This window comes from Ranitomeya imitator, chromosome 7, assembly GCF_032444005.1.
Source record: "Ranitomeya imitator isolate aRanImi1 chromosome 7, aRanImi1.pri, whole genome shotgun sequence".
Classification (NCBI taxonomy): domain Eukaryota; kingdom Metazoa; phylum Chordata; class Amphibia; order Anura; family Dendrobatidae; genus Ranitomeya; species Ranitomeya imitator.
Window position 1 is genome coordinate 176517989 of NC_091288.1, and position 71755 is coordinate 176589743.

A 71755-nucleotide genomic window follows, 5' to 3' on the forward strand; every position below is an offset into this window, starting at 1 on the left:
TGGGGCTAAAGTTACAGTTAGGGTTTAGATTACATTTACGGTTGGGAATAGGGTTGGGATTAGGGTTAGGGGTGTGTCAGGGTTAGAGGTGTGGTTAGGGTTACTGTTGGGATTAGGGTTAGGGATGTGTTTGGATTAGGGTTTCAGTTATAATTGGGGGATTTCCACTGATTAGGCACATCAGGGGCTCTCCAAACGCGACATGGCGTCCGATCTCAATTCCAGCCAATTCTGCGTTGAAAAAGTAAAACAGTGCTTCTTCCCTTCCGAGCTCTCCCGTGTGCCCAAACAGGGGTTTACCCCAACATATGGGGTATCAGCGTACTCAGGACAAATAGGACAACAACTTTTGGGGTCCAATTTCTCCTGCTACCCTTGGGAAAATACAAAACTCGGGGCTAAAACATATTTTTTGTGGGAAAAAAATGATTTTTTATTTTCACGGCTCTGCGTTATAAACTGTAGTGAAACACTTGGGGGTTCAAAGTTCTCACAACACATCTAGATTAGTTCCCTGGGGGGTCTAGTTTCCAATATGGGGTCACTTGTGGGGGGTTTCTACTGTTTAGGTACATTAGGGGTTCTGCAAACGCAATGTGACGTCTGCAGACCATTCCATCTAAGTCTGCATTCCAAATGGCGCTCCTTCCCTTCCGAGCTCTGCCATGCGCTCAAACGTTGGTTTCCCCCAACATACGGGGTATCAGCGTACTCAGGACAAATTGGACAACAACTTTTGGGGTCGAATTTCTCCTCTTACCCTCGGGAAAATACAAAACTGGGGGCTAAAAAATAATTTTGGGGGGAAAGATTTTTTTTTTAATTTTCACGGCTCTGCGTTACAAACTGTAGTGAAACACTTGGGGGTTCAAAGCTATCACAACACATCTAGATGAGTTCCTTAGGGGGTCTAGTTTCCAAAATGGTGTCACTTGTGGGAGGTTTCTACTGTTTAGGTACATTAGGGGCTCTGCAAATGCAATGTGACACCTGCAGACCATTCCATCTAAGTCCTCATTCCAAATGGAGCTCCTTCCCTTCCGAGCCCTCCCATGCACCCAAACAGTGGTACCCCCCCACATATGGGGTATCAGCGCACTCAGGACAAATTGGACAACAAATTGTGGGGTCGAATTTCTCCTGTTACCCTCGGGAAAATACAAAACTGGGGGCTAAAAAATAATTTTTGTGGGAAAAACTTTTTGTTTTATTTTTACGGCTCTCCATTATAAACTTCTGTGAAGCCCTTGGTGGGTCAAAGCGCTCAGCACACATCTAGATAAGTTCCTAAGGGGGTCTACTTTCCAAAATGGTGTCACTGGTGGGGGGTTTCTACTGTTTAGGTACATTAGGGGCTCTGCAAACGCAATGTGACACCTGCAGACCATTCCATCTAAGTCTGCATTCAAATGGCACTCCTTCCCTTCTGAGCCCTCCCATGTGCCCAAACAGTGGTTCCCCCCACATATGGTGTATCATCGCACTCAGGACAAATTGGGCAACAAATTTTGGGGTCCAATTTCTCCTGTTACCCTCAGGAAAATACAAAACTGGGGGCTAAAAAAATAATTTTTGTGAAAAAATATGATTTTTTATTTTTACGGTTCTACATTATAAACTTCTGTGAAGCACTTGGTGGGTCAAAGTGCTCACCACACCTCTAGATAAGTTCCTTAGGGGGTCTACTTTCCAAAATGGTGTCACTTGTGGGGGGTTTCAATGTTTAGGCACATCAGTGGCTCTTCAAACGCAACATGACGTCCCATCTCAATTCCTGTCAATTTTGCATTGAAAAGTCAAACGGCGCTCCTTCCCTTCCGAGCTCTCCCATCCGCCCAAACAGTGGTTTACCCCCACATATGGGCTATCAGCGTACTCAGGACAAATTGTACAACAACTTTTGGGGTCCAATTTCTTCTCTTACCCTTGGGAAAATAAAAAATTGGGGGCGAAAAGATAATTTTTGTGAAAAAATATGATTTTTTATTTTTACGGTTCTACATTATAAACTTCTGTGAAGCACTTGTTGGGTCAAAGTGCTCACCACACCTCTAGATAAGTTCCTTAGGGGGTCTACTTTCCAAAATGGTGTCACTTGTGGGGGGTTTCAATGTTTAGCCACATCAGGGGCTCTCCAAACGAAACATGGCGTCCCATCTCAATTCCAGTCAATTTTGCATTGAAAAGTCAAATGGCACTCCTTCGCTTCCGAGCTCTGCCATGCGCCCAAACAGTGGTTTACCCCCACATGTGGGGTATTGGCATACTCAGGACAAATTGTACAACAATGTTTGGGGTCCATTTTCTCCTGTTACCCTTGGTAAAATAAAACAAATTGGAGCTGAATTAAATTTTTTGTGAAAAAAAGTTAAATGTTAATTTTTATTTAAACATTCAAAAAATTCCTGTGAAGCACCAGAAGGGTTAATAAACTTCTTGAATATGGTTTTGAGCACCTTGAGGGGTGTAGTTTTTAGAATGGTGTCACACTTGGGTATTTTCTATCATATAGACCCCTCAAAATGACTTCAAATGAGATGTGGTCCCTAAAATAAAATGGTGTTGTAGAAATGAGAAATTGCTGGTCAACTTTTAACCCTTATAACTCCCTAACAAAACAAAATTTTGGTTCCAAAATTGTGCTGATGTAAAGTAGACATGTGGGAAATGTTACTTATTAAGTATTTTGTGTGACATATCTCTGTGATTTAATTGCATAAAAATTCAAAGTTGGAAAATTGCGAAATTTTCATAATTTTCGCCAAATTTCCGTTTTTTTCACAAAAAAACGCAGGTACTATCAAATAATTTTTACCATTGTCATGAAGTACAATATGTCACGAGAAAACAAAGTCAGAATCACCAGGATCCATTGAAGCGTTCCAGAGTTATAACCTCATAAAGGGACAGTGGTCAGAATTGTAAAAATTGGCCCGGTCATTAACGTGCAAACCACCCTTGGGGGTAAAGGGGTTAAGTCCCCCTTGTTCACATCTGGCAGCTGTCAATTTGCCTCCAACACTTTTCCTTTCACTTTTCCCCATTATGTAGATAGGGGAAAAATAGTTTGGTGAATTGGAAAGCGCGGAGTTAAAATTTCACCTCACAACATAGCCTATGACGCTCTCAGGGTCCAGACGTGTGACTGTGCAAAATTTTGTGGCTGTAGCTGCGACGCCTCCAACACTTTTCATTTCACTTTTTCCCCATTATGTAGATAGGGGCAAAATTGTTTGGTGAATTGGAAAGCGCGGGGTTAAAATTTCACCTCACAACGTAGCCTATGACGCTCTCGGGGTCCAGACGTGTGACTGTGCAAAATTTTGTGGCTGTAGCTGCGACGGTGCAGATGCCAATCCCGGACATACACACATACACACACACATTCAGCTTTATATAGTAGATATGTGTGTGTGTCTCACTAATATATATATATTTAGACAGTATATATGTTTTTATTATTTTTTTGAGCACATGGATCCCTTGTATATCCGTATGTCCTTTTTGCAAGCCTGCGAGAAAATCTCGCAGTACGGATGCCATACGGATTACATACGGAGGATGCCATGCGCAAAATACGCTGACACACCCTGCCTACGGAGGAGATACGGACCACTATTTTGGGGACTTTTCAGCGTATTACGGCCGTAAAATACGGACCGTATTGTCTTATGCCGAGTGTGACGCCGGCCTAAGACGCTGCGTTTTGCTCAGTGAAACCACACAGCATCTAAAACCCATAATGGGAACTTGGCCTAAGGCCACGTTCACACGTTGAGTATTTGGTCAGTTTTTTACATCAGTATTTGTAAGCCAAAACCAGAAGTGGAACAATCAGGAAAAGTATAATAGAAACACGTCAGGAAAAAAGACTGCTGGAGTGTCAAATACGTTGTGTGCTCACAACCTTAGGGCTACTTCACACATCCTGATATTTCCATGCTGGAAAAATCAGTACTGGTGCTATCCGTGTGTGTCATCCGTGTGACAGGCACTGGAATAGAATGCAGAATAGAAATGACAGATGTTTAGGTGTTAGATGTGCAAAGATATAGATATCCATGAGATATATAATACAGTTAGGGCCAGAAATATTTGGACAGTGACACAATTTTCGCGAGTTGGGCTCTGCATGCCACCACATTGGATTTGAAATGAAACCTCTACAACAGAATTCAAGTGCAGATTGTAACGTTTAATTTGAAGGGTTGAACAAAAATATCTGATAGAAAATGTAGGAATTGTACACATTTCTTTACAAACACTCCACATTTTAGGAGGTCAAAAGTAATTGGACAAATAAACATAACCCAAACAAAATATTTTTATTTTCAATATTTTGTTGCAAATCCTTTGGAGGCAATCACTGCCTTAAGTCTGGAACCCATGGACATCACCAAACGCTGGGTTTCCTCCTTCTTAATGCTTTGCCAGGCCTTTACAGCCGCAGCCTTCAGGTCTTGCTTGTTTGTGGGTCTTTCCGTCTTAAGTCTGGCTTTGAGCAAGTGAAATGCATGCTCAATTGGGTTTAGATCTGGAGATTGACTTGGCCATTGCAGAATGTTCCACTTTTTGGCACTCATGAACTCCTGGGTAGCTTTGGCTGTATGCTTGGGGTCATTGTCCATCTGTACTATGAAGCGCCGTCCAATCAACTTTGCAGCATTTGGCTGAATCTGGGCTGAAAGTATATCCCGGTACACTTCAGAATTCATCCGGCTACTCTTGTCTGCTCTTATGTCATCAATAAACACAAGTGACCCAGTGCCATTGAAAGCCATGCATGCCCATGCCATCACGTTGCCTCCACCATGTTTTACAGAGGATGTGGTGTGCCTTGGATCATGTGCCGTTCCCTTTCCTCTCCAAACTTTTTTCTTCCCATCATTCTGGTACAGGTTGATCTTTGTCTCATCTGTCCATAGAATACTTTTCCAGAACTGAGCTGGCTTCCTGAGGTGTTTTTCTGCAAATTTAACTCTGGCCTGTCTATTTTTGGTATTGATGAATGGTTTGCATCTAGATGTGAACCCTTTGTATTTACTGTCATGGAGACTTCTCTTTACTGTTGACTTAGAGACAGATACACCTACTTCACTGAGAGTGTTCTGGACTTCAGTTGATGTTGTGAACGGGTTCTTCTTCACCAAATTAAGTATGCGGCGATCATCCACCACTGTTGTCATCCGTGGACGCCCAGGCCTTTTTGAGTTCCCAAGCTCACCAGTCAATTCCTTTTTTCTCAGAATGTACCCAACTGTTGATTTTGCTACTCCAAGCATGTCTGCTATCTCTCTGATGGATTTTTTCTTTTTTTTCAGCCTCAGGATGTTCTGCTTCACCTCAATTGAGAGTTCCTTTGACCGCATGTTGTCTGCTCACAGCAACAGCTTCCAAATGCAAAACCACACACCTGGAATCCACCCCTGACCTTTTAACTACTTCATTGATTACAGGTTAACGAGGGAGATGCCTTCAGAGTTAATTGCAGCCCTTAGAGTCCATTGTCCAATTACTTTTGGTCCCTTGAAAAAGAGGACGCTATGCATTACAGAGCTATGATTCCTAAACCCTTTCTCCGATTTGGATGTGGAAACTATCATATTGCAGCTGGGAGTGTGCACTTTCAGCCCATATTATATATATAATTGTATTTCTGAACATGTTTTTGTAAACAGCTAAAATAACAAAACTTGTGTCACTGTCCAAATATTTCTGGCCCTAACTGTAAATGCTGTATATGTGTACTTTACTGTACTTGTATTAAAGGGACTCTGTCACCTGAATTTGGCGGGACTGGTTTTGGGTCATATGGGCGGAGGTTTTGGGTGTTTGATTCACCCTTTCCTTACCCGCTGACTGCATGCTGGCTGCAATATTGGATTGAAGTTCATTCTCTGTCCTCCATAGTACACGCCTGCGCAAAGCAATCTTGCCTTGTGCAGGCGTGTACTATGGAGGACAGAGAATGACCTTCAATCCAATATTGCAGCCAGCATGCAGCCAGCAGGTAAGGAAAGGGTGAATCAAACACCCGAAAACTCCGCCCATATGACCCAAAACCAGTCCCGCCAAATTCAGATGACAGGTTCCCTTTAATCTAAAAAATAAATGAAAAACATGCCATGGGGTCCCCCAAGCTAAAGCAGAGAGCTGCGGGCATGGATATTGGGCCCTTCCCAGCCTAAAAATACAAGCCTGCAGCCGCCCCAGAATTGGTGCATCATGTTTGCACTTCTCTTCCCGATTGGCCTGCATCATAGACACTTCCCAGCATGTTTGACCCTTGTATACTCTAAAAGAACCCATAGCCTTTCAGAGAGTGTGTGCCCTCTTGATTGTCTGACAGTAACATATTTTGGGGACTCATCACCCTGTGTGTTTGATGAGTGGTGATAGCGTATTAATTAATCAGGGTGTGCTGAATCTGTGACTCAATAGCCTAAGGCCAGTCTAACACATCCAGATTTTTCCGGTACGTGAAGAAACGGTCCCAGAGCTATCTGTGTCCGTGTGTCAGGGTGTGCACATAGGCCATCCGTGTGCTGTCTGTGTTTCTCGTCCGTGTGCTGTCCGTGTTTTGAAACAATTTGTTTCAATTTTAATCCTATGTTTTTAAAAAAGCACACGGACATCACACGGACGGCATCCATGTGCGGTACGTGTTTACACGCACCCATTGACTTGTATGGGTCCGTGTGATCCATGCGCTCCCACAAACACTGACATGTCTCCGTGTTTTGCACACGGACACACGGTCCGTGAAAACACGCTGACATGTACAGAGACACATTCATATTAATGTGTCTACGTGTGTCAGTGTCTCAGGTACGTGAGGAAACTGTCACCACACGTACCGGAGCCACTGACGTGTGAAACCGACCTAAAACAGAGGTTGAGAGTTGGATTGAGTGAGAGGAGATAAATTAACCCTTGCAGGCGCGTTTTTTCTGATAGATACCTCTCCATTACTAACCCCAGGGGTTGATGCCAGCTGAGATATTTGACAAATCACAGCTGTCATCAATCCCAACTACCACTACTCCAATTGCCACCGCACCAGGGCAATCGGGAATTCGGGTGAAGTGTCAGAATTGGCATATCTAATATGATACGCCAATTCTGTGGTCTGGTATTTTTAGGCTGGGGAGGGCCCAATAACCAGGGTTCTTCCCAGCCTGATAATATAAGCCCACAGCTGTCTGCTTTACCTTGGCTGGTTGTGAAAAGTAGATGGGACCTCATGTGTTTTATTTCATTTATGTATTATCTAAATGCATGTACAGTAAAGTACACACGGCACTAATTATATCTCGGATTTCTTTCTATCTCTGCACATCTAACACCTAAACATGTCTGTTCTGCATTCTATTCTGTACGTGTCACACCGATATCACACGTTATGTCATCCGTGTGCGGTACGTATTGATGACCGTTCTGCTGTAAAAACGGACATGTCCACATGTGGGTCACAGGGTTCTGTGTGAATACACGGACATGTGCGCAGCCCCATAGAGTATAATGAGTGCCACCACACGTACTGGGTGTGTTCACACTGAGCTTCTTTGCCCAGTTTTTGAGGCAGAAACTTTCCAATGAAAACTCTGGATTATTGGGGAGTTTATGTTCCAAAAATGTACGTTTTTGAGGAAGATTTGAGTTTCCTTTCAGTTAACACTCCAAAAACAAAAAAAAACCTCAATGTGAACATACTCTGAGGGGAGGAAAAAACGCTCCAACTAAAATGACCAGCAAAGTACATTTTACATTGAAATAAATGGGAAAAGAAATGGAGGCATTTTCCTGAGAATTTCGCAGCTGTTCACCTCCTTCCACAGTGCACCCAGCCCAGCCTTCCTCTGTGAGCCACTGACACGCAGGTCACACTGAAAACTACATTTCCCGTCATGCCCTTGCGCCTGCGTGTCCAAAAGCACTCCGCAGGTAGGTGGTGTTCCGCTTCCATGGGCGCTAGGCATTGTGGGATTCGTAGTTCGTGAGCGGTATGTAGGCGATAGAGCTAGGCAGCAGCCTGAACTACAGCGGTGGCGCCTACTGCGTCGCGTTCCGTGCGCCGGCTTACGTCAGTGACGTCGCGGCAACACACGAGGAGCCGTTGAGTGAGTGCTGAGTCGGGTTCTCGCCGCCACCAGCGGGTTCAGCCGGGTCTCCCCCTGCCTCATAGCCGCCGCCTGTGCACCCCCAGCGGGACGTTGGTAGAGCCCATCCCCCGGCCCGCTGTCATTATACCGCCCCCTCGTCAGCACACACACCCGGAAATCATGGACCCCAGCGACTCGGCGCCGGATTCCTGGGAACAGGCGGACATTGACGGCCCAGAGGCCCAGCTCAACTCGTCCCTGGCCCGGCTCAACGTCAACGCCAAGCCGTTCGTCCCCAATGTCCACGCCGCCGAGTTCGTGCCTTCCTTCCTGCTGAAGAGCGACGGCGCGACCGCAGACGGAGCGGAGGAGGGTAAGGACCGGCAGGAGGCCTGGTGGGGCGCTGCGCACCGCCGGAATCATGGGCCACACCACTCACCCACAGGGGGGACCTGCCGCCGACATAGGGCAGTGTGGTGTGGCCAGACCAGGGATCCCCCCTCCTGACAGTCATCCTCTGATCCTTCATGTAACGTTGTATCCTTTATGTATGTGGTGATGTCACTGCTGGGGTCTTGGTGATGGGGGGTTTGTATGTCATGGGGCTGCACCCGGACCACCCATCTGAAGAAGTTACTGAGAAAAGTCTTTCCGCCTAGTCAGCTAATCTGGTTCAGACGTCTGTACGGAGCGCGGTGCCCGGACTGCCAGCCTTGTGTGTACCTAGGAGTTTGGGGCAAGAGATCCGTACAGATGTCTGAGTTAGGCTACGTTCACATTTGCGGTGCGTCGGGCGCAACCGCGGCGACGCATGCGCCCTTATATTTAACATGGGGGGCGCATGGACATGCGTTTTGTTGCGTTTTGTGACGCATGCGTTTTTTGGGCGCAAGCGTCAAGGAGCAGAGGACGCTGCTTGTTGCATTTTTTTTTGCGCTATAAAAATGAACGCATGCGTCACAAAATGCAGCGTTTTGCATGCGTTTTTGCGTGCGTCGCCGACGCAGCACACAACAACGCAAATGTGAACGTAGCCTTAGATCCGAGGCTGGTGGCCATTCCCACCACATATCAGCTAGGTGGCTGCCACTCTCCACCCCATTCACAGCACTCTCTATTGGGCTGAGCATGCACGTGCCTTTTATAGACATTTCTGGCCACAGCTCATCACCACCTACATTAGATGCCAGGAGACAGGCTGCCCCCTTACACATTGGCGAAATCAATGGCTTCCGTCGTCCTTTGTTTTTTAAAAAAAAGAGAGAAAAAATAGCGATCCCGGATGTTTTATTCCGCTCTTCGTCATTCTTCCTCCTGTGGGATCGGTCCAGTTCTCCCCTCCCCTGACTGTTCAGGCCTCAGGTGACTGGGATGGCTGTTTCTGATGATCCACGGTGCTGAGAATCACAGTATGCTTCAGTTTGTTTTAAAGACATCCCTGCAGTTTGCAAACTTTTTTTTTTCCATACTATGACGGAGAATCCCTTATGAAGGGACTGTCGGCACAGAATGACTGTTCAAACCAAGCCCAGGTGTTCGGAGCTTCACTGCGGGACCAATCATCTTCTATTCACCTTCCTGCTTGGTTTCCATCTATCGCCATCCTTCTCTGGCTCTATGAAGACAGATCGGTCAAGCAAAGAAGAGGATGGTGGAGATAGAGGGGAAACAGGCAGGTGTATATAAATGATTGGCCGCGCCATGGAGCACCGAGCGGCAGGACTTGGGGTAAGGTTCACATTTGTGTTGTGCGGAGCTGCGTCGGCGACGCAACGCACAACGCAAACAAAAACGCATGCAAAACGCATTGTTTTGTGACGCATGCGTCCTTTTTTGGCAATATTTTGGACGCAAAAATAAAGCAGCTTGCTGGGTCCTCTGCACCCCGACGCTTGCGCCAAAAAAGACCCATGCGTCACAAGACGCAAGACAACGCATGTCCATGCGCCCCCATGTTAAATATAGGGGCGCATGACGCATGCGTCGCCGCGGCTGCGCCCGACGCAGCCCCGCAAAACACTAATGTGAACGTACCCTTAAACAGTCATTCTGTGCTGACAGGTTCATTTTAAAGGGGCTGTTCAAGCAAACTTCCACTGCTCGGTGCATTATGGTGGGGCCAATCATTTACATACACCTTCTCACCTTTTCTCTCAACCTCCACCCTCTTGTTTGACCGCTCTGGCTTCATACAATCAGAGAAGGTGGCAGATAGGATACAAAGGAGGGAAGGTGGTATATATGTATAGAAATCTTTGGTCGCACCATGGAGCACTAAGTCATTCTGGGCTGGCGGACTCCCTTTAATTCCATCTAGGGGCCTTAATTGCACTCAGATCACAAGTGTTCGCTGATAATATTGCACTAGGTGGCACAATAATAATTTGTTGGAATGGCTAGCCTGATTTTAAAGGAACAGCAAAAAAAAAAATTAGAGGGAGGAAAAGAACAACTCACCTCCTGTATTACAGGATGATCCTTCACTAGAAGCATTGCTGCCGTAGGTGGGTACAGCAATGTACGGCGGCAGTGTTAAACAAATTTGTAATGCTTTACCAGGTTACCAGGCCTGTGGATATATTTTTCCTATAGAATCTAACTAGCAAAAATCACTGATTCCCACCATATTGAAAATCAATAGACAAATGAGCGGCATTACACATCAAATCACATAGGCCACTCCTGCTGAATCAGTTGGGACCAGTTGACTGCGGTGGTGCAGGAGGCGGCAGATATAGTGTCCACATGCCCAGACTGTTTTCTTTTTGTCCTGGGTGGCAGTTATGGCATCACCAAGTGGCCACTTATCTCCCCGGCCTTCTTAGGCCAAGCCTTTGGCTACATTTACATTGGCCGACCATTGCGGTCGAGTGTTGTTGGGAATGGTTATTAACACTCGTTGGTAAGGTGAGATGATTTTTAACCTTGCTCTTTTTGGCAGCTCGTCTTTCTATGTATACAGGACCTGTACTGCCAAGAACAGTCTGTGACTGATTGCTCGAACACACTCCAATGCACACAAGTCCGTAGATGTGATGGTAATAATATACAGTTGTGTATAGGCAAGCCAGTGAGGCTGAGAGCCCAGGAGGCGCAGATCTGGTAGGTGCATGCCATTCCCAGAGCACTTAACCCTCATGTGCATATGTGTTGGAACAGTGTTTTTCAGGTAGGTAGCAACAGACTGCATAATTCTAGGCTTCTTCAGCTGTTCATGTGTATGTCTGCGCACGGATTAGCCATTGCTCTCCTGACACAAGCGTCGCAGCCTCTTAAAGATATGAGGCTGTGCCGGTCGGGAGATACGTGGCCAGTCTGCGCTCGGACTGGTGTGCACAGACATCTGAAGCAAGCTGTAGCCTGTAACTGCACAAATCCTGTGCTGCTCCTGTTTTCCCAAGGTTTCCTTGCACAATTTTAGAGTGCTGATTTTGCTGTAAAATGTCACAATCGACATGTGACTGACATTGAAGGCTATAGAAAATAAGTCACCAGCAACCGAAAATCCAACGCGTCCCCGGCGCCTGCACCGTTTTTTTTGTTTTTTTTTTACCCTCGGGCATGCGCAGTTGCGCTGCCCTTCGAACTTACAGCGCAGGCGCCAGGGACGCTACTGAAGGAAGAGGAGGCGGCGCCTGGTGCGCAGAGGCCATGATTGATGGTTGTGAGGCGTCTAGAGTCGGGGGGAAAGACCTGCCCCCGGACAGTTTCATGGTATGAGGAACAAATTTTAAAAGCGATTATTGCAGCAGTGCCAGGGACCCAAACTAAAAGAGCCACCTTGTCAGAATGCAGCATTAGTGCGGCACAAGGTGGCTCTTTTAGTTACAAACGCTTGGGGGTGGGGGGTGACAGGTTCCCTTTAAGGGAAACCTGTCTCCAGAAAAGGTGCCATTAACCTGCAGATATGGGGTTACTCTGCATGTCGATAGCGTTATTATGCTGCTTGGCGCCTGTACTTAGCCTAACGCTGCGCAGAGAGAATTAACTTTATTTTCCCCAGGCAGCGTTCCCGTTTGTCACTTAGGCAGCGTTTGCCCTGACTAGCAGTCGGCCCTAATTCCGGGGACATGGTTACAGCCGCCTCTCTCTATACTTGCAGCCGTGACTGGACCAGCGGCACCAGCCCTGACTGACACCGGCTCTGCATTGGGGACGGCTGTCAGTCAGCGCTAGGGGTGCAGTTATCGCCACCACACAGTATACTCAGCAGTGATTTAAATGAGTGCTGCAGGGAGAATAAATTTAATTTTCTCCCTGCAATTTATGTCTAAACGCCGGCCAACATAGCACTATTAACATGCAGGTTAATAGTGTTTTTCTGGCGACAGGTTCCTTTTAGAATCATAGAATGATAGAGTTGGAAGGGACCTCCTGGGTCATCTGGTCCAACCCCATGCTCAATTCAGGATTCACTAAACCATTTCAGACAGATGTCTGTCCAGCCTCTGTTTGAAGACTTCCATGGAAGGAGAACTCGCCACTAGTGATGAGCGAGTGTACTTGTTGCTTGAGGTCTCCCGAGTATTTGACTGCTTGGAGATTGTTTTCCTTGCCACAGCTGGATAATTTACGGCTGTTAGCCAGCCTGAGTACATGTGGGGGTTGCCTGGTTGCTAGGGAATCCCCACATGTAATCAAGCTGTCTAGTAGCCGCAAATCATCCAGCTGGGGCAAGGAAAACTAAATGTCCGAGCAGTCAAATACTTGGAGACCACCCGAGCAATGAGTACACTCGCTCATCACTACTCACCACCTCTCGTGGCTTCCTGTTCCACTCATTGATCACCCTCACTGTCAAGAAGTTTTTTCTAATATCTAATCGGTCTCCTCCCATTCAGTGTCATCCCGTTGCTTCTAGTCTTTCCTTGTGCAAATGATGAGAATAAAGATGATCCTTCTACAATGTGACAGCCCTTGAGATATTTGTAGACCGCTATTAAGTCTCCTCTGTCTTTTTTGCAAGTTAAACAAGAAGACTGATTCATTAGGACCGGTGCTCTGCCTGCCAGTCTTAAAAGGAACCTGTCACCCCCAAAATGGAAGATGAGCTAAGCCCACCGGCATCAGGGGCTTATCTACAGCATTCTGTAATGCTGTACATAAGCCCCCAATGTATCCTGAAAGATGAGAAAAAGAGGTTAGATTATACTCACCCAGGGGCGGTCCTGCTACGAAGGGCGTTGCGGTCTGGTCCGGGGCCTCCTATCTTCATAGGATGACGTCCTCCTCTTGTCTTTACGCTGCGGCTCTGGCACAGGTGTACTTTTGTCTGCCCTGTTGAGGGCAGAGCAAAGTACTGCAGTGCACAGGCGCTGGGCCTCTCTGACCTTTCCCGGCACCTGCGCACTGCAGTACTTTGCTCTGCCCTCAACAGGGCAGACAAAGTGCCTGTGCCGGAGCCGCAGCGTGAATACAATAAGAGGACGTCATCGTAAGAAGTTGGGAGGCCCCGGACCGGACCGCGACGCTCATCCAATTAGACCGCAGCGGAAAACACCCCTGGGTGAATATAATCTATCCTCTTTTTCTCATCTTTCAGGATACATTAGGGGCTTATCTACAGCATTACAAATGCTGTAGCTAAGCCCCTGATGCCGGCGGGCTTAGCTCATCTTCCCTTTAATGAAGTCACCACTGGAGTAAGTTGTGCCCGATTCAGTAAAGGGGTTATCCGCTTTCGGGAAAGGGAGGGAGGAGTACCGTGTAAGTTTAAGTATTTTGTTTCCAATATTTTTATTAACATTTTGCAACATACAAATTTTGGGAGAATGAAGGGAAGGGTCATAAGGGAAGTTGGGGGAAGACAAAAAAAAATTGTCATTGATGGGTCTAATTTTTGGGTTAATATTTTCCATCTCTACTCAGTGATTAGAGCCATTTGTGGGGTAATTGTAATATTACTACCGTGTATTTTATTAATTAAATTAAGGTTTGGGCCCATAAAGTTTTAATTTTGGGTCATTTCCAGAATATATGCAAATTGTTTCCATAATGTCCACAATGTCTCCAGCACATGGAGGCGTTGTTTGGATTTATGTGATAGACGGGCAGGGGTGTAATACCACCTGGTTAGAATTTTAAAGTATGATTTCTGTAGCGCCATTGAGATATTTGATGTACCGTATATACTCGAGTATAAGCTGAGATTTTCTGCCCATTTTTTGGGGGGCTGAAAGTCCCCCTCTCGGCTTATGCACGAGTCATACCCAGGGGTCGGCAGGGAAGGGGGAGCGGGGGCTGTCTAATTATATTCACCTGCTTCTGGTGCGGTGCAGTCCCTGCTTCCTCGGCGCCCCAGCTTCTTCCTGTACTGAGCAATCACATGGTACCGCTCATTACAGTAATGAATATGCTGCTCCACCTCCCATAGGGGTGGAGCCGCATATTCATTACTGTAATGAGTAGTAACGGTGACTGCTCAGCATAGGAAGAAGCTGCAGCGCCAGGGAAACGAGGACTGCACCGCGCCAGGAGCAGGTGAGTATAACGGGGAGGGGAGCGCAGCGCTGTGCGATATTCACCTGCTCCTCGTTTCGGGCACCGCTCCATCTTCTGCAGTGACGCTCAGGTCAGAGGGTGGTTAGTGTGCGCCCTCTGCCTGAACGTCAGTGCAGAAAATGCTGAAAATGGAGTGGCGCCGGAACGAAATCAGGTGAATATTGAAAGTGCCGGGGGCCTAAGCAACGAGAGGTGAGTATGTGATTTTTTTTTTTTATTTATTTTTTTATCGCAGCAACAGCAAATAAGGCAAGAATCTCTATGAAGCATCTTATGGGGTCATGACGTTTGTGCGGCACTATATGGGGCAAGTGTCTGTATGGAGCATCTTATGGGGCCATAACTAACATTTGTGCAGCATTATAGGGGCAAATATCTTAATGGAGCATCTTATGGGGCCATAATCAACATTTGTGCAGCATTATATTGGGCAAATGTGTCTATGGAGCATCTTATGGGGCCATTATTAAGCTTTTATGCTGGATTATATGGGGCAAATTTTAATATAGAGCATCTTATGGGGCCAATCATAAACTGTATGGAGCATTATATGGGGCTCCTGATTCAATATGGATATTCAGAAACACTTAACCTACTGATGTCCCAATTAATTTTTCTTTTATTGGTATCTATTTTTACTTTTGATATTTACCAGTAGCTGCTGCATTACCCACCCTAGGCTTATACTCGAGTCATTAAGTTTTCCCAGTTTTTTGTGGCAAAATTAGGGCGGCCGGCTTATACTCGAGTATATATGGTATATGTGTAAAATATAGCATTTTCTCATTGTTCAGGTTGGTGGGATAAATTTAATTCTAGTTGTAAGTTTAAGTATATTGTACCATTTTGTTCCCACTTCCCTGAAAGTGGACAACCTTTTCAAGAGGCAGAGACTCAAGGTCAGTTTTGCACAGGGCTGTGGAGTCTGTATAAAATGGGCCGACTCTGACTCCTAAAATGTATAATAAATTGAGCACAGTAGTACAATGCAGCATGTAATGGAAATGGTTCATAATAATTTGGGAAAGTTATGAAATGTTCTATAAATGTCTGTTCCTGGTCTAAGGATCTCTGCTTTCAGTTGAGATGAATCTGTGCTGCACTTCATGCACATGCTCAGTAGTGATCAGGGCCCCGGAGTCATGGAGATGAATCTGTGCTGCACTTTATGTACATGCTTAGTAGTGATCAGTGCTGTGGAGTCAGGGAAAGGAGTCTGAGGTTTGCCATACCTTCTCCAGTGGCATAACTTTTGATGAATTTGTCAGGTAGCCTTCAACTCGTTCTTTCCCAGCTCCACCCAGATTAGCAAAGCTGGCCGTGAATGATGTGAAAAAAAACCCATAAAGTTAAGTTGCAAAGTTTGTGCCCAAGTTTAAGTTGCGCAAGCATTTGATGAGGAAACACTTTCCTATTTCCACCCCCAAGACCGCTGCCTGAAACCCTGGGCCACCAATGCCATTTGTATGTGTTAGAGATGAAGCGTTCCAACTCTCGGAACACCTGCTGAAGCCATACTCAAGTAGTGGATTGACGCCAACTAAGGCCGGTTTCACATTAGCGTTTTGAGGAGCTGCGGACTTCCTCCGTGAAGCCCCGCCCTTGGCCGCACCTCTGCCGCTAGCTCCACCTACTTCTGCATGCGCCCTACGTACCTATCTTGAACATTAGGTACGCAGGTCGTGCGGCTGTATGCGGATGCTTCCGCATGCGTCGTTTTGACGATGCGGCTACCAGCGTAGGACGCAGCTGGTTGCAGTTTCTTTTTTTCTCTGCATCTTCAAAACGACACATGCGGAAGCATCTGCATACAGCCGCACGACCTGCGTACCTAATGTTAAAGGGACTCTGTCACCTGAATTTGGCGGGACTGGTTTTGGGTCATATGGGCGGAGTTTTTAGGTGTTTGATTCACCCTTTCCTTACCCGCTGGCTGCATGCTTGCTGCAATATTGGATTGAAGTTCATTCTCTGTCCTCCATAGTACACGCCTGTGCAAAGCAATCTTGCCTTGTGCAGGTGTGTACTATGGAGGACAGAGAATGAACTTCAATCCAATATTGCAGCCAGCATGCAGCCAGCGGGTAAGGAAAGGGTGAATCGAACACCTAAAAACTCCGCCCATATGACCCAAAACCAGTCCCGCCAAATTCAGGTGACAGGTTCCCTTTAAAGATAGGTACGCAGGCCGCATGCAGAAGTAGGCGGAGGTGCGGCCGAGGGCAGGGCTTCATGGAGGAAGTCCGCAGCCCTCTGCAGCTCCTCAAAACACTAGTGTGAAACTAGCCTAAAAGAGTTTTCAATTACCGCCTAATAAGAGCACGAAAAATGATGGAGTTCGCTTTTGGGATTCTAACAGCCAAATGGCAAGTTCTGTTGACCTCTATAAACCTGAAGACTGACACAGTGGACGAGGTTGTGAAAGCTTGTGTGGTCCTGCACAGTTTTGTAATATGCAAGGAACAGATTGCCATGAAGACCACTTTGAAGAAATCACCTTGACTGATTACCATAACATTACTTTTAGAAGTTCTGTGTCAGTTTCCAGAATGAGGGACACATTTGCAGAATACTTTTTCACCTCAAGGAAGAGTACACTGGCAGGATGATATCATTTGAAAGCTTTGTCTTTGACCTTGGGCATAAAACCGGGCGTAGTGATGGGAATTTGGAGGAGTGGAGGGATTGGGAGGCAGAAGAGGTGGTGGGTGGAGAAGAGGGTTGTGTTTGGGGCATGATGGGTGTGGAAGGAGACTGGTGGTAGTTGGCCGGGAGTATAGGTTGGGCATGGAGTGGAGGCACAGATGATGTGGTTGGGAACTGGTATGGGGCAGTAAGCTGGTACAGGGCAGCAAGCTGGTACGGGGCAGGAAGATGGTACTGTATAGGAGGGGGGCAGGTGCTGGAGGAAGTACCGTGGCTTGTGGAGGGACTTAAGAGCTAGGGCGAACTGGCAGGCTTGCATTGCATGCATCTGCTGGTCTGGAGATAGCTTGTCTATGCGCTCGACTACTGTCTGGAAAAAGGAGTGGTTTGGTGATTTACTTGCATCTGAATGCATCCAATCCAGACACGTGTGCAACTGAGGAATACTGTAGTTGAGCAGGTTAAATCCTGCAGTCATTTGCTCAGACAAGTTTCAGACCGTTCTGGAAGGCTGCATTCACATGCAAGAACTTGGGTGCATAGCTCTTTTTCTGACCCCTCTGGCGCTGCCGCCCAGAACCCACAGGTGTTCTATAGGTGGCAGCAGTGTCAGAGGGGTGGGGTAAAGGAAAAGCTACATCCTCACCAGCCGCTTCATGTAACGCAATTGGCCACGCTGGTGGATGGGACCGAGGGATCAGATGTGAGAAAAGGTGCAGATGGGTCGAGACTATCGACTTGACCCTCGGTGGCGGACTCCTGTAGGATCTCTCCAGAAGGGTTCAACGCTGCAGGCTCCCAAGTTCTGCAGATGGTGCTGTGGAACAAAGGAAAAAAAATGTAATATATTGTTATTGCTTGCCCCTAGCTGAAACAAACAAAAAAAAGGTTATACATGTAAACATTTTTTACTTTGTAAGGGTATGTTCACACGTTCAGGATTTCCATCCTTTTTTTTTCAGGACAGTTTTTTTTAAAAAACTGCAGCTCTTGGCAGAAAACGCAGGTCCTTTTTTTGGTCCTTTTTTTGTCCTTTTTTGATGCGTTTTTTGATGCGTTTTTTTTATCCTTTTTTTATGCAGTTTTCTATGCAGAGACTGTGTGTTTCCTAGGAAGCTTTTTAGGGCTAAAATGGCTGAAAATACCCTACCCCTAACCCTAACCCTACCCCTAACCCTACCCCTACCCCTATTCTAACCTTAGTGAAAAAAAAAAAAAAAAATTCTTAATTTTTTTATTGTCCCTACCAATGGGGGTGACAAAGTGGGGGGGGGGGGGGTCATTTACTATTTTTTTATTTTGATCACTGAGATAGGTTATATCTCAGTGATCAAAATGCACTTTGGAGCGAATCTGCCGGCCGGCAGATTCGGCGGGCGCACTGCGCATGCGCCCGCCATTTTGCAAGATGGCGGCGCCCAGGGAGAAGACAGCCGGACGGACACCGGGACGCCGGGTAAGTATAAGGGGGGGAGATTAGGGCACGGGGGGGGCATCGGAGCACTGGGGGGGGGGGGCATCGGAGCACTGGGGGGGGGGGGCATCGGAGCACGGGGGGGCGGGATCGGAGCACGGGGGGGGCAGCCACACTCCGCCCACGCACTTCCGCCCGCTCCCCCGCACTTCCTGCTGCAGCGGTTCTGCACATCAAATCGCAGTAAAACCCGCAGATATATTTTTGATCTGCGGGTTTTACTGCGATTTTGACCTCACAATGGAGGTCTATGGGTGCAGAACCGCTGCGGTTCAGGAAAAAGAAGTGACATGCTCCTTCTTTTTTGCCGCAGCTATTCTGCGCGGCTTTTTAAACGAAATTACGGATCATGTGCACAGCAGTGACTGTTTTCCATAGGGTTACATTGTTATGTACCCTGCATGGAAAACAGCTGCGGAACCGCAGCGGCAAAACCGCTGCGGTTCCGCAGTAAAAAACGCACTGTGTGAACATGGCCTAAATGGGGTGGGGAATATTTACCTTCTGCTCTTGCATACTTGTACTTGCTCCTGCGTCCTCCCGATCCACTCGGGGCCTGCATCTCCGTGTTGAACAGCTTCTTGAAGCGATATCTGAGTGACCGCCACCACTTGATAACTTTCCCCTGTAAAACGACAGCACAAATTGGTTAGTATACAACACATTACATCCAGCAACATAACTGAAATGTGAATACTTACGTGCTTGATTCTGGGCCCAAACATCAAAGTCCTCCCAGTGGTCTACCACTTTGTGGCACGCTTCCTCCCAGAGCTGACGGGTCACACCAAGTTCTGTGTGGCAGCAGTCACCCATGTTCCACAGCGGTTCTCTCAGACCTGGCTGGTAAATGGATGAGTGAAGGCCTACCTGGCAGGCTTTAGATCTGTTTCCTAATTGGGGGCTGGCCAATTGTATCAGAGCATGCTCAGTTAAAAAAAAAAAAAACTGAATCCGGCGCCGGAATCCGTTATTTGACGGATGCAGCGCCCATAGGCTTCCATTCTAGCAAATGCCGGACAGCGCCCATAGGCTTCCATTCTAGCAAACGCCGGACAGCGCAGACAAAAAACGTTACTTTGTCCATTCTTTCTGGCCACCGGATAAACAATTTTCGCCAGTGAAAAATGGATGAAACGTGAAGCCATCTGGGGCAGTCCAGCGCTAATACAAGTCTATGAAAAAAACCCGAATCCTGCGGCATGATTAGCCAGATCCGTTCTTTCACAAATTCGCCAGATTTAGCCTGACTGCAAAAAACTGATGTGTGAACGCAACCTAAGCAGCTTCTTTACTGTCAAAAGAGCAGGTTTTTCTGGCAGAAAAAAGCAGCAAAAGTGCCGTGTATTGTGAGAAGCAAAGTGTAAGGTATGTGCACACGTTGTGGATTCATGTGCGGATTTTTCAGCGCAGAATCTGAAAAATCCGCAGGTAATAAGCCTGTGTTTTTGTGTGGATTTCACCTGCATTTTTCCACCTGCGGATTCCTATTAAGGAATAGGTGTAAACGCTGCAGAATCTGCACAAATTGACATGCTGCAGAAAATAAACCGCAGCAAATGTGCGTGGTATTTTCCGCAGCATGTGCACAGCGGATTTGTTTTTCCATAGCTTTACATGCTACTATAAAATGCATGGAAAACAGCTGCAGATCCACAGCCAAATCTGCAACGTGTGCACATACCCTTAGTGTTGAGGTCACCTGTACTTTTCTGGTGACAGATTCCCCATCTCCTACTAGTATATGTGCAGTGATTATGCACCGCTTGTGTGCAGAGGATATAGTGAGGGTGGCAGTCGGCGCTGTCCTTGCTGCAGAGGAGACGGGGAGGGTATCAGTCGGCGCTGTCCTTGCCGCTGAGGAGACTGTGAGGGTGTCAGTCGGTGCTGTCCTTGCTGCAGAGGAGACTGTGAGGGTGGCAGTCGGTGCTGTCCTTGCTGCAGAGGAGACTGTGAGGATGTCAGTCGGTACTGTCCTTGCTGCAGAGGAGACTGTGAGGGTGGCAGTCGGCGCTGTCCTTGCTGCAGAGGAGACTGTGAGGGTGGCAGTCGGCGCTGTCCTTGCTGCAGAGGAGACTGTGAGGGTGGCAGTCGGCGCTGTCCTTGCTGCAGAGGAGACTGTGAGGGTGGCAGTCGGCGCTGTCCTTGCTGCAGAGGAGACTGTGAGGGTGGCAGTCGGCGCTGTCCTTGCTGCAGAGGAGACTGTGAGGGTGGCAGTCGGCGCTGTCCTTGCTGCAGAGGAGACGGTGAGGGTGGCAGTCGGCGCTGTCCTTGTTGCAGAGGAGACGGGGAGGGTGGCAGTCGGGGCTGTCCTTGTTGCAGAGGAGACGGGGAGGGTGGCAGTCGGCGCTGTCCTTGTTGCAGAGGAGACGGGGAGGGTGGCAGTCGGGGCTGTCCTTGCTGCAGAGGAGACGGTGAGGGTGGCAGTCGGCGCTGTCCTTGTTGCAGAGGAGACGGGGAGGGTGGCAGTCGGGGCTGTCCTTGTTGCAGAGGAGACGGGGAGGGTGGCAGTCGGCGCTGTCCTTGTTGCAGAGGAGACGGGGAGGGTGGCAGTCGGGGCTGTCCTTGCTGCAGAGGAAACGGTGAGGGTGGCAGTCGGGGCTGTCCTTGCTGCAGAGGAGACGGTGAGGGTGGCAGTCGGCGCTGTCCTTGCTGCAGAGGAGACGGTGAGGGTGGCAGTCGGCGCTGTCCTTGCTGCAGAGGAGACGGTGAGGGTGGCAGTCGGCGCTGTCCTTGCAGCTAATCTGCTGGCTTTCTGCTGACAGGACACCTTCTGTGGGAGTGATTAGAATAAAGCAGGGTGGCGCTGGTAAAGCTGGGCCCAGATAAGTAAACTTTACCTGATCGTAATCTGCCCCACTCTTTGGCTGGAGCGTTCTACATGGTGAAGTCCAGAATGTGACTGACATTTCTCTATAACCTCCTGGCATTCATAAAACATCCAGAAAATGTGTTTGTCAATTGCAGAAAATACATCAGTGTAACCCCTTCAGGACCAGCCTGTTTTTATTCTTTGCTTTATCACCACTGTATTCCAAGAGTCATGCTGCTATAAGTCTTCAGTCTGGAGCCAAATGAGGGACTGTTTATTTTTTTGGTACTAGAAACTCTGTTTTTCTATTTTGATAGCCATGTTTTTTCTTTTTTTTTTGAATGGAGCTTCCAGAGGACCTGCTGCTTTGTTTATTTTTTTAAAATCATTTCTTTAACCCCTTCATGACCTTGGGATTTTTCGTTTTTCCGTGTTCGTTTTTCACTCCCCTCCTTCCCAGAGCCATAACTTTTTTATTTTTCTGTCAATTTGGCCATGTGAGGGCTTATTTTTTGCGTGACGAGTTGTACTTTTGAACAACACCATTTGGTTTTAGCATGTCGTGTACTAGAAAACGGGAAAAAAATTCCAAGTGCGGTGAAATTGCAAAAAAAGTGCAATCCCACACTTGTTTTTTGTTTGGCTTTTTTGCTAGGTTCACTAAATGCTAAAACTGACCTGCCATTATGATTCTCCCGGTCATTACGAGTTCATAGACACCTAACATGGCTAGGTTATTTTTTATCTAAGTGGTGAAAAAAAATTCCAAACTTTGCTAAAAAAAAAAAAAAAAAATTGCGCCATATTCCGATACTCGTAGCGTCTCCATTTTTCGTGATCTGGGGTCGGTTGAGGGCTTATTTTTTGCCTGCCGAGATGACGTTTTTAATGATAGCATTTCGGTGCAGATGTTCTTTTGATCGCCCGTTATTGCATTTTAATGCAATGTCGCGGCGACCTAAAAAAACATAATTCTGGCGTTTCGAATTTTTTTCTTGCTACGCCGTTTAGCGATCAGGTTAATGCTTTTTTTAATTGATAGATCGGGCGATTCTGAGCGCGGCGATACCAAATGTGTAGATTTGATTTTTTTTTTTTTTTTTTATTATTGATTTATTTTGATTGGGGCGAAAGGAGTGATTTAAACTTTTATTTTTTCACTTTTTTTTTTTTTTTACTTTTGCCATGCTTCAATAGCCTCCATGGGTGGCTAGAAGCAGGCACAACTCGATTGCCTCTGCTACATAGCAGCGATCTGCTGATCGCTGCTATGTAGCAGAAATGGAGGTGTGCTGTGAGCGCCGACCACAGGGTGGCGCTCACAGCTGCCGGTGATCAGTAACCATAGAGGTCTCTAGGACCTCTATGGTTACCATCCTGACGCATTGCCGACCCCCGATCATGTGACGGGGGTCGATGATGACGTCATTTCCGGCCGCCCGGCCGCAAGCGGTAGTTAAATGCCGCTGTCTGCGTTTGACAGCGGCATTTAACTAGTTAATAGGTGCGGGCAGATCGCGATTCTGCCCGCGCCTATTACGGGCACATGTCAGCTGTTCAAAACAGCTGACATGTCCCGGCTTTGATGCAGGCTCACCGCCGGAGCCCTGCGTCAAAGCAGGGGATCTGACCTCGGACGTACTATCCCGTCCCTTTTTTTTTTTTTGTATATTGCCATCACATTTCACAGCACTTTACAGACATTTTCATTGTTGTTGCCATTGGGGCTCACAATCTACATTCCCTATCGGGGTATGTGCACACGTTGCGGATTTCCTGCGGATCAGCAGCGTTTTTTTCCGTGCAGATCTGCAAGTGATTTACAGTACAATGTAAATCAATGGGGAAAAAAAATGCTGTGCTAATGGTGCGGAAAAGTCTGCTCGGAAAACGCAGCAGATTTTAAAAAGGACAATGTCAGTTCTTTTTGTGGATCTGCAGCGTTTCTGCACCCATTTCAGAATAGAAATCCGCAGGGGTAAAAAAACCTTACATAATCCGCAAAAAAAGCGCAGATTTTGACCTGCGTTTTCTGCCAAGGAATGCAGAATCTGCACAGAAAATTCCAGTCTAATCCGCAACGTTTGCGTATAGCCTTAGTATGTTTTTGGAGTGGGGAGGAAACCCACACAAACTACAGCAAACAACCCAGTAAGTGATACATTGCTGGGATTTGGTGCTCTGCCCCCTACATCGTGTTGCCCTCAGATGGGGTAGTATAATATGCTGACAGATTACCTTTAACAGAGATTCATCTGTGGGGCCATTTACTTTTTACCCTGTGTGATCTTGTCAAATCATAAGGCAACCTCATGTAAAGCGGAAAAACAAGCAAACTCCCCAGAGAAGGCCCAAACCAACTTTATCAATGTCGCATGGTGAGAGTTGTTTAACCTTATCACAGTGATCTTCTCACTCGTTTCTTGTCATTACATGACTTCAGAGAGAATGGTTTTTTTTGCTAACGCCCCATATTAAGCACCCTTATCATTAGCCAATATCTCATGTGATGCAGCGGTAGGACCATACACAGTGAAACAGCAGTGACCCAAGCAAGTTCAAACAAAACGTCCTTTTATTGTGTTACTTCACACAGTCAATATAGTATACAACTTCTTCATACAGTCCATTAATAATGCATGGCTATATGATGCAGTCAATACACAGGCCGAACTTCCCTCTGTCCAGTTTCCCTGGGTGACCGCAAGCCGGTAACAAGTCTCTGTACTCACTCTGCGCACTGCACTCTCTGTGTCCTCTGGAGTGCAGCCGGGTACACATAAGACAGCCCAAGATGCAGGGTGTCAGTCTCTCTGGTTCCTTTAGCCTCTGTGTTACTCCACACAGAGAGGGCTCTGCAGACAAACTGCCCTGTCTGCTTCCAAGAACACACTGACACACCTCCCCCAGTACTACAGAGCTTTTTAATCAGTCGCTGCTTCGCTATTCTAATTACAGCCACACCTGTGTCTGTAGTACGCCCTCATGGCCTCACTACGCTTCCATGCACATTCTGGAGAACACATACAGCGCCCCCTAGCTGTAACAGGGGTCACTGCCTCACACTCAGCACTGAGAGGATAGTTACAAAAACACATTTTTGGCTCTTTAGTCTCTTAATCCTGAGGTAGTCAATTTAACATGCAAAAAAGTGGTGAATGGCCTTTCTTTAAAGGGGTTGTCCCACAAATAAAGTACAGTTTAATCTTGGATTAAAATTAAGTTGCACAATTGGATGTTAAAAAAAAAAAAAATGTTCCTGTGTTGAGAGAATCTTATAAGGGTATGTTCATACTCAGCGTTTTTGCTGCTTTTTTGTTATTTTCAGCTGCTTTTTACAGTACCAGCAAAGCCTGAGATTTCAGAAATCTCATGCACACACATTGTATTTTTTTTTTGTCATCAGGATTTTGTGCTTTGCTGCTTGTTTTGGACATGGAGCAATGTCACTTCTTTCAGCGTTTTTCACCTATTGGCTTGAATGACACTCCTTTCCTGTTCCGAAAGCGCAACTACTTCCTAATGTATGGCGGGCTTCCTAGGGTGGGCCACACTTCTTGTTCTGGGGGACAAATGTCAAAATCCACTGCTGGCATGTGTTCCAGAGTGGACTGCAATGGAAGCTGAGGCACTCTTGGGTGGAGGCAGCTCTATTCAACTGGAAATGGATTGCAGATGGATCAATCTGGTTCTGAGGAATCGGATGATGGGAAGCCAGGTGAGATCTACCTATTTATTTCGCATTCTGTTTTTCAAAAGAAAATATAGTGCATACAAAAGAAAAACTTACATGGTCGACATGACCCAGTCGACGCGTTTTGACTGCACTAGGCAGTCTTGCTCATGAGTCGACTGGGTCACGTCGACCATGTAAGTTTTTCTTTTGTACGCACTATATTTTCTTTTGAAAAAGAAAAGGAAAATCCAGTTCTGTGCAGCCGGACTCCATTTTTTTTTTTCTATTTTCCTTGATGTGAGGCCAGGGCGAGGCTGGTGTCTGAGCCCCAGGTGGATGAGCATAGAGCAACTGCGTGAGCTGGAATTAACTTTTTATAGCTATTTTAGAGAGCCTGGGAAACCTCTTCCGCTGACATCAGAGACAACATAGCTGCCGCCTCAGTTGTTAGATCAGTGCACTTATGGATAGATGAATTAGTCACTTAAGGATGAAAACTCTGAAGATATCAAAATGGCAACTGGTTTTATTGTAGACGCTTTGGAAGAGTGCGTTCACTTCGCTGCAAGGAATGACGCCCTTTGTAATGCAGTAAGGCGAGCTCTATGGCTCAAAACATGTCTGGCTTTGAACGGCTATGTTCTATTCCCATTTCGGGTCTTCAGGTGTTCGGTCCTGTTCTAAATGATATCCTGGAAAAGTCCTGACACGAAAAGAGGATTTCCAGAAAAGAAGCTAATAAGGTTATCTTCCTTTCTTAGAATCTGTTCTCATCAGAGACATGAGTATAAACTGAAAGGGAAGACTGGCAGATGGCCCTACCGAAAGGGTGGTGGTGTATTAGGTAAGGAACCTCTTCCCCTAACAAGAAAAAGTTCCACTCTGTAGTGCAATAGCATGTAAACTTGAAATATATGAAAATTGAATTGCACTACTGCTCTAGAAAAATGAATGAATGTCCAGCAGCCATGGCAAGGCGACATTCATTGCTGGGGACCTATCCTAATGTCGATCCTCTCCTGGTCTGAAAGCCTACATTTATATGGGTAGACACAAGAGAATAGTAAAACCAAAAACACTCAGTTTGAAAAAATGTTGCAGTAATCCGCAAGTGCTAGTAAAAGATGTAAAAAACAGGGTATTTGGTTGATACGTTTTTTGCAAAAAATGTATACTAAGCTGCTCTACCAATCTTCACGGTATACCCTTATCAGAGCAGTCCTAACTAATGTATGCAATCCCTATCTGATGTATTTAAAAACCTGATCATCTGTATATAACCTGTGTGAACAGGGTTCAGAGAGGAAAAATCCATGTGTGCATACAGGGTAGAACAGCTTTTGTGCAGATAGCCCAAGAGGAGTGGTGGAACTCCCCAGTCTTGTAGACACAAGAGAGCAATTATGGAAACAGGAACACATGGGCTACTTGCACAGTGAACAAGTCTGTATGATCATGTTCACACACCACCAAGAAACCTGAAGACACAAAAGAGAATAGTAAAACCAAAAACACTCAGTTTGAAAAAATGTTGCAGTAATCCGCAAGTGCTAGTAAAAGATGTAAAAAACAGGGTATTTGGTTGATACGTTTTTTGCAAAAAATGTATACTAAGCTGCTCTACCAATCTTCACGGTATACCCTTATCAGAGCAGTCCTAACTAATGTATGCAATCCCTATCTGATGTGTGTGAACATGATCATACAGACTTGTTCACTGTGCAAGTAGCCCATGTGTTCCTGTTTCCAGAATTGCTCTCTTGTGTCTACAAGACTGGGGAGTTCCACCACTCCTCTTGGGCTATCTGCACAAAAGCTGTTCTACCCTGTATGCACACATGGATTTTTCCTCTCTGAACCCTGTTCACACAGGTTATATACAGATGATCAGGTTTTTAAATACATCAGATAGGGATTGCATACATTAGTTAGGACTGCTCTGATAAGGGTATACCGTGAAGATTGGTAGAGCAGCTTAGTATACATTTTTTGCAAAAAACGTATCAACCAAATACCCTGTTTTTTACATCTTTTACTAGCACTTGCGGATTACTGCAACATTTTTTCAAACTGAGTGTTTTTGGTTTTACTATTCTCTTTTGTGTCTTCAGGTTTCTTGGTGGTGTGTGAACATGATCATACAGACTTGTTCACTGTGCAAGTAGCCCATGTGTTCCTGTTCCTGTTTTCCTGTTTCCTATTTATATGGGTAGGTAGCATTCTGGTGTAATTAAATCCACCATGGGCTGATGGGTGGAGAGTAGTGATGAGCGAGTATACTCGTTGCTCGGGTTTTCCCGAGCATGCTCTGGTGTCCTCTGAGTATTTTGACATACTCAAAGATTTAGTTTTTGTCGATGCATCTGCGTGATTTGCTGCTGCTAGACAGCCTGAATACATGTGAGGATCCGTGACACAGGCAACCCCCACATGTATTGGCCTGTCCAGCAGCCGCAAATCTTGCAGCTTTGTCGCCAAAAACTAAATCTCTGATCATGTCAAAATACTCAGAGGACACCCGAGCATGCTTGGGAAAACCCGAGCAACGAGTATACTCGCTCATCACTAGTGGAGAGCTCAGAAAGCCAAAATTGTGCTAAGAATCTTTGTTTTTCCCTATTTTCTAGAGCGGTAATGCAATTCAAATTTCATGTTTACAATTTACATGCTATCGCACTACAGAGTACAACTTAATTTGTTACGTATTGGAGAGGACAACTCTTAGTATGCACCTGTACACACCGGTTTTCTATTTGGGAGTGAGTCAGTCTTTTAATATCTCTGTACTACCTCATCCAGGCTCTGGCACAGGAAGGCAATAACCCCATTGTTGTAGGGGGAGGCTCCTTTTTTTTCTCCCCGAAGGTTGGCAGGAAGTCTCGATTTTTCAGGATTACAGAATAGTTTCCTCCAGAAAGAATCGATTAACGTCTCCAGTAGTATATCAAGGACTTCTAGAAGATCTAAAAGATCTATTGAGTTCATCAGTGGTGCCTGTTCTGCAGTCAAACTGTATCAGGACCACTATTCAAGTCTGTTCTTAATAAAGAAGCCCCCAAGGAGACTTTTGGACCTTTGTAAATTGAAAAATCTAAAATCCTTATATCATTGGCTATCGTACAAAATATTCAAGATGAAATCCATAAAGTCAATCCCTTAATAGGGAAAGTTACGGTGACAAGTACCCTGGAACTGAAAGTGAACCACCATTTAGCCATTCATCCTTCATGCCAGTGGTACCCAAGATTTGAAGTGAATGAAAGAACGGGATGAGATCCAACACTTCAGCTCCAGTGTCTTCCATTTGGCCTGTCTTCTGCCCCTCGCATCTTTACAAATCTGTTGGCATGGCCTTCCTAAGAAAGAAAGGTGGTTGATTATCCTGTATGTGGGTGACTTTTCCCATGCCCACGGCGGTACCATATGAGCGAGAGGATCCACCCTGAAGACAGAGAATTTAGATGTGAAAGACAGAATCTCTTCCCGCTTCAGTGGTTTCCTGTCCTTAGAGACTAAAAGTCCTTGCTAATGCCAGGATTCTGGACACTCACTTCTCCCATTACACCCCGGTTGGGGGGGATAGATCAGGTGAATCCCCGGTGCGGCAGGTCTGTAGTGCGCCAGAATTTCCCTCTGTTCTACCTCAGGATGCTGAAGCTGTCACCGTAGTTCTCGGTGGATCGTCTGGTGGTGGGGAGCCCTGAGTGGCTTAGGAGGTGGAAATATCCCCTTTCTTCCATCCTGAGGGCAACAGTATGTCCTGTATATATGCGCACAGGGAAAAGTGGTCGGCATCGGACATCGCTTCCAGAGTGTGGCCTTGGTGGTGCGGCCGCCCCATAGGTGGGAATTTCTAAAGACTGCACCTCGTGTTATAAAAAGTACTCTTCCTCTACCATTCTTGGCTGCACCAGTGGATTGGTAGAATGGAGGAAGCAGATCAAAGAGTCTTCCAACCAGGAAAGGAGGGGGGAAGGAGCCAAATGTGGTTTATCCACATATACAGGTTCTTCTCACAAAATTAGAAGATCATCAAAAAGTTAACTTATTTCAGTACTTCTATACAAAAAGTGAAACTCGTATAGAGTCATTACAAACAGTGATCTATTTCAAGTGTTTATTTCTGTTAATGTTGATGATTATGGTTTACAGCAAATGAAAACCCAAAAGTCATTATCTCAGTAAATTAGAATAATTAAGAACAAACACCTGCAAAGGCTTCCTAAGTGTTTAAAAAGGTACCTTAGACTGTTTCAGTAGGCTCCATATAGGGGGACTCCATATGTGATATCGACGATTCAGCTGATGTTGGTTTAATGGAGTTGTCAACTGCTAAGACAACCCCTTGATCTAAATGTTTGGCCCCTATAAAATAAAAGCTTTTACTCTCCTACCGTGCCCGCTATCCAGGATCTAAACACTACTTGCAGTTCATTATTATATCTGCAGATAAATATCATTTTTGGAGGTGACAGATTCCCTATAAAGTGTTTAAAAATAGTTTTTGTGCCCTTTTTTTTTTTTTTTTTTTTTTGTTTTCCTGTGCATAAAAACAGCCGGCTGTACTTTAACCACTGCCTCCGGGCCTTCTAGATGTGGCATCAGCCAGTCACTAGGATCAGCGGTCATGGGAGTGTGCTCTAGTGGTTAGTATGAAAACCACAACCTCTGATTAGTTCCCATTAATATTTTCTTAGGATAAATCTCTCCTCTATAGAATTCTATTGACACATTTTGTGTGTTGTCCCTTATGCACTATATACGTGACTTGTATATGTGATTCCACACAGTACCATTCTGATCGGAGCCCTACGTCGTCTGCATTAAATCAGCTTTTTTTTTTTTGTTTGTGAGTCTTGGCACAGTGACGCGCACATGACTGTATTACATGTGGTGGCAAAGAAAGTAATCGTCGAGGTTTTTATCTCTGTATTGGGCCGCGGCCATGTGAGGTCCAGGTATTGAACTTTTCAAACACGTCCGTTTTCTTAGAAATTTTTCAGGCATGTTGTATGAAGATGCCCCTGTAATCTTTCATCTGATTTTTAATTGATTATCGATTTTAAGATGTGGATGTATCTTTATGCTCATATTCAGTTTGATTGTGCTACAATGTAGGAGCGATACATGGCGATCTTTGGCCGCTCGACCTGTATCGCCACAAAAGGTTTGTGTAGCCTCAGCCTTAGGCCGGGATCACACATGCGAGAAACACGTCCGTGTCTCGCATGTGAAACCCAAGCTCTGGCGCCGGCACTCCAGAGCGGAGCGTGCGGCCGCATAGCAATACATGGAGCCGCACACTCCGCTCTGGAGTGCCGGCGCCAGAGCTTGGATTTCACATGCGAGACACGGACGTGTTTCTCGCATGTGTGATCCCGGCCTTATTTTGACTCTCTAAATGCGGTCACCTAACTTTTATTTTTTTTTTCATACTTTTCTCCAACTAGATACCACAGATAATTCTGCGCAAGAAGAAAAGTCCCAGTCTTCAGAAGGTATTTGTCATAGTGAAAAATGTGGCACCTCAGATTTCCTTTTTTGTACCCGTGTAATGCTACTACGTTCCTTTTGTAGTCCAATCGTACATACATATAAATTTGCCCACTTTTCACTTGATGCACTGATTTGTTAAAAATAATCTTTGGGCTACATTCAGAAAACATCCAAAGACTATCAAAAGCAAGAAATGCCAACTAGAATAGACATCCCCCCCCTCTCTCTCATTTTTGGTTTTTACATTCAGTGGCCTAGATTGTGAATAAACAGGTGGCCGCAACTTGTTTTTTTTTTTTTTGTTTTTTTGTTTTTGCCCACTTTGAGGGTTCAAAAAAAAATAAAAAGCATGCTGGCTCAGCTTTTCATAACTCCATATAAAGACATGGCTGAAAGAACTCTCTGGGGCTTTTCCATCCATATATGGGTGCTTCTTGACTTGCTGGCAAACCCATGACACAGGACACGCACCCAGCTTTCTGACACTGGACACTACATTGGAACCAAAAATTCTTTGGTAATCTTCAGATTTCATCATGTCTTGCACACAGTCAAGGCACCCAGTGCCAGAGGCAGTAAAACAACCCCAAAACCTCTATGAACCTCCACCATATTTGATTGTAGGTACTGTTTTCTAAGTTGTAGGCCTCATTCCGTTTTTGGTAAACAGTAGAATGATGGCTTTACCAGTAGCTCTATCTTGGGCTCTGTCCATACTTGAGATCAGCATCCATTGACATTTGTGCTCTATTCTGTGGATATACCATAAATTTAAGCAACTTTTCCTTAGGGATTGCAAGGCTATGTGCACCCTTTGTGGTGTTTGTGTTTACATACCCGAATTGTTTACAACCTTGTAGCATTCTTGTAATAAATATTGTGCAGACTCACTTTTTTTTTCTTCTTTATTTATTTTTTTAATTCAGGTTCCAATGCTGTTGTGGGCATGGAGATTTCTGAACCAGTTGGTAAGTACCACTTATTAAATGGTAGGCGGCAGCACTTGGTCATTGTATCGTGGACTTCCCGTTCAAACAGACTGAGTACATCTGGGCCATATTGGAGCAGAGCTAAAGGGCAGCTGTGCCTTATCATATTGCAGCTATGCTGGCAGTCATCATCCTTTACTTTAATCCACTTCACTTTTCTATTTAACACTGGTGTCTTTACAGTAGAGAATGGAGAGACTGAGATGTCTCCTGAAGAGTCCTGGGACCACAAAGATGAGCCGAGCGAAGCAGAGCCAGGAGGCGGCTTCTCGGGAGATGGGGGCTCCTCTGAAGAAGTTACCCAAGAAATGATGGAGGAAGAAGAGGAAATTCCAAAACCTAAAACTGCTGTTGCACTACCTGATGCACCTAAAAAAGAGCACGTTAATGTAGTGTTCATCGGACACGTAGGTATGTAGATTTAGTTATCAAAATTGTCTCCCGAGTTTAATGAAACCTCATAATAAAATTCTACAGCATATGGTCACATATATAGTCGTATATATGTTTTTTTTTTTTTTTAACCAGATGCTGGGAAATCAACGATTGGTGGGCAGATTATGTAAGTAAACTACTGAATCATTAAGTTCCAATCTATCAATATTCTCGCTCTGCAAGGCATGGGTCTCCAGCTCAGACCGCAACGTTCCACAAGCCTTGACAGATATTCAACAGTTGTTGGAAGTTGTAGTTCACCATCTTGCGACCTTGAGGTTACTTCTGCAGAGAGGACTGGTTTATCAGGTTTTACAGTCAATCATAGTTACTTTTATATTTTAGGTATTTAACCGGTATGGTGGACAAAAGAACACTTGAGAAATACGAAAGGGAAGCAAAAGAAAAGAACAGAGAAACCTGGTGAGTGGTGGCCGGATTGCCGGTACAGTATACCAGCGTCTGTCTGGCACCTATTGGCTTATTTTGAGCTGTATTAATATCTGCACTTTACCATCAGGTACCTCTCATGGGCTTTAGACACTAACCAAGAGGAACGAGACAAGGGTAAAACTGTAGAAGTTGGTCGTGCCTACTTTGAAACTGAGAAGAAACACTTCACTATCCTTGATGCCCCTGGCCACAAGAGCTTTGTGCCCAACATGATTGGGGGAGCCTCACAAGCGGATTTGGCTGTGCTGGTATGCTATATATTCTACTCTTTAGATACAGGCACGTTGCCCAATAGATCCTAGTGCTGTGTGGACTGAGGTCTGGTAAACATGCTTATCTTTAGTCCCCTGTGTAGTTTAAACATAGTCAAGGTTCTCTTCATTCCCAAAACCTTGGAAATGTAATTGTGGCTATGTCCGGTCAGATCTCGTGTTCATTAAAATATTTAATTTTCTGTTTTGTTGCAACCTGATGTAATTATGTACTAAATAAATAGGACCTAACTTTTTTTTTTTTATTATTATTAACGTTTTGTTTTTTTTGACCACAGGTAATCTCTGCTCGTAAAGGAGAATTTGAAACCGGATTCGAAAAAGGTGGACAGACAAGAGAGCATGCCATGTTGGCAAAAACAGCTGGCGTAAAGCATCTGATAGTTCTTATTAATAAAATGGATGATCCAACAGTAAACTGGAGCAATGACAGGTACATAAAACTAAACCCAAAAATGTAAATATTTTATAATTTTTTTTATGAGACTTTTTTTGAGATTTCTTTGTAATGTATAGACTAAAGGTGGGCTGACTGCTATTAAAACAAGCAAATTGCCGTATATACTCGAGTATAAGCCGAGATTTTCAGCCCAAATTTTTGGGCTGAAAGTGCCCCTCTCGGCTTATACTCGAGTCATGGTCGGCGGGTGAGGGGGAGAGAGGACTGTCTCATACTCTCCTAGCCCCGGCGCTCCCCCTGCCCGTCCCACGGTCTTCGGGTGCCGCAGCTCTTCCCCTGTTCAGCGGTCACGTGGGACCGCTCATTAAAGTTATGAATATGGACTCCACTCCCATAGGGGTGGAGCCGCATATTCATTCCTCTAATGAGCGGTAACGGTGACCGCTGACAGAGGAAGAGGCTGTGGCACCCGGAGACCAGCTGTCCGGGATAAGGAGCCAGGGACGCCGGGAGCAGGTAAGTATGTCATATTTACCTGTCCGCGTTCCACCCGCCGGGCGCCGCTCCGTCTTCCGCGTCCTCTTGCTCTGACTGTTCAGGTCAGAGGGAGCGATGACGTACTAGTGTGTGCCGCCCTCTGCCTGAACAGTCAGTGCGGAGAGACGCCGAGACGGGACTCTGAGGAGCTGCAAGCAAGAGAGGTGAGTATGTCATTTTTTTTTTATTATTGCAGCAGCAGCATTCTATACTGCACAGATTTATATGGAGCATCTATGGGGCCATAATGAACGGTGCAGAGCTTTCTATATGGGGCAGCTTTATGTGGAGCATCTATGGGGCCATACTGAACGGTGCAGAGCATTCTATATGGGGCAGCTTTATGTGGAGCATCTATGGGGCCATACTGAACGGTGCAGAGCATTCTATATGGGGCAGCTTTATGTGGAGCATCTATGGGGCCATACTGAACGGTGCAGAGCATTATATATGGGGCACAGCTTTGTGGAGCATCTGTGGGGCCATACTGAACGGTGCAGAGCATTATATATGGGGCACAGCTTTATGTGGAGCATCTATGGGGCCATACTGAACGGTGCAGAGCATTATATATGGGGCACAGCTTTGTGGAGCATCTATGGGGCCATACTGAACGGTACAGAGCATTATATATGGGGCACAGCTTTATGTGGAGCATCTATGGGGCCATAATGCACGGTGCAGAGCATTATATATGGGGCACAGCTTTATGTGGAGCATCTATGGGGCCATAATGCACGGTGCAGAGCATTATATATGGCACAGCTTTATGTGGAGCATCTATGGGGCCATAATGCACGGTGCAGAGCATTATATATGGGGCACAGCTTTATGTGGAGCATCTATGGGGCCATACTGAACGGTGCAGAGCATTATATATGGGGCACAGCTTTGTGGAGCATCTATGGGGCCATACTGAACGGTACAGAGCATTATATATGGGGCACAGCTTTATGTGGAGCATCTATGGGGCCATAATGCACGGTACAGAGCATTATATATGGGGCACAGCTTTATGTGGAGCATCTATGGGGCCATAATGCACGGTGCAGAGCATTATATATGGGGCACAGCTTTATGTGGAGCATCTATGGGGCCATAATGCACGGTGCAGAGCATTATATATGGCACAGCTTTATGTGGAGCATCTATGGGGCCATAATGCACGGTGCAGAGCATTATATATGGGGCACAGCTTTATGTGGAGCATCTATGGGGCCATACTGAACAGTGCAGAGCATTATATATGGAGCATCTGTGGGGCAATAATGAATGGTATGGAGCATCTATTTTTATTTTTGAAATTCACCGGTAGCTGCTGCATTTTCCACCCTAGGCTTATACTCGAGTCAATAAGTTTTCCCAGTTTTTTGTGGCAAAATTAGGGGTTCGGCTTATAGTCGGTTCGGCTTATACTCGAATATATACGGTAGCCAGCCCCCATTAAACAGAACACTGGCCGTGTGCCGATATATATATATATATATATATATATATATATATATATATATATATATATATATATATATATATATATATATATATATATATATATATATATATATATATATATATATATATATATATATATATATCTCAAACATTCATTCTCACATGTTCTCAAAGTTCTGAAGGTAAAACAATCCCCTTTCAATGGCCAACTTTACAGGGTAGGCATGGAGTGCTCTATGAATGTACACACTGTACAGTTAAAATCACAGTTAAGAAGTCTACACAATTTTGGGCAGGTGGCTGTAGTGTCATAATGGATTATTGCCCTTGAATGTAATGGTTATATTATTATATAGTTTAGAAAGATTCTTTAAAATAACTTTTAATAAGAGAAAATGCACAAATCGCCCTGGTCAAAGGAAGAGCCGTAGACCGTGATAAGGCTAGGGCAACATTCAGGTAGAATCTGACTCTATAGATTTGTATTAATGTTCCCATTGTTTCCTTTTAAACTGCAGTTTTAAAACTTGTTTCTTTATTTTACAGATATGAAGAATGTAAAGAGAAACTTGTACCCTTTTTGAAGAAAGTTGGTTTCAACCCTAAAAAAGATATTCACTTTATGCCATGTTCTGGTCTGACTGGTGCCAATTTGAAGGAACCAGTGGACTCCTGCCCATGGTACATGTAAGTGTTAAACACGCAGGCTGGTAATAACCTCTTATGTGCACAGGGCTGTTGCACAGGTAGCCACATCACTCTGTGGGGCCCTATTGACTTCCTTCTACCATTTCCATAAGGAGGGCTTATTGTTGTTGTCCCCCCCCATTTTACCTAAGGGCGTACCACATAGAAGTGCTATGAAGTTGGCACACTGAGTGCATATGGCTCATTACTCCAAGCTGTAGGGGCTCCTCTGATGACATTGGTATACTTAGTATGTAATAAGCAAGTTTGCAGTTGACTTCTTATATCTACAGTCGTCCTCCTGCAATGAAAGCTTTTGTATCATAGTTTATAGCTCAATGACAAGGAGATTGACCACTAGACCATGGTCAAATTTACACAGCCTCCCCCTCCCAGTTAGCTTCTAGCCTGGAACTAGTGCTGTCGGTCCAACAAAATCATAAGCCCTCAACTCCCAGCTGTAACTGCTTCCGCAGCCTTTCTCCTAATCGCGGCTCTCACTTTCCTGAAGCGGCTCTCACTTTCCTGAAGCGGCTCTCACTTTCCTGAAGCGGCTCTCACTTTCCTGAACTGTGTGCTTTTTCAAAGACTCTATTTTTATATGTAAATATACTGATAGTGTAGACTTAAGAACAAGCACTGACAGACCTAAATGTTTCAAAATAGTACACTAAAGCTCAGCAGAAGGATGAAACTATTGAACCAGAACTGTTCGTGAAGGAGTAGTAACCAGCTGCCAGCAACAAGAAAGTGAAGAGGCCGGAGAGCTGTGTGCTGGTGAAGACACATGTTGAGAATAACATTTCAATGTTTTTCATCCAGACAAACTCCCTATTCTCTGTCTGAGCCGCTGTCACCCACAATTCTTCACTTAACCCCTTCATGACCTTGGGATTTTTTGTTTTTCCGTGTTCGTTTTTCACTCCCCTCCTTCCCAGAGCCATAACTTTTTTATTTTCCCGTCAATTTGGCCATGTGAGGGCTTATTTTTTGTGGGACGAGTTGTACTTTTGAACGACATCATTGGTTTTACCATGTCGTGTACTAGAAAATGGGAAAAAAATTCCAAGTGCGGTGAAATTGCAAAAAAAGTGCAATCCTACACTTGTTTTTTGTTTTGGCTTTTTTGCTAGGTTCACTAAATGCTAAAACTGACCTGCCATTATGATTCTCCTGGTCAGTACGAGTTCATAGACACCTAACATGACTAGGTTATTTTTTTATCTAAGTGGTGAAAAAAAATTCCAAACTTTGCTAAAAAAATTTTTTTCGTGATCTGGGGTCGGTTGAGAACGTAATTCTGGCGTTTCGAATTTTTCTCTCGCCACGCCATTTAGCGATCAGGTTAATGCTTTTTTTTAATTGATAGATCGGGCGATTCTGAGCGCGGCGATACCAAATATGTGTAGATTTGTTGTTTTTTTATTGATTTATTTTGATTGGGGCGAAAGGGGGGTGATTTAAACTTTTATATTTTTTTTTTTATTTTTTTCACATTTTTTTTTTTTACTTTTTTTTTTTACTTTTGCCATGCTTCAATAGCCTCCATGGGAGGCTAGAAGCAGGCACAACTCGATCGCCTCTGCTACATAGCAGCGATCTGCTGATCGCTGCTATGTAGCAGAAATGGAGGTGTGCTGTGAGCGCCGACCACAGGGTGGCACTCACAGCCACCGGTGATCAGTAACCATAGAGGTCTCTAGGACCTCTATGGTTACCATCCTGACGCATCGCCGACCCCCGATCATGTGACGGGGGTTGGCGATGTCGTCATTTCCGGCCGCCCGGCCGGAAGCGGTAGTTAAATGCCGCTGTCTGCGTTTGACAGCGGCATTTAACTAGTTAATAGGTGCGGGCAGATCGCGATTCTGCCCGCGCCTATTACGGGCACATGTCAGCTGTTCAAAACAGCTGACATGTCCCGGCTTTGATGCGGGCTCACCGCGGAGCCCTGCATCAAAGCAGGGGATCTGACCTCGGACGTACTATCCCGTCCGAGGTCAGATAGGGGTTAAACTGTGGCTACAAAGTTGGTGCAGATTTAGCTTTTTAGTAAATGTGTATGCCATGCAGAAAGCAGATAATAGAAACTCGGTAGAAGGCCAAATAATGGAAGAGGCGTTCAGATAAATTGTTTACTGTCTCATTCTGTCTTCTGACTAGAGAAAATCTGAATCTAGTCCAGAGCAGTAGCCCCAACAAAGCCGCAATCGGCAGGAGACGGGTGAAGCAAAGTGTAACGTTAACATGTGTTCACTCTCCAGTGCTCTGAGCCTTTAATTGGGATGGGTTACTTCTTTATATCAGGTTATGCATTTAGACCTGGCACATGTTGGATCGTTGTTATTTGTGGTGCATGTGGTGATACTATATATGTAATTTTTTTTTTTTTCAGAGGGTTACCGTTTATTCCATATCTTGATCACTTGCCAAACTTCAACAGATCATATGATGGACCTGTCCGACTTCCGATTGTGGACAAATACAAGGTTACTTCAATCTTAACTTTTCACTATAATGACCATTAGTATTTGGTTTCCAGCTGGTCAAACAGAACTTTTTGCTAATTTTATTTTTAATTAAAAAGAGTTTCAAATTTGGTTTTGCCATAGTTTTGCTGACCGAGAAAATCCTATGACCAAGTCAACCTTACCGCGAAATGAACACCGTACAGAAAATCCAAACAACTGCTGGATTTACTTTTTTTTTTTTTTTTTTCTTTTAATTTATTACGATTGTGCCCTCTAGAAATGTTTCTTTTTTCTTTCCAGTCGATTTTTTTTTTTTTTTTTTTTTGCTAAAATGTAGGGAAAGTCATTAAATGGTGTTAACTGCTGGCTGATCACAAAGACCAACAAGAACTTACACCTATTGTGGGCTTATTTGCCAGACCAGGAATAGTCTCTTGTCCTGTCATGGTTCAGCGTATTTACACTTTTTTTTTTCTCTAGGACATGGGGACAGTGGTTCTAGGAAAACTAGAATCCGGCTCAATATGCAAAGGACAACAGCTTGTCATGATGCCAAACAAGGTAACTTCATGTCTGGACGTATTCTGTGCTTATAGAAACAAGGTGTAGAAAGGCTATAAATTGACAGCTTTTTGCACGTGAATAAATCTTCTATATTTTAGCATAAGTGATGATGATGATGAAGAGAATGGAAATTTAAAAAAAAAAAACTCCTTTTGCCAACTATTTCTAAACAGCCATCCTTTGCACAATTGCTTGACTTTTATATAACTGCTTAAGAATAGTATGTATGAAAGATCTGCTTCCCCCCTGGCCATTTCTTTCTAGTAGTTGCTCAAAAATGTTGAAACTTTTGGCATTTTCATTCCAGGTTCTCCCAGCTCTGCCAAAATGGGCAGGATAAGGGTGTGATTCCACAGCTCGTCTAATTAAGCAGCGGTGTTCCTTATTCCAGAAGTCTTACTCTAGTCGTGGACTGGAGTAGGACTTGTGAGTAGTAATGAGCGAGTATGCTCTTTACTCGAGTTTTCCGAGCATGCTCAGGTGTTCTCAGAGTATTTTTGGGCGCGCTCGTAGGTTATGTTTGTGTGCCCGCAGCTGCATGATTTGCGACTGCTAGACAGCCTGAATACATGTGAATCCCTACAAACAGGCAATCCCTGCATGTGTTCAGGTTGTCTAACAGCCACAAATCATGCAGCTGCGGAGACTCAAACATAATCTAAGAGCACGCCCAAAATACTTGGAGAACACCTGAGCATGCTCGGAAAACCCGAGTAACGAGCACACTCGCTCATCACTAATGATGAGCTGCACACCACTCGTCAGATGCTCCTGATTCAGGAATAAAAAGCGTCTGACTCCAGCATGCCCCATCAAGACCCCCGGGAAAATAGCTGATCTTGATGATTCCAGGGCCTAAGTTATCAGAAATAGGTGGGGAAAAAAGTGGTTCCCAATCCTTCCCGTTTTCACTACATTTAGTGGCACAACACCTCTAAATTTCTTATGTGACCGTGATAGACTGGATGTATGTGCTTAACACTACTGCGTTGCTCTTTTGTACTCTCTAGAAGCACAATGTTGAAGTTCTAAGCTTGCTCTCCGATGAAGTAGAAACTGAGCTGGTAGCACCTGGAGAAAATCTGAAGCTCCGACTGAAAGGAATAGAAGAGGAGGAAATTCTACCCGGATTTATTCTCTGCGACCCAAACAACCTTTGTCATTCTGGACGCACCTTTGATGCCCAGGTACGGCAGCGCGGCTCCCCTGTGTTTGCAGAGCACTTCATTCTTTCTAACACTCCTATAATAAATCTGCATCTTGTCTAAATTCTTTCAGATTGTGATTATCGAGCACAAATCAATCATCTGTCCTGGTTACAATGCAGTACTGCATATTCATACATGTATTGAAGAAGTTGAAATTATCGTAAGTAATTCTTTTCTCCTCTACATCCAAAAACTGTACCTAATCCCCAGCCGCTTGGGCACAAATTAACAAGGGTGTATTTTCTTGGTCTTCCCTCCAAAGGCCTTAATCTGCTTGGTAGACAAAAAATCAGGGGAAAAAAGCAAGACGCGACCCCGCTTTGTTAAACAAGATCAAGTATGCATTGCCCGCCTAAGGACAGCTGGAACTATCTGCCTTGAAACATTCAAAGATTTCCCTCAAATGGGCCGATTTACCTTGCGAGACGAAGGTGAGATTTCCTGTGCTTGACCATACGTTTGGACACGGAGATGGGCAGAAGAGAACGCAAGCCGTGTTTGAGCAATTTCTGGATGTGTAGTTATGGTGGTCACTATATCTCGTAAGCAGCTGTCGGCTGCTGTTTTGAGTAGTTGTGACCTTCACATCTGTTCCTTTACTACGGAATAGAGGCTAAGGATCTGTTAAAAGGGTTGTCCGGTCTAAACTAACAAATCTGTAGTCACTCTGTGACTGCAGACTTGTGAATATCCCCAGTGCATGCACTGTGAGGATTCGCTGGTTTCTGATCCGGGAACGGCAGTGATGTATGCGTTATACATACTCCCGGGCAGAACCAGACTAGTGGCTGTGGCCTCGCTCCACACAATTGTACAGTATGAGGCCCCATCCATTGGATGGCAGTGTCCCTAGACGTGGGGCGGCATCGCGCTATATAAATGTATGTCGCGAGGCCACGCCCAATAGACTGGTTCTGGCTGGCAGTATGTATAAGGCATACATCACCACTGTTCCCAGCTCAGAAACCACAGAATCCTTGCAGTGCGTGTTCTGGCAGGATTCAGAAGTCTGCAGCCACATAGATAGTGGAGACTTATCAGTTTAGACCGGATAACCCCTTTTAATGTTTGCACCACATGACAGACCCCAACGGCAACTGTTGGACCTCATTCGACTCATAATGTGGTCTATTGGGTTTCACCTCTGTCCTGCTCTTAATGGAAATGGCGTAGCCAAGATTAACTGCAGTGATCGAAGCAAACCCTGATCACAACAGTTTACCACCTTAGTATCGAGCCTAATATGCGACATTTATCATCTTCAGAGTTAATCAACCGCCTCTCCAAGTTCAGTCTGTTGTCAGGTTTCATAGAAGGCTGCGAGTTATACCATAGACTGCAATATTGTAGTATTGGTGTATTGTATATGCGATCAAGAGATTGCAGGTTCAAAACATTAACAAATATTTAACCATTTAATTACTAAGCCAATTTTGACCTTATGACCAAGACGCATTTTACAATTCTGACCACTGTCACTTTGAGGTAATAACTCTGGAACACTAAAACCGATCCCACTGATTCGGAGACTGTTTTTGTTCGTGACATATTGTACTTCATGACAGTGGTAAAATTCCTTCAATATGGCTTGCGTTTATGAAAAAAAAGGAAATTTGGCCAAAATTGTGCAATGTTCAAACTTTCAATCTTTGTGCCCTTAAACCAGTTATGTCATACAAAATGGTTAATACCGTATATACTCGTGTATGTCGACCCGAGAATAAGCAGAGGCATCTATTTTTGCCTCGAAAAACTGGGAAAACTTATTGACTCGAGTATAAACCAGGTATGAATTCTTCCCTAATCCCTATTTTGGTATGCATGGCTCCTCATTCCCATCCTTGTCTGCATTGCTCCTCATTCCCTTCATTTTGTCTTTATGGCTCCTCATTCCCATCCTTGTCTGCATGGCTCCTCATTCTCATCCTTGTCTGCATGGCTCCTCATTCCCATCCTTGTCTGCATGGCTCCTCATTCCCATCCTTGTCTGCATGGCTCCTCATTCCCATCCTTGTCCGCATGGCTCCTCATTCCCATCCTTGTCCGCATGGCTCCTCATTCCCATCCTTGTCTGCATGGCTCCTCATTCCCATCCTTGTCTGCATGGCTCCTCATTCCCATCCTTGTCTGCATGGCTCCTCATCCCCATCCTTGTATGTATCGCCCCCATGAGGAAAGCATAAAAAAACCAAACATCCTACTTACCTTCCCTGCGCGCCCTTGCAGCATCTCGTTCTGGTGCCAGCAGCTCCTGTGGCCGGGTGATCACGTGTCACCGCTCATTAAGGTAATGAATATTCACCTCTCTCCACGCCTATGGGAGGTGGAGAGGTGAATATTAATTACCTTAGTTAGCGGGCACCAGTGATGGCCCGGCGGCTGCTGAATCCGGAGGCTGTAACACTGCGCGCGCTGTAAGAGAAATGAATATTCATTGCCAGTGCAGTGAATATTCATTTCTCTTTCGCAGCGGGCACAGACTTTAGCCACAGCCACCAGCTTCTGCCTCCTGTGACCCCACTACTCCGCAGCGCTTCCTCCCCCGCCGTATACTGGGACAATGACTCGTGTATAAGCCGAGGGGGGCATTATCGGCACAAAAAATGTGCTGAAAAACTCTGCTTATACACGAGTATGTACAGTAAATAACATTTCTCATGTCTAGTTTAGGAAGTTAGAAGGGTTAAAAGTTGACCAGCAATTTCTCGCTTTTTTTTTCCAAGAAAATTTGCAAAACCATTTTTTGTTTTTTTTTTCATTTGAAGTGACTGAGGGGTCTATATGACAGAAAATACCCAAAAGTGACACCATTCTAAAAACAACACCCCTCAATGTGTTCAAAACCACATTCAAGAAGTTTAACACTTCAGTTGCTTCACAAGAACTGAAGCAAACTGAAAGGAAAAAAATTAACATTTAAGTAATTTTTTTGTGAAAATAGTTTAGACCCAAACTCTTATTTTCACAAGGGGTACAAAAGAAAATGGTCCCCAAAATGTGTTGTGCAATTTCTGCTGAGAATGCCGATACCGCATTTGTGGGGGAAATCTACTGCTTGGGCGCATGGCAGAGCTCGGAAGGCACGGAGCACCATTTGACTTTTTGAGCTCCAAATTGGCTGGAATTGAGAGCGGAGTCCATGACGCGTTTGGAAAGCCTCTGATGTGTCTAAACAGTTGAAACCCCAAAGTGACCCCATTTTGGGAACCACATCCCTCAAAGATTTTATCCAGTGGTATAGTGAGCATTTTGAACCCACAGGCACAACACAGAATTCGATATCAGGTTGTTATATTGAATGTCATTAGTGTTGACCACAAGTGCTTGCTACTACAGTTTGCATCGGGTGCTTGGGTATGCACCGAATATATATCGGTGCATGAGTACATGCCCCCCATGTTTTGCTGCTGTTAGACACAGGGCTGTGGAGCGGGTAATCCAAACCTCCGACTCCTCAATTTCCATGACACTGACTCAGACTCCACCAAAATAGGCTCTGACTCCGATTCCACGACTCCGACTCCACAGCCCTGCTTAGACGACCCCCCAAAAATATGCGGGGATCTCTGATACTCCATACATACCAAAGCAACAGATGAAGACTCGAGTAGCGAGCACTTGTGCTCCACACCACCCATTATATAGGCGTCCTTTTTTTTTTTTCCCTAAATCTCCAACCCTAACACGACCATAACCCTAAATACTGCAAAGTATTTTCACAATGGAAAACGCATGATGTCAGATCACTTCTATTAACCACTTGACGTCTGTAAAACCCTGAAGCGCTTGAAAGACTGCACTTACGAGCAGCGAGTCATTTTCACATAGTAGAAAAGCGTATGCTAATTCTGTTGCTCATTTAGCGCTTTTTCTGGCAGATTCCGGAGCGAAATCTGTTGGGTAGAATATTGAGATTTGCACTGATCTTTGTTGGTAACTTCTTTCTCTTGCTGTGACTTCTAGGTAAGACTATTGCAATTGGAAAGGTCTTGAAACTGGTTCCAGAAAAGGATTAAGCTCTCCTCTTGACCCTGCACAATACTGTGAGGATATTGACTCTACGGAAGCCTACTTCACATCGCCTTCTTATTTTCATCCCATTGACGAACTCTATTCCCTTTTAATCAAAAAATAAAGCAGAAAATGACAAGTCCACATAGACAGCTTTCTCATATTGAGAGCTCTGCTATGCCACTGTTGAATTCCCTTCCTCAACATATTTTTATTTTATTCCCTTTTCAAATTCTGCAACCTTTTGGGAAAGATTTGGCAATAGCTTCATAAGTGATGTGGACAAAATTGCCTATGGTAACGAAAACCTAAGAATTTTTTTTTTTTTCCTTTCTTTATTTTTCTTTTATTTGTTATTAAACTTGCAATGCTACCCTGTCATGTCCAGTACATAAACACGTAATTCTAAGCAGACCGCTCGGAGTGTGTAAGCACATGTTACATAGAAAACTACCGTGCTAATAAAATATCAGTTTAAAACCTTTTTTTTTTTTCCCCCAGTATTGAATGCTTTCATATTTTTCTTTTTTACCTGAATGTAACACTTGCTGCGTTAACTACCTTTTTTTTTTTTTTCATTCCAAGTATTTTATTAGCCCGTTGGCTTTTATTTTAATTTTTTTTTCTCTTCTTACCGAACGTCAGAGGTCCATTGATATAAAGGACATGAAATGACTTCTAATACCACCCAGTTTCAAAGAAACAAAACAGCCCGTCGTTATGTGAAAGAGGCAAAAAATGTAAGCAAACTTGATGCAATTAAAGCGGTAATAGTCTTGATGGCGGACGATCTGACTGTAATTGTGGTCTACATGTATTAAAGCAAAAAAAGAAGAAAAAAATGCTTCGGGCCATTGATCAATAGTAATTCCAAAATTATAAGTTAGTGTGAATGGTTGTTTAATATTTAGATTTCCAATTTACGACAAAGATCTAGGTAGATCCATCCCCCCCACCCCAAAGAGCTACATTCTAATTACTACCTGGGAAGGGTTAATTTCTCAGTCATAGTTCAGTCTTTGTGTAAAGGCTTGAATGCTTCTCCTTGCTGCTTAAAGTGTCTGAGATGAGCTGAGGACTATCACTGCTGAGCTCATACAAGTTTGCACATAATATTGTACCTTTTTTTTTTTGGATTTGGAAGATAGGTAGAGTCTTGCCACCTGTTAACTTTGCATATCAAGAGTTCAGCCTGTCTAGAACTGAAAGTTGGAGACTTCTCTGGTAAATTACGAAGCGACACATTAGAATTAATTTCTTTTATTCCAACAATCCTCAGGATATGAAGAACAATAGCGTAGTTATTTCCAGCTCCGAAAGTCTTACGAGGGGCCAAAAATAAAATCAAGAAAATGGTAATATATGCTTTTTTTTTTTTTTTTTGCTTCATCTGGCATTTTGTTTTCCTTCCTAAGAATTTTAGTTTTTTGACTTCAGATTGTTTTTGACGTAACAGTGAAATGTGTTCAGATTTAACAATTCCGATCTCTAAGAATCCTCTGCAGTCGACACATGGCTGCAAATTTGGAAATTAAAAGGAAAAAAAAAAAACTGTTTAACTCCCATTTGTTTCTTTGTATCTGTGGATTTTTTTTTTTCATTCATTTCACAAATGAGGCTACATTGTACGACCAGAGAAAGCTATTGTCCTTCAGTTTCAAATGATTACTCTTGTAGCTGCCGTAATGCATGAAAATGGAAATAAATTTTATTATGTCAGCAAAGATGTGGAGTCGCTTTTTCCTTCAGATTAATTGTAATGTGAGACATGCATAGATGGCGACATTTCCATAGATCCATCCCCATTGAGCTTTATCAATTTGGTGATCTTTGTGATATTCGCGGGATAGAAAGGGAAACAAAGCTAGTCATCACCAGTACTAGGATCTGATACCATTCACCTATTAGCAAGTCATCCTCAGTACTGATACCATTCACCTATTTGGGTATATGGCTTTTTTAAAACTTTTAAAATTATTTTTGCATCTGAAGAGTTCCATTTCTAGGGAATACCAGCACCAAAGTACAGCTCAGCATATAAGAAAAAGAAATCCTCCAATAACTCCATGAATGGGGAAATTAAGTCTCAGAAAATGTGAACTTTTTTTTTTTTTACATCTGTATTTTTGGTCACAAAAAAAGTTTGTAACTGTACAAACCTGAAGAATATTGCTAGGTTATTTTTACATACTATTGATGCAAGTACAAACCGTAAAAAAAATAAAACAGATTTTTTTTTTTCCCCCCTCTTCACAATTTCACCCCACTTGGACTTTATTCCTCTTCCCAGTACATTATAATACCAAATCAAAAAGGTCTGAACTAGACCCTCAAAATGTCATACAGCTGTTTGTTATGGCTCTTGAAAGGAGGAAAAATCAAAAGTGCCAAAAAAAAAAAGTCTAGGGTCTTTAATGGCTAAAGCATATTGGGGACTAATAATGCCCTCAGTGTGAATAACAAGATAATCTTGTAGTCATGATACCTTTATATGGCTAATAAAATAATAAATGTTACAAAGCAAGCTTTTGGGACTTGGCATGGTATAAGTTTCGGAAGAAACACAAATGTATAAACAAACAACAAAAAGAGGCATGGGTATAATTAATGAACATTTAAATAAACAATCTGAGCTCAAGACTGAATCCTTAATTGGATTAGATTAGGGATGTGAAGGTTTTCTAATCCAAGTAAGATCAGAGGCCTGGTGCCCTCAACTTCCTTGGAGCAGAGATTTCTCAGATTCTGCAGTAAGATAACTGCTGAAAAACGTCACCACATCTTACACCAGGATCGGCTAAAGACAACATTCAAAGACCCTCCCTTTTTGTGCTACAGGCAACCTCCAAATTTTAAGAAACATCATGATCTGAAGTTCAATGCCCTCAGATGCACAGAGAGGACGTTATCCTTCCAATGTGAAGAGCTCCAAAAATCTGCACTCATGTAGCGACCAAAGACAGGATATAGATTCCCAATACACAGCAGGACTATAAGATTCCTTGGACATTCACATGTTCTTCCAATGTGGTGTACTTCTGTGCACTATATGTCCTATTAGGGGCCTCTATGTGGGAGAAGCAGGACAGAAACTGAGAGGAAGCATGAGGTCTTATTGCCAGACAATTACTGATTAAAAAAAAAAAATTACTGGTGGCCAAACATTTGTGGTCCAGGACACAACATAAACAATATGAAAGTTGTCATATTAAAAGGCAATTTTAAATCACAAACATTGTGCAGGGTTAGAAAATACAAACTTACTAAAGTGTTTGATTTCATCCACACAGGATTAAATTTGTCAGAAGGATTAATGACTCGCTACTAGTGATGAGCGAGTGCACTCGTTGCTTGGGTGACCTCTGAGTATTTATGACTGCTCGGAGATTTAGTTTTCATCGCGGCAGCTGCATGATTTACAGCTAGTAGCCAGGCTGAATACATGTGGGGGTTGCTAGGGAATCCCCACATGTACTTAGCCTGGCTACTATCTGTAAATCATGCAGCTGCCGCAATGAAAACTAAATCTCCGAGCAGTCATAAATACTCGGAGATCACCCAAGCAACGAGTGCACTCGCTCATCACCACTCACTACAAAATCTGAGGAATCTGCTCTAAAGAAGTTGAGGGTAGCAGGTCTCTAATCTTACTTGGATATTGGGACTATAAAACATCTAATCCAATTAAGGATTCAGTCTCTGAGCCCAGTTTGTTTAAATGTACATGTATTATACCACACCTCTTTTCTTTGCTGTTTGTATCTTCAGAAACTTTGTTATACCATGCCCGAGGAAGTGACCTACGAGGTCCCGAAAGCTTGCTTTGTAAAATCGGGTTTTTTTTTGTTAGCCATTAAAAGGTATCATAACTACAAGATTACCTTGTTTTTCACACTAACAGCATTATTTTTTCAACTGGTTAATACAGTACCAACCCCCTTTTTTTATCTTTAATAAAAGGGGGACTGAAATAGTCTATCATGACATCCATCACTATAATCGGCTGCTATAGGACTAGTGGTCTTGTACATTGTAGGACTCCTCATTGTATATGAGGCGTAGCCTTCACCTCTCTAGGAAGATCCCTTGTGCAGCTCTGATTTTAAGCTTTTTTTTTTTCCCCAGCTATGAATGCAGGTGAACTTGACCAAATTCATATTCTGCAGAATGCAGATTGTTTGCAATTTTCTCCATGTGGATTGTCAAGATGGCAGATGCGGTCTGTCTGAACCAAACAGGATTGGCACAATAATTTTAAAAAAAATCCAATCCTCACATCCACCGCATGATCTACTACTTGCAGCCTCTATTTTTATTCGGACTCCCATGACAGCACTACGAGAGAGGGGATCCGCCCTTCAGGAACAGGAAACCTACAGATACAAAAGGGCGGCACCTCTCCCCATGCATCAGTTGGTTTCCTGTTCCTGGAGGGACAGGATCCTACAGATTTCTCGTAAGGAGCCCAGGCCGGCCGGTCGAATCTGGTAGCGGGGGGGTCTCCTACCTCGACCGGTGCGGAAAGTCCTGGAGACGCCACGGTGGTCCAGGCTGGACTGCACGTCAGTGGCGTTGGCAGCAGGGAGCAGGGTCCGGAGGATTCCTTGTCTCCGGAAGCCGGCGTTGGTAAGTTTCATTTCCCCTTCCTGAGCAGACGGCGGCAGTGAGGTGCGGTGGTGTGGTTGCGGCGTCGGAAGTGGAGCGCCGTCCGGAGCACTGCTGGGCATTCCCGGCGTCCTGCATCGCTCACTGAGCGTTTCCGGAACGCTGGGGCGCCGGGGGTGAAGCCGGCAGGCGCTTCCGGTTTGCGGGTTGACTGCGCATGTGCGGTCTTTCCAAAATGGCGGCGCCCATGGTCCGGTCGCCGGTTCTTCTGTACTACCACCGCTAACCTCCCAGCTGCAGCCTGATCATCAGGAACCAATGGGGAACACGCCAGGTGGCCTGCTGACCGGAATACAGGGGGATATAAGCAGGTGTTGGCGATAGAACCCTGCTTTTGGCCACAGCTTCATCATGGCAGATGATGGTGAGCAGCAGCCTCAACTTCTGGATAAAGTACGGCAGGAAGCCGTGGGAAAGGAGCATATCAGAAGTGACCAGTCCAGCCGTAAAAGCTCGTCCAGGCAAGGATCTAGAGCTTCGACTGGCAAGGAGCCCCCTCGTGTTCCGGTACCTTTCTCTTTGACGTACACTGGTAAGTGATCTACGTGAATGTTCACTCAGTGACGCGGGCCCCTTATACTTTGTCATTCTAGGGGAAGAGAAGTGCAAAGTCGAAACATAAGGAGTGTGCCCTATGTGAAGTTCCCTTACCAGATTCCTACCCTAAAAAATTGTGTGCCTCCTGTATACAACAGACGGTGAGGTTTACAGGAGTGGAAGGGTTGAGTGACATCAGGCTAGATAGATGGTATCTCCCTTATTGTCCTCCCCTAGGTAGCGGAAGAATCTGCTTCTACGGCTAATCTGCGTGAGATGATCCGTACAGAAGTAAGGGAATCCCTGCGGTCTATGTCCCAGGCGGGAAGTTCAAAACAGAGAGCCTCGGTGATCTCTGATTCGTCAGAGGAAGATAAAGAGGAAGGTTCTTATCGCTCAAATCTCTCTTCCTCGTCATCAGAAGAGGAATCTGGCCGATTCTGTCTGCCTCTGGACCGGGTGGATAAGTTAGTCAAGTCGGTCAGAGGTACGATGGGCCTAGAAGAGCCTAAGACTCAGCTTTCCCGTCAGGAGCTAATGTTCAGCGGCTTGGAACACAAGAAACGCAGATCCTTCCCGGTGATTGATAAGATTCAAGACCTGATTCTCCGGGAATGGAAAAAACCGGAGAAGAAAGGTTCTTTGCCACCGGCTTTAAAGCGCAGGTATCCCTTTGAAGATACGGATGTGGATACCTGGGACAAGGCCCCTAAATTAGATGCGGCGGTGGCGAAGGCATCTAAGAAAGCAGCTTTACCTTTCGAGGACATGGGGTCCCTTAAAGACCCTCTTGACAGGAAGGCGGAGATCTTCCTTAAGGGTACGTGGGAGATGGCAGCCGGATCCTTGAGGCCAGCAGTGGCTGCGACTTGTACAGCCAGATCCCTAATGGTCTGGTTGGAACAGTTGGAATCCCAGCTTAAAGAAGGCGCCTCCAGGAATTCTATTCTAGGTGCGCTTCCAGTGATTCAGGATGCTGCGGCTTTCTTGTCGGACGCGTCGGTGGACTCGGTCAGAATGGCGGCCAGAGCAGCAGGACTCTCCAACGCGGCTCGTAGAGCCTTATGGTTGAAGTGTTGGTCGGGGGATATCCAGTCAAGATCCAAATTATGCGCTATCCCATGTAAAGGGGAATATCTCTTTGGGCCAACCTTGGATGAGCTGCTCGAAAAGGCTGGAGATGATAAGAAGAAATTCCCTAATTTGTCATCAGCTTCTTACCGGCGTCCATTTAACAGAAGGAGATTTGGTCGTGGAAGGAAGCGCGCATCCTCACCCTCTAGAGAAAATTTTAGATGGGAGGATAGACGCAGGAGAGGTACGGGTTACATGTTTCGCCGTTCCTCAAAAGAACGTAAGAAACCAGACCAATGACTAGCAATCCCTGTGGGAGGGAGATTGTCAACCTTCTCTTCCGCTTGGACTAACATCACGAATAGTGTCTGGGTCCGAGGTATTGTATCGGAAGGCCTAAAATTGGAATTTGTTCATTGGCCTCGTAATAAGTTTATGCTAACCCCCTTGCGTTCCTCCACTATTGAGCAGACGGCCTTAGAGTCAGAGGTCATGACTTTATGCCGTAAAAATGTACTGATTGAGGTTACGGAGTCAGAGAGAGGAAGAGGATTCTACTCTCCTCTTTTTTTGATTCAAAAACCAGACAAGTCGTTCAGGACTATTATCAATCTTAAATCCCTTAATGAATACCTGGTTAATAACACGTTTAAAATGGAGTCAATCAGTTCTGCAATAAAGATGTTGTTTAAACACTGCTTCATGGTAGTTGTGGACTTAAAGGATGCATACTATCATGTTCCTATCCACGAAAACTTCCAGAAGTTTCTACGTGTGGCGGTGTCTATGGGAGGTATTGTTCGCCATTTTCAATTTAGAGCCCTTCCCTTCGGCCTCTCAACGTCTCCCCGGGTATTTACTAAAGTAGTTGCGGAGGTTATGGCGCACTTACGTGAATCCGATATTCTCATTGTTCCTTATCTGGATGATTTCCTAATAGTGGGGAACTCAGTAGACCATTGCCTGGCTCAGGTTAAAACAGCTATATTTAAACTGGAAAATCTGGGCTGGATCATAAATTATGATAAATCCCGATTGCAACCCCTAAAGACCCAGAGGTTCCTAGGGCTGCTGTTAAATTCCGAGTCCCAACAATGCTGTCTTCCGCCTGATAAATTGCTTCATATCCAACAACAGGTGTTAAAAGCAATTAATAAACCATCCATGACCCTTAGACAGGCTATGTCTTTGTTAGGTTCCCTAACTTCCTGTATCCCCGCCGTCCGTTGGGCCCAGTTCCACTCCAGGCCTTTACAGTTTGACGTACTACATTATGATAGGGTCTTACAGGGTTCCTTGCAGGGTCAGATGACATTGAGTCCAGGGGTTCTTACATCTCTTAGATGGTGGCTAGAGGAAGACAATCTGTCAGCAGGAGTTCCCTGGGTGACTCAGGTGACTCGGGTAATCACAACAGACGCCAGCCCCACGGGGTGGGGGGCTCACATGGGTGACGTAGTAGTCCAGGGTCTATGGGACCCCCAAACATCAGCCTCTTCCAATCAGAAGGAGTTGATGGCAATTGAATTCTCAATTAAGGAACTCCTCGTGTATCTACAGGGTCACCATGTCAAAATCCTCTCCGACAACCAGGTGGCAGTGGCCTACGTGAATCACCAAGGTGGAACACGCTCCGAGTTCCTGATGGAAATAGCGGACCGCCTGCTCCAGATAGCGGAAAACCATTTTCTATCTTTAACAGCAGTGCATATAAAAGGGAAGGAAAATATAAGGGCGGACTTTCTAAGTCGAAACACCTTAAGACAAGGAGAATGGTCTCTGAACTCAAAAATCTTCAACCAAATTGTCCGCAGGTGGGGTCATCCAGAGGTGGACTTATTTGCCAGCAAGGACAACAGAAAAACGAAAATATTCTGTTCCTTGAATCCCAGGGAATATCCGCTGGCAGTGGATGCCTTCCTGATCAGATGGGATTTCCGGTTGGCTTATGCGTTCCCCCCGCTAAACCTGTTGCCTCTGGTGGTCAGAAAGATAAGGGAGGATCAAGCGAGAATCATACTGATCGCTCCGTTCTGGCCCCGAAGAGCTTGGTTCTCCTGGCTCAGGACCATGTCGGTGGAAGACCCCTGGGTACTGCCGGACATCCCGGACCTACTTCATCAAGGTCCGATCAACCATCCACAAGTGAAGGGTCTCCATTTGACGGCATGGTCTTTGAGAGGTCACTGTTAAAAAACAGAGGATTTTCTCCAAATCTCATTGATACCCTTATGAAGAGTAGAAAACTCATAACAACTAAGATCTACTCTAGAACTTGGAGGAAGTTTCTGGCCTCTTCAAATTTTAATATCGAAGAGGGTTTACCAATTAACCAGATTCTAGAATTCCTGCAGAGAGGGCTAGAGCTAAATCTATCCACGAGTACGCTAAAAGTACAAGTCTCAGCCCTAGGGGCCCTATTTTCTTGTAACATTGCTGGTAATTATTGGGTAGCAAGGTTCATCAAAGCAGCTAGTAGGTCCAGACCTATACACAGGAATAGGTCAATGCCTTGGGATCTCAATCTAGTCCTCTCTGCTTTGACTAAAGAACCGTTTGAGCCTTTACATTCAGCCTCACTTAAATTACTATCCCTCAAAACAGCATTTTTGGTGGCAATTACATCTGCTCGTAGGGTAGGAGACATACAGGCTCTTTCTAGGCTCTCCCCCTATACAGAGTTTCTACAGGACAGAGTAGTCCTCAGACCAGATCCAGCTTATTTACCGAAAGTGGCCTCAGATTTTCATAGATCTCAGGAGATAGTTCTACCATCATTTCTCCCTAATCCTTCTAATTCCAAAGAAGAGTTACTCCATACGTTAGATGTTAGGAGATGTCTCTTAGAATATATATCAGTCACTGATGCTTGGAAGAGAGAGGAGGCTTTGTTTCTATCCTTCCAAGGTCCCAGGAAAGGTCTTAGAGTGTCAAAGTGCACGTTAGCGAAGTGGATTAGGGAGGCTATCTCTCTGGCTTATACTGCAGGTGGAAGTCCTGTTCCGCAGAATCTGAGGGCACATTCCACCCGGGCCATGGCTACATCCTGGGCTGAAAGATCTGGAGTTTCCATCGACCAGATATGTAAGGCGGCTACGTGGTCATCCCCTTCCACCTTTTTCAAGCACTATAGGTTGGACTTGGGGTTCTCTTCTGATCTCACCTTCGGGTTAAGGGTGCTACAGGCTATAGTCCCTCCCTAAGGCAGTTTACATCTCTGTAATTCTCTCGTAGTGCTGTCATGGGAGTCCGAATAAAGCATTAAGCTACTTACTGGTAGCAGCATTTTTCGGAGGCCCATGACAGCACCCTTAGTTCCCTCCCTATTCACGTGGGGGTTGCACTTCCTATAGTATATATAATGAGATAGATAGATCTCACGTGTGGTATATAGTTCAATATGATGGATTATTTTTGTACATAAACTGTATATAATGTATGTTTGTGTGCTACTAACCGCGGTAGTCCTCTCAGGCTCTAATATACAACTGATGCATGGGGAGAGGTGCCGCCCTTTTGTATCTGTAGGTTTCCTGTTCCTGAAGGGCGGATCCCCTCTCTCGTAGTGCTGTCATGGGCCTCCGAAAAATGCTGCTACCAGTAAGTAGCTTAATGCTTTTACACCACCACTGCGTGCTGAAACCCAGGGACACGTCACAGTAGCCTGGGACTTCTGGGTCCTTGTGCATGTGCCACATCCTTCAGATGGGCACTCTAGGCCAGGACTTCTGGGTCTCTGTGCTGCGCCACGTCCTTCAGATAGGCACTCTAGGCTGGGGACTTCTGGGTCTCTGCATGTGCCACGTCCTTCAGATGGGCACTCTAGGCTGGGGACTTCTGGGTCTCTGCATGCGCCACGTCCTTCAGATGGGCATTCTAGGCCAGGACTTCTGGGTCTCTGTGCATGCGCCAAGTCCTTCAGATGGGCACTCGACCAAAACTTCTGGGTCTCTGTGCATGCATGCGCCGCGTCGTTCAGACAGGCACTCTAGGCCGGGGAATTCTAGTTCTCTGCATGTGCCACGTCCTTCAGATGGGCACTCTAGGCTAGGACTTCTGAGTCTCTGTGCATGCGCCACGTCCTTCAGATGGAGACTCTAGGCCAGGACTACTGGGTCTCTGCATGTGCCGCGTCCTTCAGACAGGCTCTCTAGGCCAGGACTTCTGGGTCTCTGTGCATGCGCCACGTCCTTCAGATGGGCACTCGAGGCCAAAATGTCTGGGTCTCTCTGCATGGGCCGCGTCCTTCAGATGGGCAGTCTAGGCGAGGACTTCTGGGTCTCTGTGCATGCGCCGTGTCCTTCAAGACAGGCACTCTAGGCCGGGGACTTCTGGTTTTCTGTGCATGGACCCTCTAGGTTAGGATTTATGGCTCTTTGTGCACGCGCCATACCCTTAAGATGGGCACTCTAGGCTCGGGATTTGTGAAGATGCCTAAGGTTTCAGAGTGCATAAGTAAGAAGAGCCACAAGGATAGCAGTGGTGGTATTTTTCCCCTCCATCTTTATGTTCCGTGTGGAGGCTCCAGACCCCAAGCTACATGCAATTTGTGAAGAATGAAGATTTTGTGCATTGAATTTCCAAGTGAAATATGGCGGATTGTAGATTCCAATTTTACACGTGCTGCGCCGATTCTTTGGAATGCACTACCTAGGTTAATACGATTAATCCCCAATCCCCACAGTTTTAAGCGTGCCCTAAAAACTCATTTGTTCACACTGGCCTACCGCCTCAATGCATTAACCTAACGATCCCTGTGTGGCCTATTTATAAAAAAAAAAAAAATCAGGTTCCTCGCATCATGTTCTCATACACTTTATGCAGTTAATAACCCTCTGTGTCTGTACTGCTACATACTTAGGCAGGTAACTGGTTCATGCAGCTTTACATGAACACCTGAGCCTTACACTATAGCTGGTCCGAATAACTAAAGCAATTGTTACCATCCACCTCTTGTGTCTCCCCTTCTCCTCATAGTTTTTAAGCTTGCGAGCAGGGCCCTCACTCCTCCTGGTATCTGTTTTGAACTGTATTTCTGTTATGCTGTAATGTCTATTGTCTGTACAAGTCCCCTCTATAATTTGTAAAGCGCTGCGGAATATGTTGGCGCTATATAAATAAAAATTATTATTCCAATCTGCTCGCCCCTATATACGGGCTCTCTCCCTGGTCCCGGTGGATGGAGCCGCACGGTCAGCACCGATCCCCCTGGGTCTTGCAGGATAATAACGTACACGGGCCATACAGAGAGTACACGGGCCCTCTCTTGGCCGCCGTCAGACTTTAATGTGGATTATAGGCTCTTGCTGTAGTAAACGAAGAAATGGCTGACAGGAGAATGATTAGAAGGTGAGCTAATGGCGGCCTCTGCAGCATTAGGGTAGGGGTGGAGAATCTGAGGGTGACATGTGCTGGTGACGGGGAGCAGAGCAGCAGATAGTAGACTTTGTCCCGGCAGCAATTTCTGTGACCACGTCCCTCCTTGCTCACTTCCGCACTAGTCAGCTGTAAAAACAGTCACGTGATCTTCCCTCCTTTCCCGCAGGTGGCACGCTCTATCTGGCGTCACTTCCGCCCTGGTTTTGGGACCGTCACGTGACAGTCTCTTTCGCGTCACTAATTCCGCGACGCTTTAAGGGCGTAACTAATAAAGTTTGGTGAACGCGCGGTGCGCATGCGCACTATTTTATACCGTAACACGTGTGGAGTCAAAGATGGCTGAAACCGTGCAGCATGGAGTGGACGGCGAGCAGGTGAGAGTGTGGGGTTATATCACCTGTGTGTGCCGTCAGTCCTCGGCCGTTCCTGTATTAGCAGGTGGTGCTCCTGTCACTGCTCCGAGCTATGGGGTGGAGGCAGAGTTACCCGAATCCTGCAGTTCCCTGAGGACATAACGTGCTCTTATCTCAGCTAGCACAGACAGAGGTGGGGTCACAGAGCAAACGGTGGGCTCGCAGGGCAGACAGTGGTGGGGTCGCGGCACTGAGTGGGGTCGCAGGACAGACAGTGGTGGGGTCGCGGCACTGAGTGTGGTCGCAGGACAGACAGTGGTGGGGTCGCGGCACTGAGTGTGGTCGCAGGACAGACAGTGGTGGGGTCGCGGCACTGAGTGTGGTCGCAGGACAGACAGTGGTGGGGTCGCGGCACTGAGTGGGGTCGCAGGGCAGACAGTGGTGGGGTCGCGGCACTGAGTGTGGTCGCAGGACAGACAGAGGTGGGGTCGCGGCACTGAGTGGGCTCGCAGGGCAGACAGTGGTGGGGTCGCGGCACTGAGTGTGGTCGCAGGACAGACAGTGGTGGGGTCGCGGCACTGAGTGGGGTCGCAGGGCAGACAGTGGTGGGGTCGCGGCACTGAGTGTGGTCGCAGGACAGACAGTGGTGGGGTCGCGGCACTGAGTGGGGTCGCAGGGCAGACAGTGGTGGGGTCGCGGCACTGAGTGTGGTCGCAGGACAGACAGAGGTGGGGTCGCGGCACTGAGTGGGCTCGCAGGGCAGACAGTGGTGGGGTCGCGGCACTGAGTGTGGTCGCAGGACAGACAGTGGTGGGGTCGCGGCACTGAGTGGGGTCGCAGGGCAGACAGTGGTGGGGTCGCGGCACTGAGTGTGGTCGCAGGACAGACAGTGGTGGGGTCGCGGCACTGAGTGGGGTCGCAGGGCAGACAGTGGTGGGGTCGCGGCACTGAGTGTGGTCGCAGGACAGACAGAGGTGGGGTCGCGGCACTGAGTGGGCTCGCAGGGCAGACAGTGGTGGGGTCGCGGCACTGAGTGTGGTCGCAGGACAGACAGTGGTGGGGTCGCGGCACTGAGTGGGGTCGCAGGGCAGACAGTGGTGGGGTCGCGGCACTGAGTGGGGTCGCAGGGCAGACAGTGGTGGGGTCGCGGCACTGAGTGGGATCGCAGGGCAGACAGTGTTGGGGTTGCAGCACTGAGTGGGGTCGCAGGGCAGACAGTAGTGGGGTCACAGCACTTGGTGGGGTCACAGGGCAGACAGTGGTGGGGTCGCAGGGCAGACAGTGGTGGGGTCACGGCACTGAGTGTGATCGCAGGGCAGACAGTGGTGGGGTCGCGGCACTGAGTGGGGTCGCAGGGCAGACAGTGGTGGGATCGCAGGGCAGACAGTGTTGGGGTTGCAGCACTGAGTGGGGTCGCAGGGCAGACAGTAGTGGGGTCACAGCACTTGGTGGGGTCACAGGGCAGACAGTGGTGGGGTCGCAGCACTGAGTGGGGTCGCAGGGCAGACAGTGGTGGGGTCGCAGGGCAGACGGTGGGGTCGCAGCACTGAGTGGGGTCGCAGGGCAGACAGTGGTGGGGTCACATCACTGATGTCTCAGGGCAGACAGTAGTGGGGTCACAGCACTGAGTGGGGCAGACAGTGGTAGGGTCGCAGCACTTGGTGGGGTCACAGGGCAGACAGTGGTGGGGTCACATCACTGATTGATGTCTCAGGGCAGACAGTGGTGGAGTCGCAGCACTGAGTGGGGTCGCAGGGCAGACGGTGGTGGAGTCGCTGCACTGAGTGGGGTTGCAGCAGTTGGTGGTGTCGCGGAGCGGAGTTACTCTGCACTTTTTTTTTTTTACCAACTTTTGTTTTCACATTTGCTCCTTTTCATCTATTGTGGGCTCTAATGTGTATTCATAATCAACTTGACTCACCCTCCCCAGGTCAGGCACTGTTTCTCCTCCACTGTCCCGGGCTTTGTAGATTGTCTGCAGTGGTGACCTCAGATTGATAGTAGACTTGGCGCAGATCGAAAAGCGCTGCGGAATATGTTGGCTCTATATAAATAAAGATTATTATTATTTGCAAGACCCTGCCAATTGGCCATCTCAGTAATTAATGTCAGCAGGGCAGGAGCCCTGCCAGCCATCTCTTACCCAACGCTATCCGTGGCGCTTCTTTAGGTTGGCCGACCAGGCATGACATCACGTGTGCATCACACCACAGCAATGTCATTGTGCCATGGGCGCTAATCAGAGGAGAGCCACAGCTGGTGTCAGGTGCTTCATAAGAGGGCTCCTGTCAGGCAGCCACAGATTATCACTAGTGTCTGTGGGAACGGGTCTTGTGAATCAGTTCACAGCTTCTCTAGGCGACATTGCTGCGGCCAATCACTGATCTCAGTGCCTCTGCCCTCTTCAGCTTCCGGCAGCCTGTCTTGCTGTGATTCTTAGATAAGAATCAAGGAAATAGTCTTCTCCTTCGCCTCATTGGGGGACACAGACCGTGGGTGTATGGTGCTGCCACTAGGAGCCTGACACTAAAGGCCCCTTCACATTAAGCGACGCTGCAGCGATACCGACAACGATCCGGATCGCTGCAGCGTCGCTGTTTGGTCGCTGAAGAGCTGTCACACAGACAGCTCTCCAGCGACCAACGATGCCGGTAAACATCGGGTTACTAAGCGCAGGGCCGCGCTTAGTAACCCGATGTTTACCCTGGTTACCATCCTAAAAGTAAAAAAAACAAACACTACATACTTACCTACCACTGTCTGTCCCCGGCGCTCTGCTTCTCTGCACTCCTCGTGTACTGGCTGTGAGCACAGCGGCCGGAAAGCAGAGCGGTGACGTCACCGCTCTGCTTTCCGGCTGACCGACGCTCACAGCCAGAGCAGAGAAGCAGAGCGCCGAGGACAGACAGCGGTAGGTAAGTATGTAGTGGTTGTTTTTTTTACTTTTACGCTGGTAACCAGGGTAAACATCGGGTTACTAAGCGCGGCCCTGCGCTTAGTTACCCGATGTTTACCCTGGTTACCAGTGAAGACATCGCTGGATCGGTGTCACACACGCCGATCCAGCGATGTCCGCAGGAGATCCAGCGACGAAATAAAGTTCTGGACTTTCTTCAGCGACCAACGATCTCCCAGCAGGGGCCTGATCGTTGGTCGCTGTCACACATAACGATTTCCTTAACGATATCGTTGCTACGTCACAAAAAGCAACGATATCGTTAACAATATCGTTATGTGTGAAGGTACCTTTAGTGAGGCTCTCAGCTAACCAGTTCTTGCTTAGTGTCCATAGGAGGCACACGGACGGGTCTGCTATTCAGACCCAAAACTCTTTATTTTATTTTTACATTTTTGATTTTAGATTTTATTTTTTCCACGGACGAATGGGGCGACGGATCCTTTCAAGGTTCCGATCTCCCCAAACCATCAACAGTCGAGCACGGAGAGTTTCGCCTTTCCGTACCCTCTCCTGCGACGTGGGATGCCAGGCCTGGGCTGATTCTTAGGGACGACTGGTCCCTTCAAGGTCACCGATCTCCCCGCAACCTGAACGGACGAGCACATGGAGTGTCGCCTCCACGTACCCTCTTCCCCAGCCAGGCCTAATGCCGGACAACTGGCCCTGTCCACCCGGGGGCTGAACTCCGTGGATGTGCAGAGGCCCCTCTCTATGGCGTCTGAGCAGCCCCCACTGTCCCACCACTGTGAAAGCGGATGGCACAAGGAGGCGGACGGTTCCTCTCCACCTCCCTAACAAAGGAGGGGTCGATTGAGGTTTACACCTTTATCCCTGCACCGTCCACGCTGCAATACCTGACCTGCAGCAGAACAGTAGAGTGTGCGCGCTTCCTTGGTGCTGAAACCCAGTCATCCGCGGCGGCTCCATGCCGGGATGCGCACCCATGGTGAGTGGATTCAGTCCTCGATGGGCCTCTGCAATGAGCTATTCACATGCTGATAGGCAGCCTCAGCTTCCTTGTGGCCCACCTCCCTGAGGTAACGCTCCGGCCGGCTGCTAAAATGTAGCCCCCGGCTTCAGTCGATGTGTAGGCCGCAGGCAAATGGGGCGACGGATCCTTTCAAGGTTCTGACCTCCCCGAACCATCAACAGGTGAGCACGGAGAGTGTCGCCTCTCTGTATCCTCTCCTGCGACGTGGGATGCCAGGCCCGGGTTGATTCTTAGGGGCAACGGGTCCCTTCAAGGGCATGAGCTCTCTTGGAAGCCGCGCCCGCACTATTTCACGCTAAGGTGGCTCCGCCTGATTTTCTGGCGCTTTTCGCCTGCCACAGGAACGCTCAATTTTCTCAGCCACTACAACGCCCCTCATTTCTACCGCTGGTATCGCTCCCACCGGCGGCAGAAATTTAGGCCCTGGCTTGGGCCTATTCATGGAAGTCTCGAGGCTCCGCCCACATCATGTCTGTGGCTCCGCCCCCTAATTGGCGTTTCTCGCTCTCTGCGAGATTTTACCACCTTTGCAACTCCCGGTGGCCATCTTGGTCCACCTGGCCGGGTCATACAGGGGCGACGGTTTTTGCATTAAAAGGGCATAACGACTCTACATCAGTACCCGGGTAAGGAAGTACCTGACCAGTATGCCCTGGTCTTAAAGGCACTTCACCAGTATGCCCTGGTCTTAAAGGCACTTCACCAGTATGCCCTGGTCTTAAAGGCACTTCACCAGTATGCCCTGGTCTTAAAGGCACTTCACCAGTATGCCCTGGTCTTAAAGGCACTTCACCAGTATGCCCTGGTCTTAAAGGCACATGACCAGTATGCCCTGGTTCTTAAAGGCACATGACCAGTATGCCCTGGTTCTTAAAGGCACATGACTAGTATGCCCTGCTCTTAAAGGCACATTCCTGCCTGATGTATCTTCAATTAAAAATACCACGGACTGGCAGATAGCAAATCTGGTTTGTTCCGTCTTGCGGCTTCGGGTTCAGCGCTCTACCCTTCCTTAGCCACACCAGTAACCTTTTCCCGAAGACAGTACAGCTGGCCAATCAAATCTTCTGAGCGGGAGACTAACAAGGGATCGTATGTTTCCTACAGACCCAACCAGCAGTGGAAGGGTTATCCAGGACAGTCTAGATCTAAGGGATTTTGGTTCCAAAAAGGGGGAATGAAAAGTAAAACCGACCCTGGACCTCAAACTTCCAACAACCTTTGACAGGGTCCTCCGTCTTCGGATGGAGATCCTCCGCTCAGCCATTACTTCCAACAGAAAAAGGTGGAGTTCCTGGCATCCTTCGACATTCGGGATGCTTACCCTCACATTCCTATTTTTCCCCTCTTCAAAAATTCCTTCGCTTTTCCATTCGCGAACAGCATTTTCAAGTCACGACCTTGCCCTTCGGCCTGGCTACCACACCTAGAGTATTCGCAAGGGTCATGGCCAGGGCCGGCTCCAGGTTTTTGAGTGCCCCGGGCGAAAGTCTCAGTGGGCCCCCCTTTAACACATACCATGATTCATGATCGCATATAAACACAGCCATGTAGTATATAGCACAGCCACGTAGCATATAACACAGCCACATAGTATATAACACGGCCCACGTAGTATATAGAACAGCCATGTAGTATATAGAGACACTTGCCCCATATAGTGCTGCACAAACGCTATGGCCCCATAGATGCTCCATACAGACACTTGCCCCATATAGTGCTGCACAAACGTTATGGCCCCATACAGACACTTGCCCCATATAGTGCTGCACAAACGTTATGGCCCCATACAGACACTTGCCCCATATAGTGCTGCACAAACGTTATGGCCCCATACAGACACTTGCCCCATATAGTGCTGCACAAATGTTATGGCCCCATAAGGTACTCCATAAAGACACTTGCTCCATTTGCTGTTGCTGCGATAAAAAAAAAATCACATACTCAGGGCCTGAACTTTCAATATTCACCTGTCCTCGTCCCAGCCGCCGCTCCATCTTCTTCAGCGTCTTCTGCACTGACGCTCAGGCAGAGGGCGCGCACTTACCACGTCACCGCGCCCTCTAACCTCAGCGTCACTGCAGAGGACGTGGAAGACTAAGCGGCGGCTGGAACGAGGAGCAGGTGAATATCGCGCAGCGCTCCCCTCCCCGTTATACTCACCTGCTCCTGGCACTGTGCAGTCCCTGCTTCCCGGCATCGGCAGCTTCTTCCTGTATTGAGCGGTCCCCGTTACCACTCATTACAGTAATGAATATGCGGCTCCACCCTTATGGGTCTTTCACCAGATCTGCCTTCACTGGAGCTCTCCAGTTGTAGATCGAATGGCGTCCAGACTGAACGCCAATGTACTCGAGTGCATGGTTTGGCCTCGAGATCCAAGAGCCATCGCAGTGCATGCTCTGGTTCTTCCATGGTACCAGTTTCCATAACCCCTCTTCCACTACTACCAAAAGCCTTTCGGAAGCAGAAAGGGCCCCAATGAATCCTCGGAGATCCGCACTGACCACGTCAGTTTTTCTGTTTGCGGAGCAACAAAACTGCAAGTAGGGACTTTCTTGCAGGGAGTTTTTTTACATGTAGTCCTTCACAATCGTATACCTTTAGATCTTTGGGACCTTAATGGTCCTGGTAGTCTTACAGTAGATTCCTTTTGATCCAGACAGATTTTTCTATCAGGGAAGGCCGCTCCCTTTTTTTCTCTTCGATCTTGTCATCCTGATGAGTCTTCAGAGCTTGTCACTCTGCTCTTTCAGACTTTTTTCCTTATTACCATCAAGGCAAGGTTGTCCTCAGGCCATCCCCTTCCCTTGTTACCAAGGTGGTATTGTATTCCCACTGTTACAGGGGCATCGTCCTTCCCCCATCCCTTTCGGCTCCAGTCCACAAAACGGAATGGGTTCCCCATAATCTGGACGAAGTGAGTACTCAGAGTAAGTACGTATCGAGGACGGCGTCCTTCCGAAGATTGGACACTTTATTTGGGCTTCCTGATGGTTACAGGAAGGATTTAGCCGTTTCATCGGCCATGCTAGCCTGGTGGATTCGTTTCACCGTCCAGGAGTCTTTCTGTGCTAGATGTCAGCCTATCTACCTGTCTGAGGGCTCTAAGCACCAGGCGTCGGCAAGCACGCCTACAAGCTTGCGGATTCGTCCAGTCCGCATGCATTCTTGATGCACTATAATTCCCACTCTTCCACAGATGTGAGTCTGGGCAGGTGGACTCTGCAGGCCGCGGTGGCGCACTTGTAAGTAGCGGTACACAGGGCCTGATCTGAGGTTGACCCCACCCAGGGACTGCTTTGGGACGTCCCATGGTCTGTGTCCTCCAATGAGGCGAAGGAGAAATAGGGATTTTTGTGTACTCACCGTAAAATCCTTTTCTCCGAGCCATTCATTGGGGGACACAGCTCCCACCGTTATTAGCTTGTGCTTGTTTTTATAATTTGACATGCTATGCTCTCATATATAATATGAAATGCTATACGCTCATATGTTGTTATTGATCTCTTACTGCTTTTGCACCAAACTGGTTAGCTGAGAGCCAGCAGGAGGGTGTATACTGCAGGGGAGGAGCTAACTTTTTTTTGTATCAGTTAGTGTCAGCCTCCTAATGGCAGCAGCATGCACCCACGGTCTGTGTCCCCCAATGAATGGCTCGGAGAAAAGGATTTTACGGTGAGTACACAAAAATCCCTATTTTCGCTGAAGTTACAGCTTTGTGAGGCCACCGACCACGTCCGCCATGTCTCTTTGGCAGCACTTCCCTTCTATGTAAATAATCCTCTCATTTGAGCACAGATGTAATACAGAAATTGCTCGTCATGCAGCTGTGTAAGGCTTAATGTGTTCTATTCAGTATTGATCATCAAGAGTGCACTACTCGCCTGCCTCCCGCCTTCCTCACTGACAGCTCAGACCAGCAGCGTGGTTTCACCCTGAGCCTGAACTTTGATCTTTGAAATGCTGTAAGCAGAAGACGCTTTCTGTGTGCCACATCAAAGAAGCACAGGGTCACTGAAGCTTAGTCCACATGCAGTGATGTGGCCAGCTTCAGAGCAGCACTAGCAGCAAAGAGCTTGTAAGCACTGCCTCTGCCTACGAGACCGTCCACCTCTGATGAACTGCAGAGGTGGCCTGTAATCTAGACAACGAGCTAAACAACAAGGTGGAGGAAGAAAAGAGGCTCTATTGCCACCTCTGATAGGTGACACTACTTTCATCTGGAGAGGAGCTGATTTTACGATTTAACCTATTCTTTAAAACAATCACTAATCTAAGTTCCCTGTCCCTACTCTCATACCAGCTGCTGCCTTCATCTTTTACCTACCTTGCTCCAGTCGGTCTCCAGCAGGTGTTGACCTTCCGGATCGCTGCAGTGTTTGCTGGGCAATCTGAAAGTCACAACTCACTGTAGGTCTGAGATCCAGAATGAGCCCCTCATGGACTTGCATGGAGAGCTTGTGACCGGTACATCTGTCTTCCGGTTAGCCAGAAGCTGCTGTTACAGGATGGCAGCGTGGCAGCAGGGTGGTGCTGGCAACAGTTGAAGATGGGCGGCTGGTGAGCATAATAAAACCTATGGACACTTTTGACATGAGATTGGTTGCTGTAAAAATTACACTTTCAGTTTATGATCTCCATTCATTTTCGGACACCCCTCTTCCTCCTTGATAGGCAGTCTGCAGTGCAATCCTCGATTCAGAGCCCTCTCTTGAGGGACTAATAAAAGCTGAGCGTGAGGTCTGTGTATCCCAGGGTACTTCTGCCTCTCATATCTGACTTCTTTTGCACCCATTTCCTCTTCATGCGCTTTCTTCCTTGTCTATAGCGTGTTTTCTCTGCTGTCTATAAGGCTTTAGATCCTTTCTCCCCTCTATACTGCAGATTTGTGAACAATCCCTCTTGCTGTTTCTTAATACTGAAAAGGAAGGGGCAGTCTAATGGATTTGTAACATTTTTGCACAGCAATCAGCTAGATAAAAGATTTATAGGCAATCTTTCACCTAGCTGATTGCTAGGTAACATTTTAATCAAGACTATCTGTAAAGTGGCTTTATTTTGCATTTAGGTAACACATGAACAATAAAAAAAATATTTGTGTGGAGGTGTACATAGTCTAACGTTTTTTTTTCTTTGCAACTTTCAGGTTAAGAAGGCAACCAAAGCCCTACTCGCTTACCATAAAACCAAGGAGAGCGGCAATTTATTACTGTTAAATGAACATGACTGGATATCACTGATGCTGACTGTATGGAAGATCCCGAATCAGGCCCAAGCAATTAGAATGTAAGCTCACGTGGCTCGCTCACAGGCCGAGCGGTTTTCTGCTCTGTATTCGGATATCTCCATCTTGTTTTAAATAAATGAGTCTCTGGGACAAATCTTGGGGTCTCTGACATAAAGAGGGGTTACATTTGGCACAGATGACTTTCTATCCAGAAGTGGCTTAGCCACCCGGTCAGCCACTTTATGCGCTACTATGTACAGAGGCAGACATCAGTTTTTTATTGGCTATCTATATTGTTCGGACCAGTTTTCCATAGTGGCCACTGGCCAGGAAGTTAGAATAAATACTTTGATGAATCAGCCCCTATGTATTGAGTACCGTCGTGATCGGACTGACCCGGAGAATCCTCTTTCTAGGTCATTTTTACTGCACAATTACGAAACCCCCAAAAATCAATGTTGAAATTGTTTTGGGTTTTTTTTGTCACTTCTTGACCTCAGTTGGATTTTTTTTTCCTGTTTCCATTCTATGATAAAACTGAACTACAACAACAACAACAAAAAAGTGCTATGACTTTGTCGACCTAATAAGTTATGGCTCTTTTAAGAAAGGGAGGGAAAAGGCAAAAGCGCAAAAATAAAAATTGGCTCTGTCCTTAAAGAGTTAAAGAAAAACTCATGACATGTAGTAGAAATAATAACACTGGTCTTGCCTGTGCTGGTCCACAGTTTTCGGGATGTCCCGGCGTCAGATGTGACCGTGTGATGCCCTCGGATATCTATTGTTTTTGTTGCCATCCTTTTCCTCTGTTTCTTTTCATCTTTCAGTCCTCTCCCTCATGGGATCCGACCGTCTACGTGTGAAGTTTGTCTCTTCACTAAAGATGAGCCTAACATGTCTGTGGAACAGACGGAAAAGTTTTACAAAAAAATGCTCAGTCAGCATGGAGTCAAACAGATCACAGAGGTAAATGGAAGTAAATTAGGAAATTGTACAGAAATGAGAATTATGGTGTTTATTGCGACTATTGCCGGTAGTGGGTGCCATTGAAATTACTATAGGCTGCAAGGCATATTAAAGAAGTTGTTCACTACTTGGACAACTTCTTGTCATACCCTTCGCTTGGCCCCCATAAAATAATTAAGCTTCTACTCCCCTCCTGTGCTGGCGCTGTTCCCATGGTGTCGGCACTCGCTCTCCCGGGGCTCCCGTTCTGCTGTTGTGACGACGGCGCCCAATCAGTCGGTGTCACTGTCCCCGCATCCTGTCGAACTGAGCAGGAAGAGGAAGTCAGAGATCAGCTGCAGCCCGGACGTCCTCTTCATGTTCGATTTGTCTAGAGGTGGGGACAGTGATACCAGCGCTGATTGGGCACCGGTGTCACAACAACAGCACGGGAGCATCGGGGAGATCAAGTGCAGACATCATGGGAACTGATCAGGCACAGGCGGTGTGTATAGGCTTTATTATTTTATGGGGGCCAAACATTTTGATCAAGAAGCGGTTGTCCTAGTAGTGCCTAATCCAAGGTGAGGCATGGAGAGACTTTGCCGAATGCTTGCTGAACTGGACAGTTGCTGTGAAGTTTGACAACACCCAGCAGGAATCGTGACGTTTGCACCGTACTTCATCAGGCAGTTTTCTCGGCAGCAGTCCCTCCAGGCACTCGGCAGCGTCTCTCGACACCTGATGTCAGATGGGACAAAGACCTATGCACAACCTTTAATCTTTCTGTGTACTGCATTTCCCTCTTCATTTCTAATGTGATTGTTCACAGGTCATCCCTTTAAAAAAAATGAAAAAAGAATACAAACCGTATGAAGCAAAGCGCCGATTGCTGGCCGGTTATGATCTGTTCCTTGCCGATTCTAGAATCCGACGACTCCTGCCATCCCACATTGGAAAACATTTCTATAAAGAGAAGAGGTGAGTAGTGGTGATGAGCGAGCGTGCTCGGAAAAGGTTTTATTCGACTATGCTCGTGTCCTAATAGTGTCTTCGGTGTGCTCGAATACTATGCTCAAGTCCCCGTGGCTGCATGTCTCATGGATGTTAGACAGCTGCAACACATGCAGGGATTGCCTAACAAACAGGTCATCTCTCCTTTTGTTGTCTGTTCAACATCCGTGAGACATGCAGCTGCGGGGACTCGAACATATTATTCAAGCACGCCGAAGACACTATTAACACAGGTGTGCTCAAATACCCCCTTATCCGAGCACTCATCACTACGGAGGTTCAAGCTGCCTGCCCAATAACAGGGCAACCTCTAATATTTGGCTGGGATTTTCTCACAGTGCAAAGTTGATTCTCAATAGATTATTTCATTAAAGGGAACCTGTCACCCCCAAAATCGATGGTGAGGTAAGCCCACCGTCATCAGGGGCTTATCTACAGCATTCTGTAATGCTGTAGATAAGCCACCGATGTTACCTGAAAGGAGAAAAAGAGGTTAGATTATACTCACCCAGGGGCGGTCCTGCTCCGATGGGTGTCTCCGGTCCGGAACAGCGCCTCCCATCTTCATTCCATGACGTCCTCTTCTGGTCTTCACGCCGCGGCTCCGGCGCAGGCGTACTTTGTCTGCCCTGTTGGGGGCAGAGCAAAGTACTGCAGTGCGCAGGCACCGGAAAGGTCAGAGAGGCCCGGCGCCTGCGCTCTGCAGTACTTTGCTCTGCCCTCAACAGGGCAGACAAAGTACGCCTGCGCCAGAGCCGCGGCGTGAAGACCAGAAGAGGACGTCATGGAATGAAGATGGGAGGCGCCGGAGCGGACCTGAGACACCCATTGGACCGGACCGCAGCGGGACCGCCCCTGGGTGAGTATAATCTAACCTCTTTTTCTCCTCTTTCAGGTTACATCAGCGGCTTATTTACAGCATTACAGAATGCTATAGATAAGCCCCTGATGACGGTGAGCTTACCTCACCATCGATTTTGGGGGTGACAGGTTCCCTTTAAACATGTCTGGAAGCGATTTACTTAACTTGCCTGAAACTCTTACCAATCCTCAGTGCATCTTAACCCTTGCCCTCCGCAGCCAATTTTTTTTTTTTTTTTTTTATTAACAGCAATAGTTTACTCTGTCACCTCATTGGGGGACACAGGACCAAGAGTGTTATGCTGCTGTCCACTAGGAGGCGACACTATGCATAATCTGAAAAAGATTAACAGTGGCTCCTCCTCTGCAGTATACACCCCTGGACGGCGTCAGCCTTCTCCAGTTTTTGCTTAGTGTCGCATAGGAGGCACACCTAAGATTTTTTTTACTCCATCTGTGATCCGTCGGAAAAAACGAAGAAAAGAGGGTCTCCTGTGAGACTCCGGGCATGGCTCCTTCCTCGGCCCCCTATAATGGGGTGCCCGGTTGAAGTCGAGATGGCTATTCCCCATGTCGCTCCTTCCCCAGTCCCTCGGGTGCTGGTTCGAAGTTGAGACCCCCCTCCTTCCCCAATTCCTTTTGGTTTATGGGTTGAGGTTTTTTTTGTTTTTTAAACAGCCGTAGTTTTTTTTTTTTTTTTTTGCTCTGACATAGACGCATAAGGGTTTGATGTTTTGCCAGATAAGTTTAGATTTGAATGGCACAATTCATTTTACCATATAGAGTAAGGAAAAATGGTACAAAAATTCCAAGTGCGGTGAAAAAACCCACAATTCCATTATTTGTTTTTTGTGCTTTATCTTTACGGCTCTCATTGTACAGTGAAACATGATTCCCCAGGTCATATCGATTTTGGAGATAGCAAACGTGTATATAGTGGTTGTTTTTTTTTTTGTTTTGTTTTTTTACTATTTTATTAGCTTAAAAACTACTGAATTTTGTTTTTAAAATAAGTGTCTTGTCCTCATTTTCCGAGCCTCGTGGCTTTTTTTGATATTGCCACTAATGGAGCTGTCGGGGCTTATTTTTTGCATGACCAGCTGGTCTTTTTATATCATTTTAGGATACATACTATGGTTTCATCTTATTGCATTTTTTAGTGTTATTGTGGCAGCCGGGAAAAAAATGTACAATTCTGTTTTGATTGTTTTCTCGCTACAGTGATTACCAATCAGCTTAATTAATTTTATATTTTGAAAGATGGAACTTTTCTTGTCACAGTGATACCAAATAGGTGTGTTTTTTTTTTTTTTTTTTTTTTTTTTTTTTTTTATTAATTTCTTAATTAAGTGGGAAAAAGTGACCTGATTTCACATTTTTACATATTTTAATTTTTCTTTTGTTACTTTCAGTCCCATTAGGGGACCTGAACCTGCGACCGTCTGATCTTTTGTATTGTATACAGCAATACCATATTATTATTTTCATCACTTTTATAGCGCCATTATTTTCACAGCGCTCTACAGACATTATCATTACTGCTGTATATAGTAAAAATGACTGTGTCACACAACAGATCCCTTGACGAGTGCGGGCTCTACCTCTGAGCCTGCTCCAAAGTCACTGACAATCTCCATGATGTATTAGTACATCATAGAGCATAAAGGCATGAAAGCCATAATATAAAATAATAGGTAATGTATACAAAGTGTAATGTGAAATATTTTCTGTGCCTTTTTTATGCAGAGAACCGCAGTCTGTTAATCTAAAGCACAAGTATCTTGCTGCCGAACTGAACCGCTTTATCCAGGGAACACAGCTTCATATCACCAACAGAGGCTGCTGCTAGTAAGTGAGAACAGTCAGTCTTCATCACCAGTTAAGATGATGATTAATAACTAGTGATGAGCGTGCTCCTAAAATGTGTTCAAGTCCCTGAAGCTGTTCGATAATCCCTGCATGTGTTGCTGCTATCTAACAGTCGCGAGACATGCAGCCGCGGGGATTTGAGCATATTATTCGAGAACGCCGAAGATACTCAGTTAGCACCAGAGCATGCTCAGATAACACCTTATTAGAGCACGTTCGCTCACCACTTCTAATAAAGCAATTAATAATTTTTTGTTATCTTGCAGTTCAATACGTGTGGGTCACACAGGTATGAAGGTGGAAGACATTGCTGAAAACATACTTGCAGTTTCTCAAGTTCTAGCTGAGAAGTTGCCAATGGTAGGTGTCCTGCACACAACCGTGCCTCTCCGAAGCGTCCTATTATATAGGAGTATCCCCAATCATCAGGCCAGTTAGAGGCGTCGGTGCCCTTGTTACTTGTGCCAGTAAGGTATATCCACATTGCTTGTCACTTTGCTTTTGACTGCATGTCATGATGAACAAGCTCATGGTAACTTAGAGGTCAATGAATATTTTTTAAAAAATGTATAGTTTCCATATTCTGACATCTCTAGGGGCGCTAAGAACTGACAGATCTTAACCTTTTGTCTTTCTTTTCAGAAATGGAAAAATGTCAAAGTTCTTCACCTGAAAAGCCAGTCATCGGTGGCTCTCCCGATCTACGCCTCCTCTTTAGACAATCTGAATAGCTTGGGCTTGGTGAAGGTAGGAATGCATATTCTGATTGGTTTTCTATCATGTGCTCTTTGTTCTGCCAGTATCCCAAGATTTCCTATTCTAGTGCATAAGTAGTCAATGACCTGATAAAGCAAAGCAAAATGTATCTTTGATCCTTGCTTTATATGGCCTGTTTTCCCGGTGTTTCATCAGTATTGAACCTTTCATGGTTTAATGGCCGAATGCCGATATTGCTCACTGCACAGTAGACGCACTGTATGGGCACCATAGTGTATATAATGAACATGCCTACCACAATTTGGAGACTTCCCCTTTTCCCCTCCTTTTTTTTTTCATACTCTCCGTGTGGCGTTATGTTGTATTTAGTATGTGAAAATCAATTTAGCAGGACCAAGTCCCATAGTCGGGTTTGTGGTTGCTGGACAGGAGCCCCGAAAGCAATCTTTTAAGTGATGGTATCCGCAATTTTTTTTTTTTTTTTTTGATTAGCCGGTCCAGCGCAGTGTCATGTTTGCGTCACGCCACCACGATGGCATTGTGCCATGCCGGCTAACCAAAAGGGGAGCCTGTGATGTTCCAGGTAAGATATGGTTCTCAGGGCTCCCATCCACTGACCTGGCCACCGGGTCGAGTCTTGCGAATCAATTCACATCAACTCTACCTGTAGTATATAAAGTGTAAAGCAATTAATTGTTTTTTTTTTTATTACATAAAAAGACAACGCCAACTAAGAAGAAGCAGCAGCCTGCCAAAAAGACGACACCAGCTAAGAAGAACAAGCAGCAGCCTGCCAAAAAGAACAAAACCACTAAGAAATCGGCAGATAAGAAGATGAGGGCCACTACTAGTAAAGAGCAGAATGAAGCAGATGGTGGAGAGGAGGAAATCCCTTTGCTGGTTCCTATACAGGAGCCCATCAGTACAAAGAAGAGCAAGAAAAGGGTAAGTGACCTGTGCTCTTAGACGCACAAT

The 71755-nt window shown here is 46.0% G+C and overlaps 2 protein-coding genes across 3 annotated transcripts in view; both read left to right on the forward strand.

The window, feature by feature from the left end:
* Nucleotides 1–7977: 7977 nt before the first annotated feature.
* GSPT1 (G1 to S phase transition 1) lies at nt 7978–45910 on the forward strand. 2 transcript variants are annotated; one of them, XM_069734088.1, is made up of 15 exons: nt 7978–8120; nt 30662–30709; nt 31634–31675; nt 31880–32107; nt 32225–32258; nt 32477–32554; nt 32652–32832; nt 33135–33289; nt 35792–35932; nt 38328–38421; nt 38884–38964; nt 39978–40154; nt 40246–40335; nt 40438–40606; nt 44139–45910. In XM_069734088.1, the coding sequence occupies exons 3-15, from the start codon at nt 31654–31656 to the stop codon at nt 44189–44191; spliced, it is 1503 nt and encodes a 500-aa protein (XP_069590189.1). In that variant the 5' UTR covers nt 7978–8120; nt 30662–30709; nt 31634–31653; the 3' UTR covers nt 44192–45910. The 2 variants fall into 2 exon arrangements, with proteins under 2 accessions (XP_069590189.1, XP_069590187.1); XM_069734086.1 differs by having other exon boundaries at nt 7981–8475.
* A 10206-nt stretch (nt 45911–56116) lies between these two features.
* The window catches only part of RSL1D1 (ribosomal L1 domain containing 1), a 16811-nt gene continuing 1172 nt past the window's right edge, over nt 56117–71755 (forward strand). The window contains exons 1-8 of the mRNA XM_069734089.1: nt 56117–56215; nt 65294–65433; nt 66202–66340; nt 67152–67300; nt 69941–70042; nt 70330–70423; nt 70706–70810; nt 71501–71725. Coding sequence (XP_069590190.1) covers nt 56177–56215; nt 65294–65433; nt 66202–66340; nt 67152–67300; nt 69941–70042; nt 70330–70423; nt 70706–70810; nt 71501–71725 — 993 coding nt within the window. The 5' untranslated portion in view covers nt 56117–56176. The remainder of the gene's footprint in view (nt 56216–65293; nt 65434–66201; nt 66341–67151; nt 67301–69940; nt 70043–70329; nt 70424–70705; nt 70811–71500; nt 71726–71755) is intronic.

Coding starts and splice junctions, on each gene's coding strand:
- GSPT1 (XM_069734086.1), top strand. CDS start 8,283: ATGGACCCCAGCGACTCGGCGCCGGATTCCTGGGAACAGGCGGACATT. Junction 31,676..31,879: donor GGAGATTTCTGAACCAGTTG/GTAAGTACCACT, acceptor GTGTCTTTACAG/TAGAGAATGGAGAGACTGAG. Junction 35,933..38,327: donor GACTCCTGCCCATGGTACAT/GTAAGTGTTAAA, acceptor TTTTTTTTTCAG/AGGGTTACCGTTTATTCCAT.